General features: G+C 42.0%; 2 protein-coding genes across 3 annotated transcripts; one reads left to right on the top strand and one right to left on the bottom strand.

Moving 5' to 3' along the window:
- The first annotated feature begins 14,017 nt into the window (after positions 1–14,017).
- LOC104588184 (homeobox-leucine zipper protein ATHB-40-like) lies at positions 14,018–16,191 on the top strand. The gene is made up of 3 exons (XM_010246024.3): positions 14,018–14,247; positions 14,339–14,646; positions 15,819–16,191. The coding sequence occupies exons 1-3, from the start codon at positions 14,148–14,150 to the stop codon at positions 16,035–16,037; spliced, it is 627 nt and encodes a 208-aa protein (XP_010244326.1). The 5' UTR covers positions 14,018–14,147; the 3' UTR covers positions 16,038–16,191.
- An 888-nt stretch (positions 16,192–17,079) lies between these two features.
- On the bottom strand, positions 17,080–25,397 carry LOC104588183 (deSI-like protein At4g17486). 2 transcript variants are annotated; one of them, XR_733749.3, is made up of 5 exons: positions 24,906–25,397; positions 22,065–22,320; positions 21,576–21,863; positions 17,796–18,188; positions 17,080–17,626 (listed from the first exon to the last, which is right to left on the bottom strand). XR_733749.3 is itself a non-coding variant. In XM_010246023.3 (5 exons), the coding sequence occupies exons 2-5, from the start codon at positions 22,270–22,272 to the stop codon at positions 17,578–17,580; spliced, it is 786 nt and encodes a 261-aa protein (XP_010244325.1). In that variant the 5' UTR covers positions 22,273–22,320; positions 24,906–25,397; the 3' UTR covers positions 17,080–17,577. The 2 variants fall into 2 exon arrangements, 1 of the variants encoding a protein (XP_010244325.1); XM_010246023.3 differs by having other exon boundaries at positions 17,948–18,188.
- Between the last annotated feature and the right edge of the window lie 46,692 nt (positions 25,398–72,089).

Consider the following 72,089-nt stretch of genomic DNA (forward strand, 5'->3'; position numbering starts at 1 on the left):
GACGGGGGGCAAGAAGTACCTCGTCGTCGTTGTGGACTACTTCACGAAGTGGGTCAAAGTCGAGCCCTTAGCCACTATCACGGCTCGAGTAATCCAGAACTTCTTCTGGAAAAACATCATCTATCACTTTGACCTCCCCCACATTCTAGTTACCGACAACAGGAAGCAGTTCGATGACACCAAATTTCTGAGAATGGTGTGCCTCCCTCGGCATCAAGCAGCAGTACACCTCGGTGGACTACCCCCACACAAACAACCTAGCCGAAATCACCAACAAAACCATCCTACACTGACTAAAAACAAGGCTAGACAGAGCTAAAGGACTATGGGCCGATGAACTGAACATCGTACTCTAGGCATACCGAACCCCACTTTAGACGACCACGGGAGAAACAACCTTCGGCCTGACCTACGGTACCGAAGCGGTAATACCAACAGAGACCGGCCAACCGACGCTTCGAGTCGAGGCCTACAATGAAGCGGAAAACAACAAAGCCCTTAGAGCCAACCTGGATCTTCTGGAGGAAGCCCGTGGGCAGGCGAATATCAGGGTAATTGCCTACCTGCAATGCGTGGCCTATTACTACAACTCAAAAGGAAAGACGCTTCCGAGAGGGGGACCTCATCCTTAGAAAAGTCATGGTCCTCGAACCCGGAGTAGGAAAGTTGGGTCGCAACTAGGAAAGCCTCTACAGGATCAAGCGAGTCCTCGGCCCTGACACTTTCCACATGGAACATTTGGATGGAAGACACGTCCCCCGGACAGGAACTTGGAGAACCTCCGAGTGTATTTTCAATGAATGTAGTTGCCTATGGGTAAGTGATGAATGAATGAAGCAAACATTTCCTCTTGCCTCAAATGATTGAATGAATCTGTCCTAAGTCCCAAAAGACCCGTAGCCTTGGGACCTGACGACGGGCGAAGCCCTCTTCCAAGGGACGAGCCCTCAGCATGGGCCCACGCGGAAAACAATGACGACCCTAGGATGAGCCCCTTGGCACGCCAGGGCGAAAGATGCCTCTACACACCTTGTCACCTCGGAGTGTTGTGACCCCCTCGGCTACCCATACATAGCGCAACAGAAATAATGAGATTGAGCCCTCGACTTTGCCGGTGGGACGCCTCGGCCTCCCCTGAGGAAACACTTGGTAAGAAAATAGGCCAGGTGAATTGCACCTCAATGGTGCTGCTCCACCTCGGCTCTTAGATCCCCAAGTACCTCATCCAATGACCTCGGCCACGGTGCCAGGTCCCTTCAGCCTTGCCTAAGTTGACACTTAAGGAATTCGGGAGCCGGGTGAGCCCTACTTCAGACGTGTGGCCTCACCTCGGCTCCCAATACCCCAATTACTTGAAGCAAGCATGCAAATAAACATACACTATGAGCGAACCATGTGTGCTTTGTATGTTATGGTCCCGATTGTTCGGAGGGGCAAGGACCTCTCGAAGAAGAAGAAAAAGGAAAGAAGAATAAAGAATAAAGAAGAGAAAGAAGAAAGATAACATACACAAAGCACAATGAATACAAAAAATGGTTTCATTCATCATTTAATTTTTTGTATTGCCTTTACAAAAAGTTTGTTAAGGCCTCGTAGGCCAAGCATATATACATTTACAAAAAACAACTAAAAAAAACAAAACAAAAACAAAAACGCAACAATATAGTAACCAGAAAAAAAAGGGGAGGGGGAATCTATGCCTAAGCCTCGCCATTGGCAGGAGGAGGAATGGAGTCATCGGCAGGTTGGGCTTTGTTGGGAGCGTCGGGGATCACCTGTAGCCCCTCGACGTCAAAATCCGACATCACAACGGGAGAGCATTCTTCGTGTCTTCGATGCCGTCGAGGTAGGAGGACGAAGCGTACTCCGCCAACGCGTCCAGGTAATCGGAGGACTTCTTGTACACCTCCACTGCCTCGGTTGCTGCTTTCTTTGACTGCTCTGCCGACGTCATGGCCTCAGCAGCCTTCTTCTCTGCCTCGGCAGCCTTCTTCAGTTGAATCTCGAGACGCTCTTGAACTAATTGCTCACCTAGGAATGCCCTTCGGAACTTCTGGTACTTGTCCTCGGTGGTGGCAGCTACCTTCTAGAACTTCTCCCATTCCTTTTGGAGTTTCTCCTCGGTGGACTTCTTCTCCTTATCCGCCTTGTCAATGCGAGACATGGCCAGCCTTGTTCGGTCCCTCAAATCGAGAAAATGCAGACAGGTTTGCAACAAAACCAATTAGCAAATGAAAAGGTAGGGAGAGAAGGAAATACAAAACCAAAGAACATCTTACCTCGGCCAAGTGGTATAGGCCCTCGTTGTAGATGGCCTTGGGGTCACTCTACAATAAGCGGTAGCAATCCCTCGGCAGGATGGGCCCGCTCACCAGCTCCCGGCAGACCCCCTCATCCTGAATGGAGTCCCCTTCTCGGAGCTGCCATTGCGGGCGGAAGATCTTCCCATCCCCTTCGGCTCTCTCGGGGAGCCCCTGTAATGATGGAGGAGCTGATGAAAGCCCGGATGGGAGCTCCCCGGGCATGGACCTCCGCACCACCTTCTTGGTTTGTTGCTCTGTGTTGGCCACCTTCCGTGAGGGCTCCTCCCTTGGCGTATCTATGGCGGGCCTCTTCCGACCCACACGTGACCTCCTAGGGTGCCATCATCGGTTGTTCCCCTTAGCAGGGGCCTGTGGATTTCCTCCCTTTGCCGGGACAGGGGGCAACTTCATTGCCGAGCCGCTTCGGTGTCTGTCCTTCGGCTTTCTTCCTGGCTTGCTTCGCCCGGGCCTTCTCGAGCATACGTTGCTTGGCGTCCATGGGCGCTTCTGTGGAAAAGCAAAAGAAAACAATCAGTACACTAAAGCAAAAACGTGGAAGACGTGCTAAGTAACCACAAAACCTCTCCTACCGAGGGGGGTAGGGCTAATCCCAGCGAAGACTAGGGGAACCTCCTCCTCCACCAACGGCTTCACCTGGAATGTCCCCATCACTAGTAGATGAGCTACAGTTGCAGCCTCTTCGTCTCGGAGCAGTGGGGGACATCTCTCGACGATTACGCAGGCCTTCCCCTAGTCAGACCTAAACCGCCAGCCCTCGGAGTAGGAGACATAGAAGAATTTGTCCTTCCACCCATGGATGGACGAGGGGTTATGCACCGGCTTCCCCCTCTGAGGGTCGAAGTAATACATGTTGGCCTCAGAAGTGTGCTTCCTTGGTGCGAACATGGCACTGATAGTGATACCGTACCACTCCAACAACTCAGAGATTAAAGAAGGGTGGGGAAACCTAAGGCTAGACTTGAAAAAATGTTGGTAGACACAGATTTCCCCCTCCTCGGGGGTCCACGACCGATCGCCCACATTGGGAACCCTCAGGTCATAAGACCGAAGTATGTGGAACCTCCTTGTCAGGGATTTGACTGGCCCACATCCAAGGAGTTGCCAAACTCTGAATGCGGAACACCATCATCAGCCGCCCTTCGGGCAACACTCCCTCCCACTGATCCGGCAATGACTTGCACAACATCCTCCTTGGAGAGAGGAGACCCTTCGGGCTCCCTTGGTGACGCCGGCATGGCGCTTTCATGGGGAGAGTTATTACCCCGGTGGCAGCACTCAGCACCCCCTGAGGCAAACCTTTCCCTCAACGGGACACCTCCCGCCAAAGGGGGGCTGCAGCTAAGGAACCTAGGGAAGATAGAGGAGAAGGGGTTTCAGGGGAGCTCCCTCCCGAGGTGTTCAAGAGTTCATGGCATTCGTGGCCGGAGTCTGAGAATGACATAGTTGATTACTTAGGGAGGTGAAAACGAGATGTCCTGAATGATGGAGAAGCTAGGAAAGTCCTGAAGGATTGAGAGCTGGGGAGTTGAGTTCACTCGATAGCAAGGGTGTTTAAGTTCAAATGAAGGGGAAAGTCCCCACCAGGGCCCCTATTTAAAGGAGAATGGACGGCCTAGATCTCACTGCATATGACGGCTGTGGCACCTCTGCTTCCACCATCCAACTACAATGCGCCACCCAATGCCCGTCCTCAAAAGGTGAAACAACGCCCAAGCAACGGTTCAGATCACCACGGATCTAATGGTCACGGGAACCCTCCGCTTTTGCAAACCAGTTCTACCGCACCTTTTAGCGCATCCCCTCGGAAGATGAAACGATGACAGGTGGACCGCGAGGCTCGCCCGCCGTGGCCTGCTGGGCAAACTGCTGGCTTGCCCATCGCAAACCACCGAGTGGACCACTCAACCCAGCAAATGTGCGCATACCGGAGTGATCGTCTTCCACACAGTCCCTGACGCGACCTGACCATGCGTGATACGAGACATCTCCACTAAGCTGAGGCATCCGCACTACATGCGCCTCCAAACCGACGAGGGACAATGCACATAGTGAAAGCGACGCCACTACAGGACACCCCTCGGCTGACGAATCCGAAGGCATAGTGATTGCTACTCCCGACAACCGAAGCCGAGGCCTTACCTCAACTATTACCTTCATTACCAGTCGAAGCCAAGGCCTTGCCTCGGCCTCGGGAGTGGGGGGTAAATGATGTGGGCTAGCTAGGCCCAACCCACTAATGCCTCACAGCGCCAGCCACAACAGCGGGGAAGCCCTGCTACCTTCGTACGGATCCAACCGCAGGGCGGTTAGACATACCCGCCAGGGCCTACTGCCTGACCTCGTACGACCCTCATCTTGTGCGTTCATCTTCACCTACCTCTAGCCTACTCAAGTATAAATAAGAGTTAACTCTCCCTTAACGGGGGGGGGGGGGGGGGGGGTCCAAAACTTAGGATTCTGACATAGCTCTCTCATTTACTTTCTGCACCTACCTTGCTTTCTTAGCATTTATTCTTGGGGACCTGGTGCATCCGATGACTACCACTGAGACCTCATCTACACCTCCTCCTACCTTACACCTTGTACTAACTTGAGCGTCGGAGCCTCTTCCTCGGGTCTCCACCCTAGCCCTCTGACACTTCTTGTTTTGTAGTGCCTCGGATTTCTAGAAACCTCGCCACCGAGGCGACGACCTACAGTCCTTGGCTTCTACTGTACTCAGAAAGAACACCTCGCCTCAGCATACAGTCCTTGGTCTCGACTTACCACTTCTTCCAAGACCTCGAAGCCTTTGACCTACTTTCAGAACTTGGATAATAAATTTACCTAGTTGCCCCCAGCTAATTCGTGCGACAAGAAGATCCAACCCAAAACTGGTCTATAAATGCTAAATGAGGAACCATTCTCTTGAAATCACAAGTTAAGGACTAACAAAACATCTAAGAATGATTTAGAGTTGGCCTTATATCGATCAACAGATTTAAAAGCCAAAATGACGGCCAGTGCATTAGAAAATCTCCAGCCCTATTTTTGGGTAGTCCGCATTGCTTTTAAAAACATCATCATCATCATCATCATCCAATCCTTGTCCCAACTCCTAAATATATGAGCTTGAATCCAGTCGGTCAATTCACAAGGAGCGTGTATCCTCCAAAAGGAGGTGTGCACATCGCTCAAGAGTTTGTGCCTCCATATTATCCTCCCACCACCGGAAGGCGAGATATTGAAATTGCAATGGAATACTACTAGCCCAAACATGCTTCTAATAAAACTCATGGAGAATCAATTCAATATGAGAGGAGATGTGGGATATATATAGTGGAAATGAAATAATAGACATGAAAGGTTTTCATCTGGTAATTACTAATTACCCTGTGATTTTGTTAAGCGGTGGCTTTGTTTTGGATCTTGTTGAAGGTGTGGTTTATTCCCCAACACCAACACCCCTGTCAAAAGAAAGAGATCAATCTAAAGGGAACTCTTTGATTTGTTTTGTTTCTTTCCGACCGACTGGACCGGGTTCACCTGCTTAACATTAACGAGAGTGACTTCTTCAAAGAGGGCGACGCATACACATTCTATTGGAGGGTACATGCTCTCCATGAATCAACAAGTTCACTGCACTTGAGCTCCAAATATATGATGGGGTCAGTTACATCAATCCATGGTTCTAACTTCTAAGCATTAAGACTTTGTATACGTATATAAAAATAAATATTACTGTTTAAACCAAATAATCAGTCTAACTTTTAGCATTTAGCATTTTAACCACTCTAAAAACATATTGTATAATACATACTGACACATTACAACATTTTGAACCCTAAATAAAGAACCCAATATAAATCTCCAAGCCTCTAATCATGCTTTCTATTTTCTTTTTCTTTTAAGGCGATCTAAATCAGATTTAGTTCTTACACTATTTTCACAGTAAGGATAGATTTAAATTGGATCGAGAAATATAAATTCAATCCTCACAAAACTGTACTCACACGTGTTAACAGACTTTTGTAGCCATGCATCATGGGAATTGGGAAACATCTCTGTTTTTGTATGTTTTTATTTAGCGTTCTACTATGATATGAAAAAGTTATGATATCTAAAAAATAATTGATCAATAAACTGAAATCTTAAAAATAATAGCAAATACGGTGTTATTTATCAAAATTTATAGATAGATTTTGATTGATTAAAACTTTTTTCAATATCATATCTTTCCTGCATCATAGATTTTTCCTTTTATTTATTAGGAGATATTCACATGGGGTGTCTTGTTAGCACTTAGCAGAATCACAATTTATAAATGATTTAGGGGGATAAATGGTAATATGGTATGTTAGATTAATTATAATTTTACCGTACGCTCCAATTGTTAATAGCTTAAACGACTCACCTTCATTGTGGCGTAAATCATGCCGTAATTTAAGGGTTATTGAAATGCGGAATTAAAGTTAAAAAAATAGCGCATCCTGGCGCATATTAGGATTTTATCTTTAAAAAATAAACAGTTTCACAAAAGGAGAAAAGGTGAACAGGATGTCAAAGGGAGCCTAGATTTGCTCTTTAAAGCAAGTTACTCCCGGCTCACACAAATCTCACAGCCCATCGCAACTGTGCATTGGGAACATCCAAATAATAATATATAAAGTACAAGAGATAGGAGATGTTATCAATGCACGGCTGCAACATTAGTGTTAAAAGCACTCTCTAAGGCTGCGTTTGGAAATGATACAAATGGAGTGTAAATCTTGGTTCAGAGTAAATTTGCACTTTGGTTCATTTTTGCTTGTGTTTGGCAATATTACATTTATTTATTGACAAATGACAGATCAATGCATATTTACATTGATAATAAGATGTACAAGTATATCAATAAAAAATAAGTAAATTTGTATTAAAATGGGTTTTTTTATAAAAAAAAAAAACAGATTTTTATTGAAATTCATGTTTGCATCCATTACAGCTAAAAGTCTGTTTGGTAAGAAGGTAAATTTGTCAGTACAAAACTAACTCAACTTTACAATTTATATGAACCGTTTTACACTCTACATATTTGTATTCACACTTATTTGCATCATTTCCAAATGCAGCCTAAAGAGCAAATCTGGATTCATGGTAAGGGAGATGTTCCTCATGTGTGACTGTACTGTTGTAGTGTCTAGTGCTTCAGTGTGTTGTTGAGACCAAATCTCTTCCCAACAAAAACCCTCCAAACATATCAGACATGGTGGGTCCAGTCTTATGGTGAGATGTGTAGATACAGATCATAGGCCTGGCGTGACTCATGATCACCCCTTAATAAGGTAAATCATGAGCACCCTACTATGTTTGTAAAATTTCAGATAAACAAAAAAATCCAAAAAGTCTACACTATATATATTTAAAATGCAATTGTCCATATCAAACTCTTCATATTGCTTTCCAACCCTTTTAGAAATTTGTAGTTATTTTAAATTTTAAAAAATAAAAATAAATAAAAATAAAGAAGGCTATTTAAGCTCACCCACAAGTAATTAAGGGTGAGCATGGTTCGACTTTAAGGCAAAAGGTTTTTGGAATTGGAACCAACCTTATCAAGATCATTTCAAAGGTCTATCCATGGAACCTATTCTTTTTTTTACCCCCTGGAAAAAAAGTAGAAACTTGTTCTTTAAAAACTTGATTTTCAATAATAACAACAACAACAATATTACTAGTAATAGTAGTAATAGTAGTAATAGTATAGTTCAAAACTTATATTACTTTTATTGATTGAATTATATAGGTCAACCCATCCAATTCCACCAAGGCCAACTAAGGCTTGTTCTCTAGGTTGGTTCAGGTAGAATAAACCCTTAGACCTTGGAACTGGCTTGGGTGAGGATTGGTTCTAAAATTTAGAAGCAGACCCTATCGGATAATAGATTGGATGGGGTTGATTAAGACTGACTCAAGATTGGTTCTATTTACTCATCCCTATAAAAAACTGAACATAATATGAATATCTTTTTTAACACTAGCCCGTGCATGACATGTGTCTCTTTCTAGCTCTTCTGCTCACTCTAAGTCTAGGGTTGTTGGTTAGTAAGTTAGTAGGGAAACTGAAGGAGGTAAACACGGAAAGATACTGTTTATGTGGCATGTACAGCACAGACAAAATTAAGATCGGCTTCAAAACTCACAAGACTGTGTGAGCGAGTTTAGCTTCAGTCAGGGCAAAGCCAGTTCTAACACCCTTTACTGCCTTGCATTAAGAATATCTCTATGCTTGTATACTTTATTTTATGAGGAGAAATTCTCAATGCAAGGGTGAAAATGGCTATTAGAACGGTATGGGCACAGTTTTTCCCTGACAGAAGCCGATCTCTATGTGAGCACCGTTTGCATATCCTTTTATACCATGCATTGAAAATATTTTCGTGCTTATATGCTACTTTTTTTTCACTGGCAGATATTTCAAGGCTGCAAGGGACTGTACAAACTGTGTGAATACATTCTTATGAGCATTGAAACTAATTTAATCAGAAGAAGAGACCCATAGGGAATCTATTTTGATCGGTGATCGTTAATCCAGAGGAGCACTCATCCCCGGCAAGTCCATCTCTCCATGCATGCAGTTGTTTGATTTCTACGGTGTATGTTATGGATAATGGATCACTACTTATCAGTCCTGTGAAATTCCTTTTAACCCAAGACACTAGGACAACTCAGCTTTGTTCTCAGTCCCGAGCCTAGCCACAGCCACGAAACAGAGATGGTGGAAGCGAGAGCTCAGAGTCGTGGATTCAGGCTTAGTGAAGAATCATCAATCTATTTAGGCCTCACTTGCTTTTTGGGAAATTATTTATCTGGTGAAATATTTTGATCAATGAGGACCAAAATGCCCTGACCAACTTTCTCCTCAAAGTCAAAAATAAAGGCCCTTAACAATAAATTAAAAAGTATTTTATTTATTCAATACCATAAAGGCACCAACTACGTACTGCCTATACTTTACCGGATGGTAGCACAAAGGCACAGATAGAACCAAATTTAATTTGATTAATGATGAAAAATGGCATTTGATCAGAATAGTTTAGAGGGATAAAAAAATCTGGATACGTACTTTTGATCATGTGAAGAGAAAGATGGAAAATGGGAAACCGGGGTCGGGGTGTGTCGGTATAAACATGACACCCTTAATTTACAAATTAAATCCTAATTAGTCTTCCTGCTCAAGTAAAGCTGATAATTACTTTCTATAAACAACTCCTCGAGGCATGTGAGGGGGAACCCCAACCTAACCCTATCCCATGCGCATCTTTCTACCTCCCTTTTCTTATCATTTCTTCATTAAACTAAGTATCCAGTCTGACTTGTTAACCCACTGGAATCTCTCTCATTCATATTCATGTATTCTCTCTGATCCTTATCCTTGAGACATTACCACTCTTTACTTTAGTATTTTTTTTTTCTTACTCTAGAGGAAACTAGGAAGAAAGAAGATGATGTCAGTTAACACTCAAATAAATGCATGAAGTGTCATCCTGACATTCTGACACTCCCACAGCCCTGCTCTACGTGTTAAATTCAGTGAATCATCGTCATCATTCCCTGCTTAGAAATTTCACCTTTCAACTTCTTTACCAAGGGGTCCATGTAATGTTTGTGATCTGGGTTGCTTCCACGTGTTTCCTAACAATACTTCATTGCTGAGAAGAGGGCAAGCCATCAGATTAGCTTGAAGCCAATAGAGAAAAATTAATTGACCCCATTATCATATTTGCTCAAAACATGGTGGTGACAACTGCCAAATTTAGCAGAGATTGCTAAAAATAGGGTAAAGAGATAAGGCTTGGCCTTGGAGTGTCCAAATTGCAGGTCTCATGAGAGAAGATAAGAATATAAGAGAAGTTATCACTATGGTTTTTAAAATCGAACCGGTCATGGTCTGATTAACGGTTTAAATGGTCCAATCGTTCAACTCGAATGGTTGGTTCATTCTGACAAAAAAAATAAAAAAAATAAAAATTGAAAAATGGTCAAACCATTCGAACGGTTTAAATGATTAACCGGCCAATTCAGCGGTTTATTAACCATAATCAACAAGTTTTGGAGAAAAAAGTGGTTTTGAGGAAAAACGGAACCGATCAAATGACCGATTCTCGATTTTTCCGGTCCGGTCCGGTTTTGAAAATCATGGTTAGCATCATAGAGTGAAGAATGAAGAGAGAGCTAGGGTTCTCCAAACAGCATTACCCACAGATAGCACAATTTCACATTTCCTCTAAATTTAGAGAAGTTATGTGCATATCTTTAATTAAACTGTAAACTCAGCAACTATGACAAGAGTTCCCTCTTTCTCTGTGTTTCTATTAAGTTTATATATTATTGCTCTGGGCGACTTTTATCTGCTCGTCCTGTTCTGAGTCTTGCCATTACGGATGTCATTACAAAAGCTGGAGTCATCTAACGCTGCTGGACTCTTACAAATATAGAATAGTTAAGCCGAGTGACGGCCATAGTAAGTTTCACATGTTATAAGCGGGCACTCCATATTACTGGTTGACAGGTATGCAACGTCTAGAATCTAGACCTAATGGGCAAGCGACACGTGGAGGGTGAAGGACAATGGTCCCCTGCATCGCTTTTGAGGTGGTGCCGCGTGTAAAGTTTTAGTTTTGGACTGGCATGCGATGATATGAACGTGCTCTTTTGTCTTTCCCGTGGTGTCGAAGGCTCCTAACTGTCTTCAATTAATTAATGGAGCCACATCCGACTTGGCCGCTCATGAGTTTCTGCTTCGGCATCCAATTATGCTAAATTTGGCTCATGCCTTTGTCATTTTGTTATTGAATTGTTTCAGGTTGTTAGGTGAGTTATTTTAAAACGGTTTTTATGTCTAATATGACTTCGAAGCATAAGATACACCTCGTCATACTTGATGTTAAATTTTTTTAATTAATTATAGTACGGGATATAAGGAGTGAATAATAGATCACTTAGGGCCCGTTTGGTAAATATTTTTGAGAAAATCTTCTTGTAGCTCTGACGGTCAATAGATACATTGAGCTTTTGACATAAGATCTGGGCAATTCGAAGACCATTTGGTAGATGTGCGTCTTTTTGTGCATTGTTTTGGATCTTTTCGCACGAGATTAAAACGTGAAAGACGCGAGAAGCTTCATTTGAAGCTTCCCGAAATCAGCCCAAAATGGACTTCGCACGTCTTTTCGACGCCGCATCTTTTGGCAACTAGATCTTCCACGTGCTAAACGGGAATAGACCGATTTTCGATCTTCCCAACTTGTAAACAACTGAAAGACCGTGCAAAAAAGATGTGTCAAACAACACCTTAATCAAATAGGCTTTGAGAATCGTGCATTAGGCAGCATTTGGAAATGATGCAAATGGAGTGTAAATCTCGATTCATAGTAAATTTGCACTCTAGTTCACTTTTGCTTATGTTTGGCAACATTACATTTATGCATTGACAAATGACAGACCAATGCATATTTACATTGATGATAAGATGTAAAAGTATATCAATAAAAAAGAAGTAAATTTGCATTCAAGTGGGCTTTTGATAAAAAAAAAAATGCTTTATTGGGTTTCATGTTTGCATCCATTACAGCTAAAAGTCTGTTTGGTAAGAAGTTAAATTTTTCGGTGCAAAACTAATCCAATTTTGCAATTTATATGAACCGGTTTATACTCTACATATTTGCAGTTACACTTATTTACATCTTTTCACAGCCTTAGGCTCGATTCAGAAGGAGTACAAATACAAATATATAGAGTACAAAACCTTACATTTTATATTATTTTTTATGTATTTATACATTGCATGTTTGTATTTATACTCCTTCCAAACTTAACTTTAGGAACATCTCCCGTTAATGAAAATACACAAATATGAGAGATATTCTTGATGTATTGCTACAACGTATGTGAGGTAAATACGAGGACAAGATCGGAACTCATCTCAAGCAAGATTCTAAATATCAAAATGTATCAAGGATATCAGCCGATACATATCATATTGGTGACCCCCTAATGCACCCTTACAGTGGATGTCTTGCGGTTTGACATAGTTTAGGGGGTAGACGTTATATCGATCTCCTGAACCAATTTGAAAAAAAAAAAAAAAAAACAAGCACAGCTTGATACATGTCAATGTGCCCCAAATCAATGTATCAACGTATATCGATATTTAAAACCTTGTGTTCAACTTAAAAAACTTGAAATGTTACATAAGGTGCCAAAATAGTTTTTTAAGCTAAATTTGATAATATTTATTTGAAAATAAATACTTATTGAATAAGTGCTTATAAGCATTTTGACGAAAAAAAGGGTGGCACAAGTATTTTCGAAGTGATGTAATGGGCTAAGTATAAACGCTTGAATAATCTCACTTAAAAACAAGCCCAAAATTTGAGCTTCTCAATTTAATGCTTATTCTAAAAATAAGCATTTATTTTGAACTTATTTCTCAGTGTGGCCTCGGTCCAAAATAAGTACTTATTCAGAATAACTGATTATTTTAAACGGTCCGAAACTTAGCCTTATTGAGCATTACAATGTCATTTTACCACTTAAAATTAAAAAACTGTTGATGTATTGAACGTGCTTCCGCCATAAAAATGGAATAGGAATCATTATCCGCTTCGTTAATCGTCCCAATGAAGTGGGGTGTGTCGTAAGCCGTATGAACTGTGACGTCACCTGTCATCCTAATCATGATATTGATATCCATCCAATTTACAAATTACGAAGCCCACATCAACAGTTCCCATTGTACATTTGTACTTGAACCCAACCTATGGCCCACAAGAAAGGGCTCCACGCCTCCACCCAGGAACTAGGGTTTAATAGATAGACGCTAAGAAAGAGAAGAAATGCATGCATTTATAATCAAATAGAGTGGAAAGTGCAAACAGCGCAAAGAAAGACAAGAGAGAGAGTACCAACCACGCCATTGGTGATTGGACAACCAAACATATCCAATTCCACTTTAGACTTTAAAGTTTAAACCACTCCCGGAGGCCATCCGTACGACGTGATTTAGTACTTCAAGGTGGTAAACCTTGGGATCCCAACCTTTCCATCCCTTATTTAATTTTTTTTTTCTGCCGAATCTACCCACGCCGATCACCCCTTTCTTTTTGGCCCTTTTCCTTGAAAAGAAGCAAGAGTATGCTTTACACTTTACAGGCCACCCAAACCCTACTCGAGGACAAAGTAGGAAGAAAACAATATATATTCCAAATTTCCAATCGCTTATTATAACAAATATTGTATTTTATTGACATAATTGCCATTAGTAGTTGAAAGCTTGTGTGTCCATACTGCCTACCACCCCATCCTGGTTCCACAATTGCCCACAGTTAAGTTACTTGTAGCAATTCACTATGTTCACGCAAAGGGTTACAAAATGACCAGAATACCCCCTTGTGACCTTAGTTAAAGTACGTCAGCATTTCGAAAATGACCCAAATGTCCTCCAATCCCTTTGGGCCTGAGGTGAGTGTGGACCTCTTGGGCCGATCCGAAGATTTGGTCGGGCCAACGTGACCGCCCGGGAGCCCAGATCGATGGTAAGTCGTACAATAGCAGGGTCCCATGAACGTGCAATCCCGAGTAGGGCAGTACAGGTAGAAGGTTAATTACACGAAGACCAAGGGCAATTTCGTAACTATCGCCCTATAAATAATATCCTACGATATCTACTACTCCGTCACCACCCGCTGAGAAAGGGGAAGGAAGATTAGCCATTGAAGGACTTAATAGAGCTTGGCGGGTAAGCAAGAGAAGCGAAGATCAAACAACTTAACCAGACGAGAAGGGGAGAGAAGTGGGAAGAGGATGAGAACCAACTTGATGAATCATCAAGTAGAGGATCAAATGTTACTCATTTCTCAACTGTATCCTAGCTTATGCACTCCTCAGCTGGTTCCGGGAGAAGGTCTGTAACTAGTTGTTTGAACAATTCACGTTGATTTTCTTGATGTTGATCGTGTATTTGCATGATGATCCTCTGTTTGTTTTTTGTGTAGGAGAGACGAAACCTCGTCGAAGGCGAAAGAAGAACAAAGGAGAAATCACCGATGTTGGAACTAGGAAGAGGAAGCTGAGCGCCAAACAAGTCGACCTCCTGGAGCTGAATTTCGGTAGTGAACATAAGTTGGTGTCTGAGAGAAAAGATCGGCTTGCTTCGGAGCTTGGGTTAGATCCTAGGCAGGTCGCGGTGTGGTTTCAAAACAGGAGAGCCAGATGGAAGAACAAGAAGCTAGAGGAAGAGTACTCCAAGTTGAAGACAGCACACGAAAGCGTAGTCGTAGAGAAATGCCGACTGGAAACCGAGGTCCATCTCCTTCTCTACCTACTCCTCCTCCTTACTTTCCTCAATATCTGTGGTAAAATATGCAGTTTACGTGTCTGTGTTTCTCTGATCTTAAGCTTTGTGCTCAAAACATCTTTATCACTTAACTAGCTGTTCCATTTTTGTGGGTTGGAGCCTAGCTTGGAGATGTGTTCTGTCTCTTTGTGCTTGCAGCTAGCTAGCTTGTAAACTACTGATATTTTCAGCTTACTTATTGCATTGTTTCTTATGTGTTCCTTTCTTTTCGTTTACCCATTTGTGTGGCTTCACATAATTAACATAATTCTATTGTTTTCCCATTTTCTCAACTCTGGAAGCACTCTTAAGTAATGCTAGTCGATTGCCAATTTGTTTCTATCCAAAGATTAATTGAGGCTACCCATCATCAGCCATTGATGAATCCGAGCTTCAATTATTGTTTTGGTTGGAGGGTGGTGAAGACTGAAGAGCATATATGTTGATCATCCTCTTGACTGATATCCCACCTGGAGTATTGGGTGTTTGACTGTTTGGGTCCTTGGCTCCATCCAGTTTAAGTGGAGTGGCTTTGCACGGAGGAACGACAAATACTAATTGGCCAACAAAAGTGACATGTCCTAGAGACATCAAATCCATATGAGACCTCATAAAGTTGCTCAAGGTGGTAGGGTTTGAAATCATATATATGATCAGGAGTTACATTCTCTAGCTAGTCTGTGTAGGGGACAGCATGCATTGCAACTCATGCTTATCTAAAACTCTGAAGAAAAGTTTACCTGTTAAAAACTTAAAAAGAGATGTTGATGTATAAAATTGATATTTTAGCACTCTGGAGAACACATGCATGTGGACGGCTACAACTGGTGGCCCCACCCCCACCTTGAAGATTCTCAGTTTTCATGATTGATCCTGAAGTTTAAATCTAGATGGGATTAATTAACAGTTAAAACCAAGCATTAATACTGTAAGTTAGTGCAATGGTTCTGGTTCATATGGTAACAATCTAGCAGCAGCTAGATTTACTTTAGGATGATGGGATGCATTAACTCAGTAGAAGTTTTGGATTCTTGGAATTAAAAATGGGGTCAGACTTTCAAGAGACGACACCCCCCCCCCTTCCTTTTTTTTTATTACTTGCAATGTGTAGTTCTCTAAGCAGTATATATTGTTTACAGGTGCTAAAGCTCAAAGATCAGCTCTCCGAGGCAGAGAAGGGGATAAAAAGGCTCTTAGAGCGCTCTGATGGAGTGTCAAGCGGTAGCCCGAGTTCCTCTTTTTCTATAGACACTGACCAACCATTTTTAGGAGAATTCGGAGACCAAGGATTTGAAAATCTCTTCTATATGCCAGAAAATTATGTCCAAGGCATGGAGTGGGTTAACCTGTATTTGTAGTTATATGATTTATTTGTGTAAATATGTGTAATAACCCTCCATCTCCAATGTAAATTATCTGGGTAGGTCTTATCTAATTATCTCTTCTGTATTGGTGGTTGTACTGGACCAGATGAAATTCTTGACAAAGATAGATATTTTGTCTTTTTCTCTAGTCATGGTTTGACTAGAAAGGCGCTCGCGTTGCTTGTGGCTATATCTTCCTTTCTTACCACGCAAGAGTAAGAAAGCCCATTTCTTGATTTCAAAGGTTAGAAAATGACTTTTCTGACGATGTTGGTTAATGGGTTTATAGTAGATCTGTCTTACTTTCTTGTCCATTGCGTCCATGTATTCTTTTTGGTTATGTGGTCCTATACCAAGAATAAACCATCACCCTATACGCACTTTTGCAGCCAGAACTCGCACCTGACTTTTCTATTTAGTTCTACTTTCCTTACAGTTGTATGAAAATCCCCCACCCCGTTTGGCCGAGTTTACATCTGCGCCCCACAATGTCCCACAGCGCATCCCCGCCCTGTATTAGGAACAGGATTTTCAATTGAGTTGTAGAACAGAATTACTCAATGTAATGTCCTTATGTCCACATGACTTGTCTTCATTCAATAACCTGCCTACCCATCCAAAAGTAGAAGGAAAAAGCTGGAAGTGTGAATTATGAATCACTCTTCACGTTTGAGAAACATGTCTATTAATTTGCCCGGATCTGATAGAATTTAGAAATGTCTAGCATGGTACAGGTTGCCTACTTAATTGATTAGAGACTTAGAGTGAGATCTATCGTTTTAGTCCTTGTTTATTTTTCAGGAAGTGGGGGCAGATATGTTGGTAGATCCTATGGAAAAAAAACAAACTCGTATCGCTAATATGTAATGCTTAAATAATGTCCCTTTTTTATGGATAAAACAGTGATTGCACAAATTTACATCGATAAGTGCACTTGCCTGAATAAGTGCAATTACTCAGGTAAATGACTTACCAAGAAACAAACGAGGCTTTAATTGAAAGTTGAAACCAGAACCTGAGGGGAATTGTCCGACACTTAAAGCCAACCATGAAGTTCCACTGTTCTAGTGCAGCGTAATGTTAACACTAATCCTGAAATCAATCCAAGAATGCAACTACTAGTCCTGCATTCAGCGTAACTACAACGTTTCATTACATGGTAACAAAGGTTGAAAGGAAATCCAGTTAGAAGATTGCTATCGCCTCTTGTATCCAGTATAGACTAGCTATCATACACTTCCTAGAAAGAGCTTCAACCCAAAATGTGGTTATCATCCGGAGATTTCCATAAGCTAAACTGTAAGTTTTAACCTTTGGCTTGATTTTAGATTGGACTCGGAAAGAAACTGCCCACTGGATGAACAGATTGCTGGTCCATGAATAAGCCACATATCATACTGGATTAATAATAGAGAAGCTGAGAAGGTTCCCCCAATACAACACATTGAAAGATCAATTTTCCACAAGAACAAACATGCTGGCAATTGGGTAGGGACTCGGCAAAAAGAGCTGCCATCCATCTCGGAACTTAATGCTAAGAAAATGGCTTCAGAGCAAAGCTGTGATCCATCTGGTTTCTTCTCCTGTTAAGAAAATGATTGGCACCTTAGGAATTTAACAGAAAAAAAAATGCTGCAAAGATGACAAAAATGGCCCCCAAAACATTGGAAAGTAATGAAAAACAAAAAAAAAAAAAAAAATAGAGGACCATCAGCCTTCTAGTATTGGCTTACAAAACAAGAATATCCTTACAGTATGTTTTCCCATCCTAGAGTTTGTGGAGCTGGGACACCAAACTAACAACCAGAAGCCATGGTAAACCTTCGACAGCTGTCGGCTTATAGAAAGATTGACGAAACCACTCTGTTGTTCCAAATGAGGAATCAAAAAAGCCACCTTATTACCTTTCCTTCAAAGAACCATCATTGGATCTTTTCAATTCTAATGGTGGTAGAAACATTGACGAAGATGACAACTGCTTCTGCCGCATTGAAAATGAGGACTGCCGCATTGAAATTGAAGACCAGCAATTGAAGGCACTTCTCAGCTGCCTCTTTTCATTGTCATCATATTCATCGTAATTGGGGTCAGGTCGCACGGCAGATACCTTAAGGGCCTCGGGGAGTATGCAGTTGCAAAGAGAACCTACATATGAAAGAGTTTAAATATTTAAAGAAAAAAAGAATACAACATACTGATACATGCATCTTATCCAAACATGATAGCAAACAAGGTGGTATATATCATGAACCACCATAAAAACAATCTAGCAACAGCATACAAGGAAACGTGGAAGCATACAGGCAATGGGGGACAACTATTTGGGCTCCATTACTGATGAAGACAACAAATCATCCAACGCATTAACATTTTCTTTTTTTCCTTCGAGGGTTTTACCATGCGTTTGGAGGATTTTGATATATAAATTGGCAAAAAACTAGTCAGCATATTTACTTAAATCTCCTAGGTTCCGCATTTTAATTTACCAACAAACTACTTTCACAATCCTCTTGGCATACCAGATTTATTTTACTCAAATTGTCCATAAACTCTCATTTTGGCTAATATTATTATATTTACATAATTCAAGATTTACTTATGCCCATGTTCATGTGCTATGATTTCTGTAAATTGATGTAAGGAACACCCTTGGAACTGAGAACACCATATTCAGATACAGACAATGATGCAGCAAACCCAACTATGATTCCCTTATCAAGATCCAAGAAATAAATAAACATAGCAGTATCCTATCTAATAAGCTAGTAATATGCTTTTACTTTTAGCCTTTTAACTTACATTTTTCAATACATATATCTTGTCACACCCAATGAAATTTCTAAAATTTATAAAATTCCTCACATAAATTTTGTTGAATATCTAACCATTTATTTACTGAACAAATATTAGGTTGCTCCTCAGTGGTTAAGAGAATACAGTATGAAAATATGTGAAAATATTCAAACTAATACTGTAAGGTATGCAGTATCTAGTGCTGATGTTGGTGTATTGTTGTGTTGACATGGGTTCAACCTGGGTACCATAGGTTTGGACAAACCTGAATACATGGAATTCACACCATAAACCATCACATTAGTAATGAACAGATAAAATTCTTATCACCAATTGCATTTCAAGACAACAGGAATGAAAAAATTTTCAATTACATCTAGAATAAATTTGCCAAATAAAATGTATTCATTATATGGGTGTTGACAAATGTATAAATAAAGTTGACTTAGGATATCACGAATGAACTGATTTCTATTTGTATTAGTTCATTAGCAATTCCATATTGGCTGATAAAACTTACCAACTCAAATGCTCAGGGGTTATAGTAAATTATATTGTTAGAGGTTACTTGAAATCCAGAGTGATATCTTGTAGAGATTGACTAAAGGTCTGCCAATTCCTAAGCAGATAGTCTATCTAATTTTCCTTTTACTTATTGTAATTTTTCTTTTTTTAATTAGATGCAGGAGCTGTTGCATGTGAAGTCTGTTTCCTCCCTTCTCATCATTAATGAAGTTTGATTTATTGATTAAAAAGCCATTCAATGGCACTGAAACATCCACTTTCTTCCTGTTATAAGCCCTGTTTTTGACATGAGGTTCAAAAATCTTAGAACCAACCAATTCCCCTTCCAGATCAAACATTGTAAACCATATAGCCATACATCTGATTAGGCAAATGTCAAATTGTCAGCCTTTGACAGTTGACTACCACCAAGTTATTGCATTCCTCAACATCCAGGCCTAAAGTTCAACTCAAATTTTGGACAAATCCAATCTTGAACACATAAATCACCCTTAGACCTTAATAGGTGCCTGTTAGGGAGGGCTTTTTGTAGAATGGCTTTTGTCTTTGCAAATTGCAAGGCAGGCCTCACAAGGAGGAGGTGGTGTGGTGTCCCATTTTTAGAAGACCTTTACTAGATTGGAAAGTTGAAGAATGTATGAGTCTGCTGGCCAGGTTGCAAGAGGTGGAGATTAATCTTGGCAGTCCAGATTTGAGGTGGTGGAAGGAGTGTAGAAATGGGAAGTTTATGGTGAAATCTATTGTAGAGCTCTGGAAAGAAATCAGGTTGAAAGAGCATCTTTTGGAGGTTTTGGGACAACCCAATTCCTCCAACAGTGGAAACTTTTGGATGGTTGGTGGCATTGGACAGCATTCTTACTCAGGACCAGTTAAAGAGAAGAGGGTATTGTTTGATGAGAAAATGTGTTCTTTGTGAAGCAGTCTGAAAATATTGTGCATTTTTGTTGGTTGATTGCGGCTTCACAAGTTTTGTTTGGGGCTTCTTTTTTTAGCTGTTTAAAATGGAGACCTAGTCACCTCAGGTTCCTAAAGACATCTTTGATCAACTGTCTATCAGGGGAAGTAGGAAAACAAGTATTATCTGGAGTTCTGTAACTTCTGCATTGTGCTGGGAAGCATGTAAAAAGGAACAAATGACTTTTTGATGGGAAATAGAAGTCCAAGGAGAAAATGTGCACGATTATTGGTTCAAAGTTGCTAGATGTGAAAGAACTAGTGCCACCTAAGGCTAGAGCTTTCAGTTGCGAGGTCTTTATTAATAAACATACTTGTAAGAACCTTCAATGGAGAATACCCTTCGAGTATACTTCACCCCTATGTTTGCATCTTTTGTAAAATACTTTCCACTTGCTAATCTCTTGTAATTTTGTGCATGCTATTTGGAAGTTTTTTTATGTGGAGAACTGGAGATGCAGAAAAGCTCCATTGTTGTGGTGTCTATGGAAGAAAGAAATGCAAGAGATGACATTGAAAATATATTTATTTAAGGTTGCACATTGGACCAAATCTATGGAAGTGTTTAAGCTATTTATGACTGATGACATTATTAAAAACTGGAACCAGGTCGCTGATTCATCATCAGTTAGAGTGTCTCCAACAATAACTTGGAGCTGACTACCTCTAGGACTTACAAAGATGAATTTTGATGGCTGCAGCATAGGAAATCCAATTCTTTCTGGTGTTGGGGGAGTCCTTCAAAACTTGGAAGGAGATATAGTAACTTTATACTCCAGTCCTAATGGGATTGCTCACTCAACCAGGGCTGAGTGATGGTTGTGTTACAGGGATTAAGAGGTGCGGAACCCTTGCACAGTTACACTATAAGGACCTTTCAGGAGAGTTTTTGGGAGCATACACATGGAATCAAGGAGATAAAAGAGCTAATGAAGGAGAAAAAAATTGAGAACAAGGGTTAAATGGGTACATCAATCTGCTAACAGACCAACAGATGGCTTGGCGAAAAAGGGGCATTGAGAAATCACATGTACTGGGGTCAAGTACCCCATGGAGGGGGATGTAATTGAATATTCTAGAGATGGTTAAACAAGGCTAGCTATCCCTTTGGATTCTGATACTGTATTGATGCACATTATATACTCTTATTTCTATTCATATTAATAAAACTCAGAACAGTTATTGATAAAAAAAACGCTATGCAGAATATTTGAGATTTTCTTGCAAGTGGTGCAGGGAAGAAATATTTATATCAGGTACCTATTCTTGCAAGTCGATTCACCCATTTGGGGATTGGGTTCCCAGTCAGCTTGTAACAGATATCCTTGCAGAAATGGTTGCAATTTTTAACAATCAAATGATATGTATCACCATTGTAGTTTGTAGAGTGGTGCTCCATGAACTCCCTGACCTGAGTTGGGTCCAAACACGTTGTTCCCATGAATATTGACTTCCTAAATTTGAATCCCGGGCATTGTCGTGGCTCAACTTCAAAGACACCACTACTTGGGTAGTCGTGGGCTCCAAAGGCATATTCTACACCATGAACTGAAATACAAGTTTAAGTCATTAAAAAATCTACTTTTTCTAATGGATAGATATTGAATTTTAAAGCCAGAAAATAGAGAAATTGCAAGCTACTGGAATCCTTCAAGAGGGTCTCCTGCATTCCAAGAACTGTAAGTATACATTTAGGTCACTGGTCACATGATTAAGGAAAAAAAAACTAATAAACAAGATCAGTATTACCTTCCACACCAGAATGAAAGACACCAAGGCCTGCCCAGTAGACATAGCCATTCATGGGTGTCAAGTCATAAACATTAAGATAGACAGGGGTGCCGCCTGTATTATAGCTTGCTGACTTCACTTTTGGGAACAAGCTGAAACAGGCTGATTTGCCTCGTTTGTGACAAGGCATGTTGGAGTTACAGCCCTTCTTTGATCCCAATTTCATGTTTCTTTAAAAGGTGAAACCAGGAATTGGTAAATCCCTAGTTACAATCTGCATGTATTTAAGGGAAAAAATTTAGAAACATTAGTCATATTACATCAAGACCACAACAAGAAAAACCATACAGCATAATGGAGGCAAAAATATAAAGGGGTCCAATATCAACTGAACTACATATTCATCTTATTTTTTTTTTTAAATGAACTGAAGCACAAAATGAAATTTCACAAATGCCAAGAATCCATGCAAGTCACAAAGTAAAGGAAACTTCTGCATTCCCCACCTGTTGTTATGTAATAATTTAACCTTAATATGAAAGGTCACAGTCAGCAAGCCTCAAAAGTAGGATTCGTGGAGTAGACAGTATAATTGTTTGCTTCAGAAAAGCAATAAATTGTGATGCTGTAATTTCATGCATATCAATTATACAATACATCTACTCACAAGAAAACAAATAAATACAGATTGAATATAGAAATATAATTGATTACTTGGAAAATATCTCCAACCTTAGGTCAAGTTTCACTTTTTCCATTTTGTAAATATAGCATTGTTTAGATGGTTAGTTTTTCTTTCTGACATCTCAAACAATCTTGCTTCCATTCCATTGCAAAGACATCTGAAAGGTGTCTTTCTGAGTTCAGTGTCTTAAAAGCACAAGGGCTTTTTTGCACTTTAGGCACAAGGCAAGGCCTTATTGAAACGAGGTGCAAATTAAAAAAAAAAAAAAACTGCATGAAAAATGCAAAAAATAAAAAAAATAAAAAACGGCCCTATACTTATCAAACACTACTGGATGAGAGCCCCCTACACTTCATTCTCCCTTATATGCTTAATTTTCAGACAAACATAGATTATCCTTCAACATCATCAAGCATCATTTTCTTCTTGACAAATTCCTATTGATTACTTTTTAAACTCAGATCTGGAGTTTATTTTTATGTAAGCATCATTAACAAAATCACCTATTCCCATATTATGTAGCAAGAGGGAAGAACACCTAGAGCCAACAGCTCTCAAATATACTATGTGAAAAAAGCACCCAATTGTCTATCTTGAAACTGTAGTTCCCCATTAAATGGAATTTCTCCCCACCTCATCGAAAAAGGTTGTCCATAAGGGAATTAGTTGATTATGGAACCAAATTGAGCAAGCTGTTGACCCATGCAGTCAAAAATCTATTATACCCTACAACTTACAAAGTTCCAAAAGGATACCTGGGCCATCAGAAGACATACACATAAGTACATAACCACCCACCCCATGATTCAGCAATCTCCTTCAACCATATTTTCCTTTTGCTAGGCGGCAATGGTTCAGTGGTTAGAATGATGAAGGTGAGATTCAATTCCAATCTAGGATTAAACTCCCCCAAGACTCCAACCATATTCCAAAATTAACTCCCTCTTATGAATATAATACAGTGAAAAGTATTGTCCTTATTCATCAAGCAATGAAATTTTCAGAACCCTTCTCCATCTTTTAAACCTTGAAGCTTTAACTTCAACCACTTGAAGCTTCCAGGGCGGGGGCGGGGGGGGCTAGGATGTCAGTAAACAAAATCCTGGTTAAAAGAAACTTTGGGTCTAAAGAAGCAGCAGGAAACATAAGGTGCACAAACCACTAGAAGTAACCAGAAGTAACCAGAAATAATCAAATAGTATCACGACAAGAAAAAGAAACTAGAAGTCAACCGAATCAAAGTGAAAACCGCAAAGCCCGCCCATGAGAATTATGTTGAAGTCTTGAACTGCTTCATAACCCAGGCTACCTTTGTTCTTTTCTGTTTTTTTTCGAGCATAATATTAGTAGAAGTTTCCCGTTTTTATCTGCTTGGAAAGATGAACATTTAATTAAAAATTCACCCAGTCTAAATTGTTCCTGATCGCTATTACATGAATGAAAAGATTACTTCAAAACAATGAATTTTCTTATAATAGGATCCGATTGCCCATGGCTGAATTTAAGAAATTTCTAGATCTATCAAGAACTAAACGTCAATTCACACCGAGTCAAAAAAAATTCTCTAGTTCGAGAGGAGGTGAAAAGAAAGAAGGCCTTCCCAAACGACAATTTCGAATGTTGCATTTTGCGAGGAAGTTATAGACCTTGGGAAACATAGAATATCCTGCATCCTAGCAACACCGGAAGCATGAACAAAACAAATGCAATAAATCCAGTAAACTGGGTTTTCCAGCATTTCATAGAGAACATGAAAGAAAAGGCAAGAACAAACCAACATTGGTTAACAATAGAAACCAAAAGAACAGAAAGAATGAAATGGGCAAACAAGAAATATATTTGAGAACAAATTGTACCGAATAGGAGCAAAACTGAAAAATTTACTTAGTTCTCCGTGGAATTCTATACAGGAGATATTAGGAAAAGAAATAAAGGAATCATGCTTCAAGACAACAGATCGAACAGAACAGAGACACAAAGAGAAATTAATAAGCAAAAAACCACTAATCCTACGCAAACGCAAGGACATAAAAAAGTAAAATTAATAACAAAAAAAAATCAGAAAGGAAACAAGAATAAAAAGTAGAATTGGAGCAATGCCACAACACCCAAGAAGAAAAATTAAGAAAACCAACGAGAACCCATTAAAGCAAATAAAAGCAAGAGAAGCCCACCTTCCCATCTGGAGAACGTTCCCATCAGAACGGCAGACAGCAAGAAAACCACCTTCAACAAGCATGCTAACCATCTTTCACGGCCGAGAACCCACCTGAAAGTGGTGTAGCTATGCTTGAAACCCACACATTTCTGACAATAACCGGAAACCAAAATCCAGAAACCAACAACGCCTTGCAGCCCAAAAAAGAGGAAAACAAAAAACCTCCGAGAAATTTGAAGTAAAGCTCGAGAAGCTCGCTCGCGCTCTCTCTCCCTCTGGCTATTATTATCCAAAAAAACTTTTTTTTATTTTGATTTTTATTTTTTTAAAAAATCACGAACGTTGAAGTATTTCAAAATTCACAGAGCTATCTTTTTTAAACATAAAATAGTTTAAATTTACGTATTGTTATTAATATTTTTTTATTTCGAAAATCTCACCATAAATATTTTAAGTTTTTAACGATGCACGTATCCTTCCCTGTTCCCTCTCCCTCTCCCGTAGATCTGATTTTACTCATTCTCTCTTTCTCTCTCATTTGTTTCTTGATCGGTCCGAGATCGGGGAAGAAGTGAGGAATACCCCCATTGACTTCCCTCAATGACATGCAAACCCCTGTTTGGGCATTTAATTAACCAAAATACCCCCATCCAATTAAAAAACAATACATGGTTGATGATATAGCAACATTCAAATAGCAGACTGGTGAATTCGGATTAGGTCCCAACAGCCTTGACAGCCGTGGATGGGGAACATCTTTTTTTTTCTTCCAAGGCCCTTGAGATGTTACTAATGCATAGTTGTGATGGCTGTTCAAAGTTCGGATATGCTTCTCAGATAGTGCGCCTCACAATATATCCTACTCGCACATGTAGAATATCTCCTGTATTTGTATTTATTATTTATGAAAGATGTTTTCTGTATAAGATTAGATGTAACTTTGAGGGACGCTCCAGGACACCTCTTTGTGTGCACATTTGGGTAAACACCAAGTTTTAATGTCTTAATAAATTTTCTATAATTATATATCATATATAGAAAGCAAGGAACAAGTAAATTTCCGAGAATGTCAGGCAGCATCCCATACAAATGATAAATTCAGTGACAAGTTATCACATGAAGATGCATCACCACCAAAGTCAGTCACCACAAAATAAACTTCCCACTTTGTACATTGATAACTCTTTTGATTCAATTAAAGATAATGCAGGACGAGGGTTAGTCCTCCAACATCTCCGCAAAGTAGACCTTCTTGGGCTCTTATTTCAAGCCCTATTAGGCGGAGTAAGCATGGCACTTTCTAATGGCATCTCTCATCTTTTGGAGTTAACACCCGTCGCTTGTCCTCCCACACGCGGATTAGAGGGATCCGTGCGTATCCTCCTACACGTCCCACGGGACGGCCGTTAGCTCCCTCTCGCCCAAAAGATCTTCTTCCTTCTCCTTTCTCTCAAATTTCAGCTTAGTTCAACCCTCGACCTTCTGCTCTTAGAACTGAAATCCGCCGAAGATTGCCCCCCTTTGAGTTCTGTCGGTCGACGCCGACGACCGTTCTGATAGATTTATTTATCGGAGATAAATATCCCTCAGTTTTCAAATAAGTTTTTTTCATTTTCTACCTTTTTTGTTTTTTTTCTTATTTTCGCCGAAGCATTTTTAACAGTGAGAAACGATGAAAAAGATGTCCTCTCTAATGCCTCCTCCCGAAGGCAACACTGACGCGTCAGTAACACGAACCGAGTGGTTTGTGAGCGAGCCTACACAGATTTTCTTTTCTTCTCTTTTTTATATATTTTTTCATTTCAATCATGGCTATTTATAGGGTTGGTGCTTTGTATCTTATCCTCGACAGTTGATTATGGTTCAGTCCTTGGTTTCGCACTTTAGCTCTGATATCTGGAGGTGTCTTTCTTCAAGAGTAGAAAGAACGAGGCATAACCCAGATCAGATAAGTGAGAGACAGAGGGTTACTGTTGTTCAGTTCCCAATGGCAAGCTCTCTTCATTTTTTTCATTTTTTGAGGTTTGAAACAGAAAGGGATTGAGTTGAGATTGTCCTTCAAGTCTCCCAGTAGAGACGAGGAGGAAAGAGAAAGCTTTTATTCTTTCTCGAGAATAAAAAATGGCTGTTGTAAACGTTTTATTTTCTCATACCGGAAGAGAATCGCAGCATTATATGCAGCAAGGGACGAATCTTATACTCCAGCAGAATTCAAAAGGGGGCAATCTCCGGCGGATTTCAGTTCTGAGTAGACCTGTTCATGGGCCGAGCCGGGTCGGGCTATTTTGACAAAACCTGAGCCCGACTCGAATTTATTGCGGGCCGGGTTTTTTGGCCCGAATTTAAGCCCGCGGGCCTATAAGCATGTTCAAGCCCGTCCAAGGGTCGGGCTGGGCCGGGCCGGGCCGGCCCGTCGGGGCACTCGGCCCATGAACAGGTCTAGTTCTGAGAGCAGAGTTGTGGGGGGACAGGGTGGAGTAGAGTTCTAAGTACGGCTGTTCATAAGAAGACCCAACCCGAGTCGGTTGGGTTTTCATCAATACCGGTCGGTTTCGGATTGTAAAAAATTATAAACCTATGGTTCGGGTCAATTTTGGTTTTCATGTGTGAAAACCGAAACCGAACCGACTTAGTAGTTAGTAGTTACAACCTACTTAGTTCCTACTTAACTAAGTTGTCTCTATTCTAGTTACAACCTAACTTAATTTCTAGTCTTCTAGTTATGAATGACATTAATGGCAAGTATTGTAAGACAATTAAACAAGGAATTTTTTTGGAAAAGTTTAAAGAAAATAATCAAACGATCCTAGTTTCTATGGTCTTTTACACCAAATAGGCAACCAATTGCAATTATAATTAAGTGTCTTTTTTTACTTAGATTATAAGGTTTCTTGAAATATACAAATTTCAGTCTTCTTTCTCTAATATAGTTTGACTTTCCATTTTCTTGATAACTTTTATTTTAACTTGGTCCGCCCCCCTTAGCCCCTCAATTCAAGCACAATCTCTAATACAATTTGACTCTCAAGCATGATTGAACTTAGAGCCGAAACCAACCCAAACCGACCCAACCCGACTCAAACCGATCAGGTCGGTTTTGCTTAACAAAAAATCGGTTTCGATTTCAATTTTAGGTAACCCGATCAGATCACGGTTGAAAAAATCTCAATAAACCGATTCAACCCAACCCATGAACAGCACTAGTTCTAAGAACAAAGTTGGGCAAGAGGGAGCTAACGCACGAATCCCTTTAATCCACGTGTGGGTGGACATGCGGCGCGCTCACAGCGCTGTAGGACGTTTTGGGGGGGGGCAAAGTTGTGGGGGGCGGATGCGAACCCCAGAGAAGTCATCTATAACAGGTTCCAATTTGACTGTTTCACCCTTGGTTTTTTTTTTTATATCTTTTAAAGGGTACATTAGCGAGTAGTTCATCCCCCAACGTAGCTACGACCAGTACCTTACCAACCAAGCAACTGGTTTGGCACTTTGGTGGGACTAGATCATCTTTTCATTCGCCTAAAGAAGCGGGCGAGATGAGAGAGAGAGAGAAAGGAAGACTGGAGAGATTCTCTTCAACGAGGGGAGTGGGTCCCAAATATAATTTGATGTCAATGTTTTCTCTTTCTTTCAAAATATCATTTTGAATTAACAGTGGGTTCAATAAATAATAGTTCGAGAACGACCACCTCAAGAATTTTTTTTGCAATTTTTTGCATTTTCTACAATTTTTCTGTTATTGTTTGCATTTATCTACAATTTTTTGTATTTTCAGGTATATGAATTGACCTGATCATTTTTGTCTTGAGAGAGATGATTCTCTCAAAAATGTTTTTTTTTTGGATATACAAGTTAATCCAACCCTTTTTATCACGTGGTAGTCTTATGAGAGATGATTTTCTCAAAAATATTTTTTTGGAAATACGGGTCGATTCGACCCAGTTCTTTCATGTGGCATCTTTGAGAGATTATTCTCTCAAAAAATGTTATTTTTTGGTATATGGGTTGCCCTGGCCCATTTCTACCATGTGACAGTCTTGAGAGATGTTCCTCTAAAAAAATTGTTATTTTGAGTATGTGGGTTGACTCGACCCGTTTTTGAGACATGACAACCTTGAGAGAGAGAAAGAGATGTTCCTCTTAAAAATTATTATTTTGGATAAATGGGCCATTCCAACCCATTTTTGTATTTATAGGTGAGAATAGGTGGATTAGTATGGGTGAGGGTGGTTAAGGGTCAAAATGGATGGATCAAGTGGGTCAATATGGGTGGATCAGGGTGGGTTAATGACCCTTTAACAAGAATTGACGATGGGTCATAGTGGGTTGGTGGATCAATATAGGTGAATTGGTATTCAACCATTACCCAACCCAAACCACTTATTTGCCACTCCTATACAAGAGTGCTTTAATTGATCAAAACTCTTATGGTACCATGTCTTTCCGGTATCATAGATTTTTTCCAAAAAAAAAAATACCAACTTAATTATAATATGGCCTTATGAGAAATGCAAGTATGGATAACAAATGGAATTGAAAACCATGGACCTGTTACCCCTAAACCTTGTAAGGCTTGGGTTGGTGTCTTGTGTATTTAATTTTCTATAAGCTCAGTACCAGATCTCCAGTCTAAACCTAATCAATTAACAAATCCTAAATGAGCTGTACCTTTGAGCTAGTCTCCACCTTTGAAGGACCACCATTATGCTGCAAAATGCAATGACTCAATGACAAATGCATTGCAACAAAATCATCGAAGGATGATTAACAACGGGTGCATCCTATGCAGCAACAGACATGGACCAATGATATCTTTTGTTCCCATCTTGTTAAACGTCAAAATAAATCTTACTAACACATGAAAGTATATCCGGCTAAGATACCCGAAAGGTATGATATCTAAAATAATTTTGTCATCAATCAACCAATATCATAAATGTGTTAACCAATCAGAGAGATTCAAAATTCATGGGTGAGTTTTGATTGATTAAAATTTTTCTAATACATCTTTCCAAACCGTAGATTTTCCCTATTTTATGAAATACGAATTAATAAAAAATAAGATGTCTTTAATGTGATTTTGTGATTGGTCGAGATGTGAATCCATCATACAACCAATATAAGTGAATGCACACTGTAGTAAAAGGCTAAATTCAAATAAACGAGGATTCACAACGTTTCATTGTGCAGTGCAGACAGTTAGGGAAAACGGATAGATTTACTTCCTTTGCTTCTTCTATAAAGCTTTATATTCACACTATATTTGTTAATACCTACCCAACGGGTCCAGAGTTGGTCTAAATTCTTGACAGATCCTAAATCTATGGACCTGATTATAAAGTTTAATATTTGTGAACTAGATCCTACTAATTAAGCAAAGAGGGAATTCAGATTCTTATAGTTTGAATCTTCCCTCCAACAGCACATATTGGCATCTTGATATTATAGATATGCAGTACTAAAGTCAAGATCCTGGGAAAAAGTGGTCAACAAAGGTTGCTTAACAAATGGGTAAATGGTGCTTTTGTAATTTAACTTAATTCGAAGACCTAAGAAGTAAGATGCATCTAACTCCATGGTTAGAATCGAATCGGGATTTATTCTTCACATAATGTGTTTCGAGTTGACATCAGCGCCCCACGATGCCGCACAGCACATCTCGACTTTGTATTAGCAACTTCTCCAAATGATAGTACCGGAGATTATGAAACATCGGGGATGTTCGCAATACAAGGTCGTGACTGTGGGGCATTGTGGGGCGCCTCTATGTGGGGTGCTGATGTAAATTCATGTGTTTCACACCAATTTATTTTAATCATGCATTGAAAACATCTTGTATGAAATGAATATAGATTTACTACTCTCACAGCAAATTCACAGAATATTGCTAGTTGTGTGTTGTGAATATATTTCTATATATCACCATATACAAATATAAGAGATATTCCGAATGTACAGCTATAAAAATTATGAAATTGGTGTGAGACATGGTCACTGAGGACTTGAGGAGAAAATTCTGATTCCTCCCTCTACTTGATTTTATCATTTATTGATAAATGTTTTAGGTGCAAGGCTGCAAATTTGATTTCAGAAGAGGGGAGGTTGATGTGAGTCGCACTATGTGTGGAGCAAACTCGATTTCAGAAGAGGAGAGGTGAATTTCATACCAAACTTGATCTTACACTGCACGTACTGAGAGATTATATTGATAGAGGATTGGAACGTGTTTTTGGCAGGTGATCCGGACTCACGCCACCCATGTAATTGATCCAGATTCTCAATCTATTGACCGAAATGTCCTCAGTCCTTACGTAACAACGTGGATGTGTTCTCGATAGGATAAAAAAAAAAAAAAAAAGACAAAAAGGCGATGGTGCTTTGTGGTAAGATTGTTCCTTGTCGTCTAATGTGATGTGGTCATTCATCATATGAAGAAATATAATATATATTTTTACAAATTTGCCCTGACAAGTTTTTAGGATTAACAAAAATATCACTGCGAATGCGAAGTGCCAAATGAAGAAACGTGACAGGCCCAGCAGGGTTTCATTTCATAAGATAAGTTATTGTCTTTTTGTTAGGTAGGGAGCATAACATTTGGTCAATGTCTGTTTGATCAAGTAAGCATCTGCCATTGATCTCATCCCACTACAATCCAAATCCAATTGTTGATACTTGAGACTTGAGAGGCCCCGCCCTTCTCTTGTTTGTATGCCCATGCCCAACCAATAACTAAACACCATGCAGCCTGGAATTCTCCTGGAGAGAGAGAATATAAATAGCTGGCGTCTTTAGGTTGCCCCACGTGGCATGTTTCAAACATGAGGGGCCCACAAGTTCAAGGTATATAGATTTGAAAAAGCTAGACCCTGATATTACTGAAAAGTGAAAACAGATGGATGGAAGACAAAATGAGAAGTAAAGTAGTTCCTACTTTTTTTACGAATGAAAGATGCCCAAATCAGATGGTTAGAACTTAAAGTCGTCTGACTAAACTCATTTCCAAAATAATAGCTTTTTTTCGTTTAGTTGGGATCATTTCAATGGCCGTTCCCCATATTCCGTTTCCGTATGGAGAGACTCGGAGACCTGCTATTCAGCGCCTGTTATTCTGGTTCTGGCTATCAGAGTGGGCCAAGGTTGACCATTTGTTTGATTCTTCATCAGTGTCCGCATTCACTAGTTGACGTTGTGCCATTGTGCTATTCAACATTCTCCAACTCTCAACTCTCGATTGGATGCCGGAGATGTTTTTGTCGAGTGCTGATTGCTGAAAGCTCAAATCTTGAAATTATTTCATACTTCGAAGAGTGTAGAGTCTCAGTAGTGTTACCCCCAACAAAGGTGAGCAACAAAAATCGATGCGGTTGGTTCAGATTTGGTGTTTTTAAGAAACCGAATCTACTGATTCGATTTTGGTTAATCAAAATAAAAAACTGGTGGTTAATCGAATCAATCGGTATATATATTTTATATTTTTTATATATTATAAATTAATAAATATGTATTGTATATATAAATATAAATATATATATATATATATTTCTAATATATAATATATTATTTATTATTTAAAATATAATATTTTATATATTTTTTATTTTTTATAATATATTATAAATATAAAAAACTGAAAAACTGACAAATCGAACCAATGGTTAAACAAATCGGTCAACTGGTTATCCAATCAGCTTAGGTTACCAGTTTTTTAAAAACCAGTAACCCTGGTTAGATTTCAAAAATAGGCCCAAAACCTACCAAACCGTGAGCACCCCTAACCCCCACCCAGTTATTATGGAAAATCATCAACCTAGGAATTGTTGGTGTCAACTAGACTTGTTCATGGGCCGGGCTCGAGCTTGGCTTTTGTCAAAATTCTAATGGGCTTGGCCTGAAGCTCAAGCCCGAGGTAGTGTAAAATTGGGCCTGAAGCCCGGCCTACAAATAGGTCTAGCGTCAACCTCCAGACAATTATTATAAGCTAAGGGCCTGTTTGGAAAATCTTTTTGGAAGATCTTTTAAGCTTTTTAAAGATTGTTAAACCAAAAAAACGTTTTTTTTTTTTAATATTTAACAACAAAAGATGAGAAGCCAAAAAGACTTGCATCTCAGAAATCTCATGGAAGCCCGAAATAACAAAAAATAGCTTGTCTTTCAGCATTTAAAACCTTTCATTTAACAACTTGATAGACCAGGAACAAATGGTCTTGATCTTTAAAGACAAGACCACAAAAGCTCAGTGTATTTTTTGACCACCTAAACTTTTGAAAGATATTCCTAAAAAGACTTACCAAATAATACCTAAATTTAGATGGAGCTATAGTAAGGATGCAAACGGATTGGATTGGATTCAAATCAGTATATATCTGAATTCGATTCGACACTGTTCACGACAAATCCGATCGGATCTGAATTCAAATCCAATTGGAAAGTTGGATCTTTGGATCTGATATGATTTGATTTGTTTTCTTTAAAAATTAATAAATTATTAAAATAAAATATACCAATTTAAATAAAAAAATAAAAAATACAAGTATTTTTTAATTATTTTCATCAAATATATACATGTTTTTTGTAAAAAAAATAAATAATATAATAAATTACAAAAATACAATATAAATAATATATTCATAAATAAATAAATAACATATATATGTATTATATATATTTATATAAATAAATATATAACATATATCGGATCGGATCTTCTCGAATCAGATAAGGACTGATCTAATTCAGATCCGAATAGGGGTAATCCAAATTCGATCAAATAAGATCGAATCTGGGATCGTGATCCATTTGCATCCTTAAAATCAGAATTCACATCAGAATTCTCATCAGAATTCATTTATTAGGCCTTTTTTCCGAGTTTAATCCACATCAGAATTCATTTATTAATTCACCAAATGTATTTATCCCTATCTCCTATAAACAGCATTCCCCCATTAATCGGGAATCTTTTGCTCTTGAAATTAACCTAAACTGTACGATTGCATTATAAATTCTGAGGTGGACTGAACTTAAATTACCCGTTTCTTTTATATGGTTGGTCTTTGAAGATTCTACCAGTTCTTGAAGCCGAAGCTCGTGCTTTGCCGGAGGTGGAGGGCCTTAAATTTACCCTTGAGTTAGGTATTTAGTCGCTTATTGTTAGAGGGAGAGATGCTAATTAAGAACGACCGCATTATAAATTCAGAGTTACTATGACCATGACTTTTGAACCGCAGTTGATTTAGATGGTTGGACCGTTTGGCCTAGGAACTGTTTAGGTAATCGGTTTCATTTTATCCTAAATTTGATTTTTGATCAAAAACCATTAAACTAATTAATGATCTATTGATTTAGAGGGTCAAACCATTAAATCATTTAATCCGTGTAATAATTTTTGACTGTTTTTAAATTTTAATTATTTTTTATTTTTAAATTTATTTTATCAGAATAAATCATCCATTCAAACCAGACAATCAAACCATCGACCTAAAAATCGATGACAAGAACGGTTTCAATTCCGAATCGTTTTTCAAAATATTGACCAGGACCAATAATATCTATTCCTCGGTGCTCAGTGGATTTTGTTCGCAAGTGAGCACATTTGTTAGGATACAAACTTGATCAGTTTGTCCTGCACTTTCAGATGATTGTATCCAAAGAGACAGTTCACTGAGTATTAATCAATGAATATGCCTTATCAGGCTTCGGGAATAAAACAAAAGATTGTACAAAAAACGTTCAACTCGAAATTAGCCACGTGTTCATTTCACTCCTGCATCAAACCCTATAATTCACCTTGTATTGGCGTTTCTCCTAAGTTATATGAACCATGCATCCAAAGTCTCAATAATTTAAAGTAAAAATGTTGATCGAATTTGCCCCGTGACTGAAGGGCAGCGGTTGGGGGAACATGTGAGGCCCCTTTTGTACCCTTAAAACTATACTAGCATACGACACGCAATGCATGGGATTCAATTGAAAATTTATAATACACTATTATAAATAAAAAAAAAGCATAGGGAGGTATTTTAGGATGTATTTTATTAAATATGGGGTTATAGAGATGAGAGATTCTATTTTAGCTTTTTTTTCTACATTTTATTACATTTCATTAAAATGGAAATCAAGAGAGATTTTGGGAGAGTCTACAGGATTTTTATTGTGGTCTTGCATATTTTATTCCGTTGTGACTATTAGGGGTGTCCATGGACCGGTTTTGAGTTGTATTCTGTTCAAATCAAAATTAATTTAGATGGATTGGATTGAACAATAAGACATTGAATTAGAGCAGTTCAAATTTAATGGTCCAAAATATTTATTGGATTGAATTGGACCTTGTCCATCTGTAATGGATTTACATTGGATTGGGTCAGATTGAACCAAGATAAGGATACAAGTGTCAATGGACTAGGTTCGAGTTGGAATTTATCTAAATTAAAACTAATTCGAACAGATTAGATGGTCCAAACATTGAATTTGACTAGTCCAAAACGGTCCAGAATATTCGTTGGATTGGACTGGACCTAATACATCTATAATGGACTCATATTGGACCGGGTTAGGTTGGGACCGGATCAGATTCGACCAAATCCAGTCCAATTGAGACCCTTAATTGTGACTAATGACAATGAACATAATAGGGCTCACATAATTTAATTTTTTTAGCAGTGCTTTTGCAATTTGCATGTTACTTACTTGCTTTTGTTTGTTTCATCTTTTTATTTGGCTTTGTTGTAGTGTTCAGCCACTCTCCCTTATTTTAAGGATTTACTTCTTTTTTGCAGTTAAAATGCCCTTATAAAATATGGAACACTAAGTTTTTAATTGCAAAAAGGAGATAAGTTCTTAAATAAGGAATGCCAAATGCAGCCTGACTTTGGCCTTATAACCTACTCGTATTGAAGATTAAAGGGTTCAACCGGACGATTTGCCCAGTAAAACAATCAAAAAAGGAACCGTTCGCTACTTGGGTCACCAGGTTCGACCACCTGTTCAAAATATTGCTTTGTAGGAAAATTCCATGCCCTCACCTATGTCTCAATTTGAAATGGATCCTCTGAGCCATGGATGCAGAGGATAATGTGTCTCTTACTAAGTTAATAATTTTTTAAAGGTATCACAAATAGACCTGTTCATGGAATCATGGCCCAGGTTTATAAATGTTGATGGGCCAAGCCCAAAACCCAGCCTATAAACAGATCTAATCATGAGTAAGAAACCCAATTTGAGGAATTTATACTGCATTACTATTTACTACCTTAAGCTTGGGCCTTGAACCAGCCCATTCAATTTTTAATAAATTCTCAACCCGACCCCACCCAAGTTGCATACCCATGTCAACATGTTGAATGGATTATTGGATTACTGATTATCGGTTTTATGCATAAAGGCTAAGTTTGGAAGGAATACAAATACGTAAAGTGCAAAACCTTGCATTTTGTATTATTCTGTATGCATTACTGTATATATTTGTATTTGTATTCTCTTTCCAAATTGAGTCAAAGGAACAAGAAAGGTGAAAATTTGGATTTTAAGTCAAATATAGAGGCCTTGTTAACACATATGGGTCACTACTGTATTTCCAAATACCAATCTTGTAATCCCGTTCTATTCCAACACCGATCCTGGGATAAAACCGCTAATTTGGTTAGTGACCCACTGATCCAAGTGGTTAAATCATCAATCTGTCAATTCGGACAACGATTTTTAGTCTTTTATTTTATTTTTTCTTTAAATCAGAACAGGCCATCCATTCAATCAGACGGTCGGACTATTCAACCCAGGAACCGGTCCTCAAAATGGTTTTATGTCCAGTCCAGTTTTTAAAACCTTTTCAAGAAGTATCTGTTTAGATGAGGCTCTTCTTGCCGGAGAATAGGGGTGCAAGTCAAATACTCAATTTGAAATTTTACACTGCACCATATCTGGGGTTTTGGGCTGGGCCTATTGAAATTTTAATAAAATCCTAACCCAAACCCGCCCAAAGTTGCACCCCTAAACACTTAACCAGGGGGCCATTATAATCATACAGCAGTACAGCACCCCTTTGGGAGGGCTTTCTTGCGGATGCCAATTGGACTGAATTTGGTCTAATTCGATTCGGTCCAATATGAATCCATTACAAGTGGATGAGGTCCAATTCAATCTAATGAATATTCTGGACTATTTTAGATCGATCCAATTCAATGTTTGAAATGCCCAATTTGTTCAAATTAATTTTAATTTAGATTGATTCCCACCCAAACCTGATATATTGACACGTGTATTGTATTTGGGTTACATGAGCTCAGAAACGTAGAACGCTATGAAGCCATATTTGGTAAAAGTCTGAAAAAACTCAAAATATACATGAACCGAAAAATCATTTTCCAAAGAAACTATGTTAGATAGCTTCTCCCAGAGTCCCAGGTGGTTCAGGCAACATAGCTCAACTGCTCAACGTAGAAGCCCATCATCTAAACGGGGCCAAAATGACGGGTAGGGATGCTTAATTGGTTTCAGAAACGTTGGATGTCACATCGCCATGCCTCAAGCAATGTCATTGTTGCATGTAAGACTGAAAATTGCGCTGCCTCATTTGAAGAATCTTTTATTACATCAAACTTGGGGTTTGGCTCAAGATTTAAAAAGAAATCTCAAACAAGATTTAAAACTGCAATTGATGATTGTAGTATATTACATTTTCTTTTCTGTCTTTTTAGTTATTATAATCATAGTTTTCAAAATGGATTGGACCGGAAAACTAGTCAGGTGATTGGTTCTGTTTTACTCCAAAATTGTTATTTTATCAAAAATCGCTGATTTAATAAAAAAATTATTGACCCAGGCAGTTGAAACGTTCGAACTGTTCAATGATTTTAGCCGTTTTTACTTTTTAATTTTTTTGTTAGAACAAATCATCCGTTCAGTTCAAACGGTCAGACCGTTCGACCCAGAAACCAGACTCCTAACCGATTCTTTGTCCAATTCGATTTTATAAACCTTGATTATAATTCATAAGAGAGTAATCGCCCTAATTTCAGTGTCAATTAAGCAATTACCTCTCATAAGCATTGGTTATAGGATACAAAATTAAATGATTTTGTTAACTGTTATGATACGAAAATAAGGTTGTAAACAGGCCGAGTCTGCCCAATGGACTTTAGGGCCCACACCAAAGGGCCTATTTTTCAGGTCCACTTATTAAATGAATTAGGCTTGGCTAAGGACTTGTAGGAGTATCTGTTAGATACTCTCCTATGTACAACTCTAGATGGAGTCATGGAGCTGGCCCTTAAATCAAAAGTTGCAGTTTGTACTCCTATGCATTAAAATTAGGGCTAAGTTTGGAAGGAGTATGCACTGTGCAAATACATATAAAACAATATAAAATACAAGGTTTTGCACTCTATAAATTTATGTTTGTCCTTCTTCCAAACTGAGCCTAACTACAAATAATAGAGCCAAAAGAACAAAGCAAAACAGTTCATAACCCACTGTATTAAGGACTCTGAGCAATTTATGGTTTATAAATGAAAATACTAAGGCTGCATTTGGTTGCGATGCAAATAAATTTGCACTGATGCAAAACTGTGACAGTGCAAATTATTTGAGTATAAATTCTGACCTATTTTTGTTTTAAATTTTAGCTTATTTTGTTTGATTGTATTACAAATGAAGTAAATTAAGACATAAAGCAGAATAAAGTAAAACCCAAAACAAAATTAAATGATAATTTCCTTTTTTTCACTTGCACTCTCATGCATTTGTATTAGTGCAAATAAAATTGCACTACAACCAAACACAGCCTAAGGAAACTCGAGTAGCTGCCTATTCGATGACATTTTAGACAAATAAAAATGCCTGTAATTTTGTCTATTTTGTTTCAGGTGTCACCGTATTCGCACCAAACCTCGTGGTACACTCCAGATCTCCAACCCACAAATTCTTTCTATTCCCTACCTGATGAAGGGAAATTTGGCCCGACCTCGCAATCACCCGACACGTGGCAAAAGCAAGCAACTCGGGGCAGCAGAGCGCCCAAAACGAGCACCGAAAGTCCAAGCTCGCTACTGAGCCCGAACTCCACCAGACCGGATTCCCTACTAGGAGCCCGAGCTCCCTACCGAGAACCCGAGCTCCCTATTAAGAACCCAAGCTCCCTATTAAGAACCCGAGCTCCCTACTAAGAACCCGAGCTCCCTGCGAGGAGCCCGAACTATCGCGGGTCCTAAGCCTCACGAAGCCGTGACCCGAGCTGGCCCATGGCAGCTCGGAGCACTCCCCAAACTGAACTCAAGACATCTCGCTCGCCACTCCAGCACTTCGCTTCCGAAACACCAGACTGACCGAACGTACCTGACACCGAGGACGTCCGTATCCAAGGGCGGCGCACCTGACTGATTTGGGATCTGACGCCTGACAGCCACACTTCAAACGGCCTCCTGCCACCTCCACCTGCCACCGTCGTTACCAGCTGCAGAGACAGCTCTGACAAAAGGAGCAGTGGCGGTTCTGTCCGGCCAGAGGGGATGACATCCGAACTGGCAGGAGCTCAGAGATAATCATGCCCGATCTGACAGAAGCCTGGAAGTGAGTGCGCGAGGTGGTTATAAAAGGCTCCCTACCCCCCAAGAACGAGGTATGCTAACTTTGCGCTATCTGGCTTATCTTGCCTTTGAAAGATTCTAACTTGAGCTTCGGAGCCCTTACGCCGGGTTCTCCCCCGAGCTTCTTCACCCCCTCCGTTTCAGGTCCCCTGCCACTCAGTTCAGAGGCAAGATCGTGGACAGCTAAGACCGGCCGAATTGTGCATCATCAATTGGCGCCGTCTGTGGGAACGCTTCAAAAGGCCTCCCTCCAAACTCTCATACCCCTTTCTTCTTCTTTGAAAAACTCAACACTCATGGCCTCTTCCAGCAACGCCGGACGCGGCACAGAGACAAACACCACCGGGGAACAGCCTCAAGTTCCCGTGGTGTGCGTTGGGCAGTTCACCATCCCCCTCTCGGTGGACGAAATTCCCAATCTGAATACGCCACAAGCAGTGGCGTCTGTAAACCTTCATGCCACAAACATCCCCTTTCCTCCCCCCATCGAGACTACCTTCGCTGAACCAACCGCCGTCCCCCTGCCAGCTAGCCAAAACCGGTTGGACGACGTGATGCAGTGCATGTGGGCAATGCAAGCCCAGATGCAACAGTTCCAGCAACACCAGCTTCACCAGCACCAAGTGTTGCGCAACCTCTCCCAGTATCACTATCAATAGCAGTTCCCTCAACTGCCACCAAACCAACCACTACTTCCACCTCGCCACCCTGCTCCGAAGCCGGTCAAGGCCTCTCCGCAGGATGGGCGCCCCCACCAAGGAAAGGCCTCCAGGCCCCAGAACCCCCCAAACAGCCAGGCCTCGTCCCTAGGCCAAAGAGAGAGAAAAGTCATCCCCGCCTCGCAGCTTGCAGGCGGGTCGGGAACCTCGCCCGCGAGATTGGAACCTCGGGGCTCCAAACCAGAGTTCCCACTCACGGAAAACCGATTCGGCGCACTGGCAGCAGCGGACTACCAGCATTCCGGGCCCATCGAGCTCGGCAACACGGAGGCCAGCAGCGCCAGTACAAGGCCCACTCAACAGCGAAGGCGCCGGCGAAGTCGACGAACCGCCACCCGCGTCCTGTCAGAGCTCAGAGGCAAAGGCGAGACGAGCTCGGACGAGGTAGGAGTTGCCCCAATTCTCTCAGTTCCTTCCCCCCTCACGTCAGAACTCCTGGCAGTCCCCTTGCCCAGAAATTTCAAGCTCCCACCTCTAGACAAGTATGATGGGTCCTTCGACCCCAATGACCACGTTGACGCTTTCCAGTCCCAAATGCACCTCGCCAGAGCCAGCGAATCATGCATGTGCGTGGCTTTCACCACCACCCTCAGGGGGGTAGCCCGCACTTGGTACAGGAACCTGGCCCCTGGGTCGATAAAGTGCTGGGCTCAGTTCGTGCAGGTCTTCACTACACACTTTGTCACCAGCAAACAGTGCCCTAGAGCAGAGGAAAGCATCTTCGGGGTAGTCCAAAGGGAAGGAGAACCCATACGGAGCTACATCAAACGATTCAATGAAGCATGCTTACAGATACCGCGGTTAGACCCCGCGATGCAGCTCGCGGCAGCAAAAAGAGGGGTGACGCACAAAGAGTTCAAATGGCACATGGTAGCTAACCAGCCCGCGACCGTGGCTGAATTTCTCAAGCTCACGGACAAGTTCATGAGGACGGAGGAAGAAATCAACCAACGAACCGAGGGCGGAAACGAGAAAAGAAAGAGGAATGGCGAGCCCTCTAACTCAGTCGACCGGAAAAACCTGGCCCAGGACCCAAAACCGAACCAGTCGTTCTGAGCTCCCCTACCAGTTCGGACGGATTACACGCCACTGAACACAAGGCGGACCGAGATCTTAATGACGATCAAGGACGCCCCGTACGTGAAATGGCCACCTCGCCTAAAGGGAAATCCGAACGAAAGAAACAAGAATTTGTATTGTAGTTTCCATAGGGACCATGGTCACAGTACCGAGTAGTGCAATAATCTCCGAGACGAAATAGAGGGGCTCATCCGTCGCGGATACTTGAGAAACTTTGTACAACACAACAATAATAACAATAAAGCAGATCGACCGAGTGAGCACGAAAAGGACGCCCCCGAATCTAGCAGCAGGCTTGCCGAACCGTTGCAGCGACAGCCTCCGGTAGAGAGGCCAATTCGGGGAACCATCCATGTGATTGTGGGAGGTTCGGTGGTAGCAGGGTGTACCTCGGCAACAGCCCGAACTTCAGTTCGTGAAGCGGTCCTCGAGGAGCAGAACCCTCCAAAAAGGCCAAAGACCGAAGAACCAATCCTCTTCACGGAAGACGACGCGCAAGGAGTTCGCTACCCCCACGATGACGCGCTTGTCATTAAACTAAGGATCAGCGACTTCGAGGTCAGATGCATACTCGTAGATTCGGGCAGCTCGGCGGACATCCTCTTCAAATCAGCGTTTGATCAGCTATAGCTGCCGAGGAGCGAACTGAAGCCCGCAAACACTCCCTGGTGGGCTTCAGCGGAGAGGAAGTCAGGCCCCTCGGAAAAATAATGGTACCTGTGGAAGTCAGCACGTGGCCTTGTGCGGTCAGACTCAACCACGACTTCCTGGTGGTCGCAACCCCCTCCCCATACAATGCCATAATAGGGCGGCCAATCACGCATATCCTACGAGCGGTGGTCTCCACCTACTATTTGGCCATGAAGTTCCCTACGGACTTCGGTGTGGGGGTAGCGCGGGGCGACCAGCTCGAGTCCCGCAAGTGCTACGTTGCCGCCCTAAAGGGAAAGACCAAGGCAGCCGGCGACCTCGATCTGGAGCGGCCCGTGGAACAAGGCGAGGAACGAGCCTCATCCACAGAGGAAACAATCGCGATTCCAACCTCGCCTACAGACCCAGCTTGCACACTCCAGATCGGTGCTTCCGTCAAAGAACCCCTACGGACCGAACTGGTAAGTTTTTTACTTCGAAATTTAGATATTTTTGCATGGTCCACGGCCGATATGCCCGGTATTGACCCTGGCCTTATAACTCACAAACTTAACACTGACCCTTTAGTCAGATCCGTTAGAAGAAACGGAACTTAGCCCCAGAACGCTGGAAGGCGGTCGACGAGGAAGTCGAGAAGCTCCTCGCGGCAGACTTCATAAGGGAAGTCCATTACCCGAGCTGGGTGGCCAACCCTGTGCTGGTGAAAAAGGCGAACGGCAAGTGGCGCATGTGCGTCGACTACACCGACCTGAACCGAGCTTGCCCGAAAGACTGCTTCCCCCACCCTAGGATCGACAGCCTAGTGGATGCGACCTCGGGACATGAATTGCTAAGCTTCCTGGATGCCTACTCAGGCTACAACCAAATCCGGATGGACCAGTCCGACGAGGAAGAAACCAGCTTCATAACCGAGTTCGGTCTGTACTGTTACAAGGTCATGCCCTTCGGATTAAAAAATGCTAGGGCGACCTTCCAAAGCACGAAGATAGAGTGTTATGTAGACGACATGGTCGTCAAGACACGGTTTTCACAAGAACTAATAAAAGACTTGGATTCTGTCTTCCAAATCCTGCGTCAGTTTAGCATGAAATTGAACCCCAACAAATGTGTCTTTGGCGTCACCTCGGGCAAATTCCTAGGCTACGTTGTCAATCGGCGCGGTATTGAGGCTAACTCAGACAAGATAAAAGCCATCCTAGATATGAGACCGCCTCGGAAAGTAAAAGAAGTTCAGAGGCTAAACGGCCGCATAGCCGCTCTAAACCGCTTCATGTCCAAGTCAGCAGATCGCTGCCTACCCTTCTTCAAAGCAATCAAAGGCAAAGGGTTCGAGTGGACCCAAGACTGCCAGCTCGCGTTTGACGAGCTAAAAGGTTACCTCGCCAGTGTACCAACCTTAGCTCGGCCCGAGGAAGACAAAGTCTTAGAACTGTACCTCTCGGCTAGCGACGAGGTAGTCAGTTCGGTACTAGTAAAGGAAGCAGACCAGGTCCAACGACCCATATATTATGTTAGTAAAATCTTGTAGGGAGCCGAAACAAGGTACCCGTAGATAGAAAAGCTAGCGTATGCACTGGTGATAGTAGCACGGAAACTCCGCCCGTACTTCCAGGCTCACACCATCATCGTCCTGACCGACAAACCTCTGAGACAAGTTTTACTCAAACCCGAGGTTTCCGGTCGACTGACAAAGTGGGCCATCGAACTCAGCGAGTACGATCTCCAGTACAAGCCAAGAACTACCATTAAGGCCCAAGCCTTAGTAGATTTTATCGCAGAATGCACGTTTAGCCTCGAAGCCCCTGAGCCAGTCGAGCCCGAGATCCCCAGTTCGGGCGAGCTCAGAGCTCCCAAGCCAAACGAGTCCGAACCCCGTGAAGTAGCAGCTAGTGTAGCATCCCTCCTGGTTAGACCAAGCGCGAACGGGGTTCGGACTTGGCTTGAAACCCCTCCTGTAGGAGTCCACCATCAGATCATCGAAATCCGGCAAAGATACTCGACCTGATGCTGCAAGTCCAGCTTCAATTCCGCCATATGCTTCACCACCACTCCCATGGCCTCAGCATCTCTCTGAGACCTCGCCTGCCTAGACCGCTCAAGGCGAGCAGCCTCCTCGGCAGCACGAGCAGCCTCCTCGACAGCTCGCGCCTGCCTCGAGCACCTCTCCACCTGGTTCGCCAAGGCATGAATAGAAGAGTTCACCTACCAAAGGGAAACAAGCGATCAAAGGAACGAATAGAAGAATAAAGGCCGAAGAACTCTAAAGAAGGGAGCACTTACCACCATGCCATGGGTAACGGCACGGCAGGCCACTTGGTGCAGAGGGAGCTCGGTCCACGCCGCGACTTCCTCGGGAAACATGGCCTCCTTACTCCGTTGAAGAGCGTGAATAGGCGACAGCACACTCCTGAAGTCCCCCGGGGCCTCCGAACCCGACGGCCCAGCTTGCGTATGGGTAGACTCGGAGTAAGCGGGAGCCCCTGTGTGAGTAGTTTCGGCATAAGGAGCCCCCGCCGGTTCCTGCATAGGAGGAACCATCTCGGGCTTCATAGGCTGATCCTCCGTCGGGTAGTCCGGTACCTCGGGCTCCACACCCTGGGGTGGCTCGCCGCGAGCTCGCTTAGCCACCCGTTTTCTCCTCTTCATGCCCTGGAACAAGTGCCCACCTCGGGTCCCTCGAGAGCAAGACAAGATTGCTAGGGGAAGAACCTACCCGAACTCAGGTCAGCAGCAATAAGCTTGGCCTCCGTCAGATACCGTTGACACTCCAGCCCAAGCCGCGCCCATTGCCGGAGGCCCTTCGCCGTCTCTTTATCGAGTGTGACGCCGGAGTCGGGAGCGGCCATCCCCCAGCCGGTCTGAAACGGCCACCCCAGCGCACTTCGCACCCCGAAATAGTCTCGCTTCCACGCCGGGACCTTATTAGGGAGTCCGTGTAAGAGCTTGATGCCTGGGCGAGGAGATAGGTAGTATGCCCGCCTACGCCCAGGAAGGGGACCCACTTGCTTTTTCAGCATTAAAATAGAGGAAAAAATCTCCAAGTCCAAAGGAAAGTTTTCGTCACAGAATAAGGAGATCGTCCCCACTAAATTCCTAATGAAGTTCGGGTGAAGCTGGCCGACCGTCACACCGAAGTGGTTTAGAACCTCGACGAGAAGAGGATGAAAAGGCATTCGCAGCCCCGCAGCGAGCTGCTCCCGGAAAATCACGATCTCATCAGGACCGTGTTCCCAAGGGAAGCTACCCGTAGGGACGAAGTAGGCGTGCTCCCTGGGCAAGTTGTAGTAGTCTATAAGGGATTGAAGTCCCTCAGGCGTCATAGTCAAAGGGCCGAACTGATCTAAAGCCCAGCCATGACGGGAGGTGGACGCCGACCTACCCGAGGCACCTCGGCCTGTAGGTTCAACCTCTTCCTCAGGACCTACATTGGGCTCACTTGAACTACCGGGGGACGCAAATTGGTTCGTAGAACCTGCATCAGACCCGCTTGAACTGTCTGAACCCTCCGAACTAGACATCAGGGAATGAAACGGGATTCCAAGAGCACTCACCCGGGAAGAAGACTGAAGTAGACCACGAAAGCTCGAACAAGCAAGGAACCTGGGACGCGAGCTGAAGAGCCTGGACGCAAACTGAAACTTGGGCGCGAGCTCAAGAGGTACAGTAGCAAGGACTGGGCCCCCCCACTATTTATATCCACAGCGGCCGGAAAGCGACGGCCCAGATCGAAGCCAATCCAACGGCCCACAGCCGCGCTAACCACACATTTTCCGAAGCCGACCAGCGCATGTCTTTCCAAAACTGACGAGGCGTCGCGCACGTCCTGTCAGAGATGACGGGGCGTCAGCACGCATCTTCTCGAAACTGACAGGGTGTCAGCGCACGTCTCCTCGCAATAAAAGCATCTGCAGCACGACTCCCGAACGGCTACCATCACGTCTCCCAAACGCGCGCCTTTTTTGAAAATCAAATTAAAGCGAGCACCCTCAGTACGGACCAAAATCCTCCTGCTACCTTACGAACTCCCCGCGCCAAGAACAAGACCCTTGTCGCAGGGAGTGGGGGGCAATTGATGAAGGGAAATTTGGCCCGACCTCGCAATCACCCGACACGTGGCAAAAGCAAGCAACTCGGGGCAGTAGAGCACCCAAAACGAGCACCGAAAGTCCAAGCTCGCTACTGAGCCCGAACTCCACCAGACCGGGTTCCCTACTAGGAGCCCGAGCTCCCTACCGAGAACCCGAGCTCCCTATTAAGAACCCGAGCTCCCTATTAAGAACCCGAGCTCCCTACTAAGAACCCGAGCTCCCTGCGAGGAGCCCGAACTCAAGACATCTCACTTGCCACTCCAGCACTTCGCTTCCGAAACACCAGACTGACCGAACGTACCTGACACCGAGGACGTCCGTATCCAAGGGCGGCGCACCTGACTGATTTGGGATCTGACGCCTGACAGCCGCACTTCAAACGGCCTCCTGCCACCTCCACCTGCCACCGTCGTTACCAGCCGTAGAGACGGCTCCGACAAAAGGAGTAGTGGCGGTTCTGTCCGGCCAGAGGGGATGACATCCGAACTGGCAGGAGCTCAGAGATAATCATGCCCGATCTGACAAAAGCCTGGAAGTGAGTGCGCGAGGTGGTTATAAAAGGCTCCCTACCCCCCAAGAACGAGGTATGCTAACTTTGCGCTATCTGGCTTATCTTGCCTTTGAAAGATTCTAACTTGAGCTTCGGAGCTCTTACGCCGGGTTCTCCCCGGAGCTTCTTCACCCCCTCCGTTTCAGCTCCCCTGCCACTCAGTTCAGAGGCAAGATCGTGGACAGCTAAGACCGGCCGGATTGTACATCATCACTACCCATAAAACACTGCCCTCGTGTATTACAAACATCTTCCATGAATAACAAAAGAACACTACTTAGAGGGTGCAAGTTGAGTGTGCTGGGCCAGATTTAAGCTCAATCTCGACTCAATCCTAAGAATTTGGCTTAAAACACAAGAGGTCAAACTCAAACTGTCAAATTCAGGCCCGACCAAATAAACAAAAAAGCCAAACTTTTAGGCCCAAGCCCAACCTGAGACTCAAAAATCCAAGCCCAGCCTAATTTAAATAGTAGGCTGGTTGATCCGGGCTCGGGTTAGGCCCGCCCAAGTTGCAACACTAACACTATCGCGCTGGTTTACGGTGCTGTCGTGAATTTTATATTTTTCAGAAAATCCGTGCTCTCGTGAAATATGATCTGCCGATTTGCCATATTTTGAAAAGCATTGCAGAGTCATACTTTTGATTTTTGAAAACCCAAAGAATAATTTAGGGCAAGGCTTAAACCAGAAGAAAAGTGTTCCATCTTTATGACTGATCTAGGATTCCAATTGAAGGCACAACAAACATTGTTTTGATTTTCATCTTTCGGTCCCCCTTAAATTACGCGACGTTTAATAAAGTGAATTCGCTTCCTCCATCTCACCGATCAAGTGGAGCCCCTGTCTTTGAAATTGGCATATTTCACTAAACTTTCCCTCCATTTCCGTTGTTTGGTTTAAAGGAAAAATAAGGAAAGAAAGGGAAAGATGAGGAAAATCTTTATAATTTCCTTTTTCTATCTTTTCCTTTAAACCAAACATAACCTTAACGTCCTCCTTCATGTTGACAAAACATGGGGGGAATAGCAGCAATTGGCATTTGACATATTCAGGGTACATCTGCTAAGTATATCCCACCAATATTGATGAGTTGGGTTTGTGACATTACCTCCCAACAGCTCTTGCTAGGAAAGATATGTGGCACCTACTCATCAATCTAAGTGCAGATGCAAGTCACATGAGTTGCTTTTGATCCTAATTTAGATTAACAAAACAAACAGCCTAAAAGGTGCAACCCCTCTTTTTTACCCGCTACAAACAATAAATATATGGTGATATCAAGGTTTTTAAAACCGGAGTGGATAGAAAATCATTCTATGACCAGTTTTTGGGTTGAATGGTCTGATCATTCAGTTTGAAAGGACAGTTTTTTCTAATAAAAAAATAAAAAATACAAAAAGGTCAAAATCATTGTCTGAATCAACAATTTGATGATTCAACCAATCAAGTTAACGATTCATTGACTAAATCAACGATTTTTGACCAAAAACAATTCTAAGATGAAATGAAATTGATCAAATGACTAGTTCTTGATTTTTCCAGTCTGACCGTCCAATCCGTCCGGACCTAGCAAAAGTGTAACTGTGATAGATATTCTCTCTCTGGCTTCACAATACAAGCAAACATGCATCATCCATTTGGAAGCTGAAATGATGGCTAAAAAGCAAATCACATTAGTCTTTTGTCCACATCATCCTACTCTCCTCTCACATGGTGGGTTCCAGCTCAAACGGCATGTATTCTCCCCTCCATTTGTTCAGAGGGATGAATGTGTGCAAAACCACTTGCCGCCCCATGTAAATGTAATGGCAATGGTCTTTGTTGTCGGCAGCTCTATCCCTTTAATTTCAATGAACTACCAAAGCCGAGGGGTTTGATCAGGACTCATGACAGAGGTGATATGGTCAACCGACAAAGAATTTAGAATTCTTTTCCATCTTAATTGAATCTTGTAATTTATGGGAACCAAAAACCAAAACAATTTCTTAGGGTTGTGGAAAAGTTTTATTCAATGCATTCATATTAAATTTAGGGGGTGGCAATTTGTGTTCGAGGTAAGAATAATTTGAATACATGGTTTGACATGAACATGATACTATTAATTAATTAATTGTGTCAAATTCTTAAATATAAACATAACCTATTTAGTGCATCGTGACCTCTGCAATATGGATTAATATGATTGATCTATTAAATTATTTACTAAATGACACGTATAATCCGAATTAATATGAAATCAATGCGTTTAATCTGTTTAAATTGAATAATAAATAGATTTAAATATTTAATAATTCATTATTTAAATAAATTCATAAAAACCATTCAATGTCATACTTACCTGCCATAATAGTATTTCATCCAAATATACATACATATAATCTAATATTTGAATCTTTGGGTCATTAATAAGTCACTTACAAATTAAGTGGGTCAATATGAAATTAACACATTTATTAATCGTGTTAAATAGATTGACACAATTTTAACATGAATGCAATTAAGATAAACCCAAACTTACTAACTTTGTAACGTATACACATATCGTATCAAATAATACTAGACCTAATTGAACCACCATGGCAAATTCAAATAATTGTTGATGATTACAAGAATTTAATTAGAAACCTCATCTCTATTTAGGTTGATCTTTTTTCCATGTAATTGTAATAATGATGATCATATAGAAGACTAGAGCTGTGAATGGATCAGGTTTGGTTCAAGACAGGTATCAGTCCCAATTAATAATTCTATATGATAGACTCTGATTATATTATTCCCAATTTGAAACTTCATTTTACTATAATACAACCTTAATAGAAGCGACAGTTTATATGTTCATAAAACAAATGTTTTTAACCAAAATTATCTGTGCTGGGATCTGCTCACAACAGATCCATCCCAACACGCTTCCAACCTTAATAGAAGTGAACCTGTACCTTGATCCCAACAGAGATGGATACCCTGTTAGGACCTGAATCCCCAAAAAAATGGGTTCCTTTTTGGGGATCCGAATCTCCGAAATATTTAAAGTAAAAGTTTTTTTGGAAAATATATTTAAAATAAAAGGATTCTTTTAAATATAAATAATATTTTAAATGTATTTTGCTATATAGTATATGACTATATGTATATATATTTAATATATAATCTGGCTGAAATATAAATAATATTTTAGTATATGTATATGTGTATCTTATATATATCTATGGGTGCTCTCTACATCCAGAAAATGGAATCTACTCATGCGAGTAGATCCCACGTGAGAGTAATTATTACAGTATTTAATAATTTAATTATTGTAATTTAATAATTACTGATTATTACAGTAATTTAATAAATATATAATTAGTGATTATAATTAATAATTATTGTTATTATAAATATTGTTAATAACTAGATATTTACTTTAGTTTTACTTTAAATTAAAATTATAAATATTGTTATTAAAAAATACTGTTAATAAATTTAGTAACCCGGTTTTAATAATTACTGATTATTACAGTAATTTAATAAATATATAATTAGTGATTATAATTAATAATTATAATTACTGTTATTATAAATATTGTTAATAAATAGATATTTAATTTAATTTTACTTTAAATTAAAATTATAAATACTGTTATTAATAAATACTATTAATAAATTTAGTAATTATTGTTGTATTAAAAATGTTATTAAAAGTATTGTTATTGATTATTTAATAAAATACTATAATTACTGACTATTACTGATAAATATTGTTAATTTAATTTAATTATGGTAATTATTAATTTAATGAATATTGTTAATAAATCCTATTCATAAATTTACTAATTACTGTTATATTAAATATAACTAAGTAATATTATTAAAACTATCATTAATGGTTATTTAATTAAATAGTATAATTACTTACTATTATTGATAAATGTTGTTAATAACATTTTGACAACTGATGGTTCGACCATCTAGTTTGAATGGATGGTCCGTTCTAACAACAAAATTACAAGCAAAAAATTACAGAATCGTTCTGGCCACTGGTTTTTGGGTCGACGGTTCAATCATCCGGTTCGAACGAACAACCCATTCTGACAACAAAAATTAAAAATTGAGTGTGTGAGGTCCATTGAGTAGTATCATACATGTTATGTCATTCGAGCGTGTAACTCATACGACCCGAAAATGGAACCGTTCTAGCCACTGGTTTTTGGGTCGATGGTTCGACCATCCGGTTCAAACGGACAACCCGTTCTGACAACAAAAATTAAAAAAGTAAAAAAAAAGCCAAAAACCTTTGAATGAGTCGACTAGTTGACAGTTTTACCACTCGGGTCAATAGGTCGTTGACCAATTCAACGTTTTTGGCCAGGGACCGGGACTGGGGTAAAATGAAAACCCTTTGAATGAGTCAACGGGTTGACGGTTTTACCACTCGGGTCAATGGGTCGTTGACCAATTCAACATTTTTGGCCAGGGACTGGGACTGGGGTAAAATGGAACTGGTTGCCTAGACGGGTCCCAATTAAAAAAATAAAAAACAGATGACCCATTCAGACAATAAAAATTATAGGCAAAAAATTGAGTGTGTGAGGTCCATTAAGCAGTACCATACGTGTTATGTCATTCGAGCATGTGACCCATACGACCTGAAAATGGAACCGTTTAGACCACTGGTTTTTGGGTCGATAGTTTGAGTATTCGGTTCAAATGGATGGCCCATTCTGATAACAAAAATTAAAAATAAAATAAAAAATGACCAAAAACCATTAAATGGGTCAACAGTTCGACCGCCTAGGTCAATGGGTCGTTGACCGATTCAACGATTTCTAGCCAGGGACCAAGATTAGGATAAAGCAAAACCAGTTGCCTAGACGGTTTCCAATTAAAAAAATAAAAAACGGCCAAAACCTTTGAACAGGTCAACGGGTCGATGATTTAATTGCTCGGGTCAATGGGTCGTTAACCGATTCAACGATTTTTGGCCAAGGACTGGATCAACAAATCGATAATTCGATCGCTCGGATCAATGGATCGTTAACCAATTCAACAATTTTTGACCAAGAACCGAATCAAAAGGTCAACGATTCCATTCCAGCCCCGACATTAAACGTCTGGCTGAAAAACTTACTATTACAGTATTACTTTTGGTTTTTGTTAATAGTCTTAAGAGGGTGGTGCGCACACGGACTCATCAATGTCTCAAGGATTAGGGTCTCTTTAAATTTCCCTTTCCAAGTTGGATTTAGGATATATTATTAACTTTGATGTCATATGTAATGTTTTTAATGTGATTAATTAATTTAAATTAGAAGAAGGTACCCTCTAATTTAGGGATAATGACATTTAAAGGCCTCAACTTTTACATGCAACAATAAGGTATCTTAATACTTTTTAGAGATCAGTATTGAAGCCCAAGCCCGTTAACCGTTAACCGATGTTACAGCGACCATTAAATTTACAATTTAAGTAGTTGAGGGAAAAAATTGCAAAATGACAAAAAATGGACATGGTTAATGTGTAAATTGATTTATTGCTTCAACATCTTATTCATTCAATTCTTAAAAAGAAAATGACAACGAAAGGGTAAAGAATTAAGGCTTCAGAGACTTGATAAAAAAAAAAGAAGACAAAATAGCATGCAAATCACAGTTTTTGGATTTTTAAATCTTTCAAAGTCGCACATGATATATAGAATGTCAATGGCTGAACTTAATATTGATTTAAAAGTATGGGATACCTCTTTGTGCCAAGTGAAAGTTGAAGCACTTAAATGTTACTATGCATGTGACATTAAAAAATGGTTTTCATATATACAATACAAGTATATAAGAAATAATATAAAATACAGGGCTTTACACTCTGCATATTTGTATTTATACTCCTTAAGTTATATTTGGTTGTGCAATTTTATTCGCACTAGTACAAATGCATGGGAGTGCAAATGAAGAAAATGCAAATTCTAGTTTAATTTTGTTTTGTGTTTTATTTTATCCTGCTTCATGTATTAGATTACTCTATTTGTACTGCAATCAATTAAAATAAGCTAAAATTTAAAACGAAGGTCATAATTTACATTCATAGCATTTGCACTGCCATATTTTCGCACCATTGCAAATTTATTTGTATTGCAACCAAAAACAGCCTTAGGCTTAATTTGGAAGGAGTACAACTACAAATATATTTGTAGTATAAATCTTATATATTGTATATATTTTTACCGTACATATTTGTAATTATACTCTTTCCAAAATGAGCCTTAAATTATCGTTGTATCCTTTTAACATACATTCTTCAAAGCTTGTTGATGCAAATGGAGAGGAAAACAATATTTTCATCATAAAATGGGAGTAGTATAATCGAAATATTTTGTAGGTGTTTGGCATTGGTGTTAGGAACATCGCACCATTTTCTAAAAGCGGTGCTGGGCATGTGGAGTTGTAAGAACTTAGTGAGGTTGCTCGATCCGAGGTAATTCTTGAACCGAGGTTGCAGTTAGATCATCCTGCCAAATAGGGGGAGCCAAGGTGGAAGGACAATGCTGCTCTCCAAGATCTGAAACCAAGAAGATAGTTAGAGGCCTGAGGAGTTATCCCCGAGTAGATAGCCCGACACTCAAGTTAGTCGAGGAAAGGTGGTCGGTCGGGCCAAGTAGTTAGAGAACGATGCTGGTCCAAGCAGAGTAACGGTATGGAAGTCAAAAGTCAGATCCCTTACCTTGAGCTGGAGGTAACTATTTATAGCCAAAGATCCGTGTCCTGGTTAGATGAGGCTTCTGGGGTTGTTGGGATGAGGCTAACCGCTGAGGTCTTCAGGATAAGACCTAATCCCTAGCGGAGTCCTCATCCATACGACGTTCCCCCTGTCTGGGTCACTCTTATCCACACGATGTGGTACTGACGTGGCTGAAGAGATAAGGTAGGCCACGGAGGTGACGCGACACTGACGTGGCCGGGGAGATAAGGTGGGCCGTGGAGGTGACGCGGTGCTGACGTGGCCAAGGAGGTAAGGTGGCCATGTAGGCGGCATGTGGTATTCGGGGCCAACTCAACTATAACCCGAACACCACTCCCCCAGTTCCGAAGTTGAGGAGTGTAATACTCAGCCGCGGTGTGGCGTGGAAGAGTTCTTCAACTTTCGGCATAGGAACAAGAAGTTGAAGTTTGGTCAAGAATGCTTCCTGGACCGAGTGACTCGAGGTTGGACTGGTTTTCAGGGTAAACCGATCGGTTCAACACAGATCCTGTCATCGGAATGGGTTGTTAGAAGCGTCGTTTCATTCCCCGAGGCTTCAAGCGTGCGAAGGACGGTGATGTCGATTAGCCCTACCGAGCTGTCAGGGCGGCGTTTGATCATCGTTGTTGATCTCGCCTTGATCTAGATCGTTGGGGGTCCTATAAATAGGGGGAGAAGAGCATTTCCCCTTTAAATTTCCCTTGGTTGTTAAACAAACATGTAATGTTTTTAATGTGATTAATTAATTTAGAATAGAAGAAGGTACCCTCAAATTTAGGGATAATGACATTTAAAGGCCTCAACTTTTACATGCAACAATAAGGTATCTTATACTTTTTAGAGATCAGTATTGAAGCTCAAGCCCGTTAACCGTTAACCGATGTTACAACGACCATTAAATTTACAATTTAAGTAGTTGAGGGAAAAAATTGCAAAATGACAAAAAATGGACATGGTTAATGTGTAAATTGCTTTATTGCTTCAACATCTTATTCATTCAATTCTTAAAAAGAAAATGACAAAGAAAGGGTAAAGAATTAAGGCTTCAGAGACTTGATAAAAAAAGAAGACAAAATAGCATGCAAATCACAGTTTTTGGATTTTTAAATCTTTCAAAGTCGCACATGATATACAGAATTGAAGGGATGAGAGATCCATCCCATGGACGTCCAAAAATTGTGAAATAAGGGGCGAATTTCAAAAATTTTTCTCTCCCTTCAACTGGGAATCACATTCCCTATTTAGAAAATCATATTTTCAAAGATCATTCTTGAACCTTAAACTGAATCAGATCTGAACCAAAAGGAGTAGGAGAGAATTATACCTGATACGGAGAAGTAGTATCTCCCAACGAAGGTGTTCACGCCCAAGGAAGGATCCAAAAACTGCTCCCACTGAAAATGGCGCAGTGCAGGATGGAGCAGAATCAGCAGTGTTCTTCTCCAAAAACTCTGTCATTCGCAAGAATCAGCAGGATGGTACGTGAGCACAACTTCCTTTCAATCCTTTCTTAAAGAACTGATGTCAAGATCCAATCTTGATTTCTCCCACAACTGGAGATCGAACTGGCAAATAGGGCGGCAATAACAGGGAGGCAGCAAGAGAGTATTCGCAGGGTGCAGAATTCTCTCTTCTTGATTTCAGCACTAAAGAAAATCTGATGATCTGTCTCTTAGGCTGCCGCCCCCTTCTTTTGTTAACCTAAAAGATCAGCTCCTAATCCAATTAGGAGCAGCTTATCCAAATCATATTTGGATAAGACTTCTCTTTAGGTGATAGGGATAAACCATTATCTTATCAGCAGATTAGATTAATTTTCTCCTAATCTCATTAGAAGGTTTCTAAATCTGAATCACATTCAGATCTGGACTCTCTTAGTGGATAGGGTCAAGACCCCATCCTATCTACTAATCCATCTCAGAATTCGCCCCTTTAATTAACTAAATGAATAGCCCAGTTCGAAATGGGCTTTAGGACCATTAAGCTTATGTGCTCACTTAACCTTCCTAACTGTTGCCCAATTGGGCTTCCTTGTATGGCGTGGGATCCAAGCATTGATCTACACATTAGCCACATGGGTTCAGCCCAGCCTTTGTTACAAGGCCTGGCCGAATACACTGTTAAAGACAGTGCACCCCCTGAAACCCATCGAATGGGCTCTATGGGCCCAACACTTACCCTAAGTGGTCCCTAGGCCAAGCAACCTTGTAACACCGAGGGAGATACTCGCCACCTCGATCTAATCGAAGGGCTTTAATTTCTCTCCCTAACTGTTTCTCGACCTCTTGTCTATACTCTTTGAACTTTTCAAGGGATTCAGACTTGTGTCTCATTAGGCACACGAAACCATATCGTGAAAAATCATCTGTGAAGGTGATGAAATATACGTGTTGATTTCGTGTCCTAACACTCAGGGGACCACATACATCAGAATTCACCCCTTTAAGGTAGGCCGCGGAGGTGACGCGACACTGATGTGGCCGGGGAGATAAGGTGGGCCATGGAGGTGATGCGGTGCTGACGTGGCCAAGGAGGTAAGGTGGCCACGTAGGCGGCTTGTGGTATTTGGGGGCAACTCAACTATAACCCAAAACCACTCCCCCAGTTCCGAAGTCGAGGAGTGTAATACTCAGCCGCGGTGTGGCATGGAAGAGTTCTTCAACTTTCGGCTAAGGAACTTGAAGTTGAAGTTTGGTCAAGAATGCTTCCTGGACCGAGTGACTCGAGGTTGGACTAGTTTTCAGGGTAAACCGATTGGTTCAACACAGATCCTGTCACCGGAATGGGTTGTCAGAAGCGTCGTTTCATTCCCCGAGGCTTCAAGCGTACGAAGGACGGTAACGTCGATTAGCTCTCCCGAGCTGTCAGGGCGGCGTTTGATCATCGTTGTTGATCTCGCCTTGATCTAGATCGTTGGGGGTCCTATAAATAGGGGGACAAGAGCATTTCCCCTTTGTCATTTGTGAAGGAAGGCACTTGTAGAGCTTGGTGAGAAGTAGTCTTCAGTGCTCGGTGTTTGCTTCAGTTCCATTGCCTTTACCTTCGAAATTAAGTAAGATGTCTTCCTCGTCTTCCCGTTCTTCCTTTTCTTCTTCTTCCTCTTCCTCCGCTTCCACTACTTCTTCCTATTCTAAGTCTGAGTCGAGGTCTCTCATCGAGGCTACCACGCTCGATGTTCGTGAGGCTGAGGGCTAGGGGTCTGAGGCCGAGGACTTCGATGGATTGGAGTCTGAGAGGGTTGCCGAGGTTGACGAGGCTGAGTTGGGGGCCACCGACCGTGGAGGTTGAGCTTCTTGCGTGGGCTGATCTCCAATTTGAGACCATGCTGTGTTGTTTGACTCCCGGGGATATGGCTCGGATCCAGGTTTTGTATTGCATCCCTACGGAATACGAGCTTATGTGTCCAAGGACTGGTGAGAGGCCCACAGATGCTCGGCCGAGCGAGCTCTGTGTGTATGAGAAGAGCCTGAAATCTGGGCTGAGGTTCCTGTTGTATGAGGGGTTGGTCGAGGTGTTCATGTGGTACCGGGTACTACCAGTGCAGCTGATGTTGAACTCCTTTATATTCTTGATTGGTCTCTTGTCCTACTGCTTTATCCATGACATAGAGATTACCCTAAGGATGGTCTCTTATTTCCTCTAACTGAAGCACTACCTGTAGGGATATTACTACTTCTCGGCCCTACAACATATCAAGGTGCTGGTTGGGACCTCGTCATTGGTGACGCACTGGAAGGAGAAGTTCTTCTTTGTGCACTGCCCTAGAGGCTTGCCTCTACCGGCCAAGCTCCAGAAGCTGAGGACAAAGGTAAAGCAGCCTGAGCTGGACTGCCTCACCGAGGGAGAGAGGGCGGCAATAGGAATGATCAAGGACGTCGATGATATGATGCCTTACACGTCTTTCTTGATGTTGATCTGCGTCGGGCTGATGAGCGAGGAGGCCAATCTATTTGTTGTTCTCGATTTGCTGATCTCTTCTTTTCTGAGCTTTTGACTATTGATTAGATGTTTGTTTTGGTGCAGGTGGTGAGATGGCGAGTTATGAGGATATCCTCCGCCGCATGAGGGCTGGGCAAGAAAGGCATAGCCGAGGTGCTCAAGGGGTCCAACCTCGATCTGAGACGGTGCAAGTAAGGTCTATTAGATGGACTCCTCCACAGCAAAAGAGGGCTAGGAAAGTCGAGGAAGAGGTCGTAATGGTCAACCCAGAGGAGGGCACTCAAGCTGTCCACCCCCTTCCTGTGAGAGAACATGCCGGAGGGCAACAGTTTGCCCATCTGTGTGCTACAGTGGAACGTCTGAACTAGGACAGATTGGAGACAAAGGACGTTGTCGAGCAGATTCTCCGTGGCCTTCTGATGCCAACCATGAGGCAAGAGGTGGTGGAGTCCACAAGCGGCATCTTGGAGAGCGCACTCGTACTTCAAAACGCGTCAATAAGTCCTTGCTCATGTTGGTTTTTCTTTGCTTTGACCAATTAATGTGGTTGTACTGACACTTTGTTCCTTCTTGCAAAATGCTTGCTCTGCGATCACGGTGGTCAATCGTCTTCATTCAGTGTGGCGTCTCTACGAGTCTAGTCACACCGAGCTCGAACACATGAGAGCTTAAGTGGTCGAGCTCGAGGCTATGGGTGTGCGGACAGTCATGCTAGAAGTTGAGGTTGCCAAGCTGAAGCGCAACATCGAGGAGTGGTCTGATACTGTCCATAGGTTGAAGGGCCACGTCTCTGAGTTGAAGGAAGCATGGGAGAAGCAAAGGAAGAAGGCAAACGAGAGGGCAGCCCAAGTAAGGGAGGAGGCGGTTGCTCAGTTTAGGGACTCCAACGAGTATCGACATGAGATGAATGACTTTGTTGCACGCTCCTTTGAGACAGGGTTCAATCTCTTCCAAGACAGGATTCTGCGCCGGTTCCCCAACATTGATGAGGCCGCATAGGGCTTGGGTCCTTACGATCCCGAAAACCCTCTTGCCGAGGACAACACGACCGCCGTCAACGTGCCCGAGGAGACTGAGGAGGTTGAGGACAGAGGTGCTTGTCTGCTGCTGCTGTTGCTACTCTAATGCTACTTCTGTCTTGTTTTGTTCCTGTTGTTGTTATTCCATTCTCTCTCTTTTTGATGATGTAAGTGGCTCGGTATGCTGAGCCTTTATCTATGTATAAATTGACTATTAATGGAAAAAACACATTTTGGTTCCGATATTGTCATGTCTTTTGCCTATTTCTTTTGCCTTGCTGAACTAAGTTGTAGGCCTCGGTCTTGTCTTGGCCAAGATCTAGTGTAGCCGAGATGTTCGGTCTTCGGATTTCTTGCCCAAAATGCTTTCCGAGCTCTCTTCTCTTTGGGGTATGCTCAGTTGCACTTGGTCTTGGGGAGCTTTCTACTCTTCATGGACTAGTCGTTCCTCAGCTAGCTCTGGTCTAATGATTCGTCAACTGGCTGTGCGGAGTTCGTTGACCACTATCTAGCCTTTAGAGGCGGGAGCGCTCTTCCCCGCTTTGGGTTCTAACCATCAACAGTCGAGTCAACTCAATTGGTTGGCTATGCATTTTAGGCATTGGTTGCTCAAGGGTCAGCCGAGTCAGTGCGTGGGCGTTCCAACCGTTGAGAGTTTGATTGGGTGACGTGCGATGCATGGCGTGTGTTGTGCGGCATGTGTCATGCTGTTTGGGGCCGTGCAATGCATGTGTGCAGTGTGTGCCATGCAAGGGGTGTGTGTGTGTGTGTGGTGTGTGCCATGCAAGATGTCTATGCTGGACAACAAAGTGCAAAAACTCTATCTTTATTGATGTTGAACTATTGATAGTACATTCTTAGTTTCCCGGTATTCCAACTCCTCGGTACAGGCTTCCCATTGAGGTCTTCTAGTTTGTAGGTACTAGGTCTGAGGACTCTAGTGACTCTATATGGTCCTTCCCAGTTTGGTCTGAGCTTTCCTTCTCTTAGCGCAGGCACTATGACTTTGCAAAAAACAAGGTCGTCGGTCTTGAACTCCCTTCTTCGGACTTTGGAGTCATCGTACTTAGCCATTCTTTGTTGTTGTGTTGCCATCTTGAGGTATGCTCGGTCACGTGGTTCTTCTACCAAGTCGATCTCTGCGCGGAGATCCTCGTTGTTCTACTCCTCGTCATAGAACTCGGTCCAGAGAGTTGGCGAGCCTATTTCCACGGGGATCATGGCTTCAACCCTATAGGCTAGGCTAAAGGGCATCTCTCCGATTGCTGTCCGCGGTGTAGTCCTGTACGCCTCGAGGATGCTGGGCAATTCCTCAGCCCATCTTCCCTTGGCCTAGTCAAGTCTAGTTTTCAGGCCGTACAATAGGGTTCAGTTGGTCACTTCAGTCTGTCCATTGATCTGAGGTCGGTGTACAACCATCGTCCAGTGGTCGATCTTCAAGTCGGCGTAGAAGGCTTTGAACTTTCGGTTAGTGAACTATGCGCTATTGATGGTGATGAGAACCCAAGGTATGCCGAATCGGCAGACAATACCTTGCCCGAAGAAATTCCCAGCATTCTATGTGGTAATGTGTGCCAAGGCCTCAGCTTCCACCCACTTGGTGAAGTAGTCCACTGCAAGGGGACTGCTAGTGGGTGATGGATATTGGAATGCCTCTAACAGTGGTCACACTTTCTGATGAGCTAGGCGAGATCCTGCTTCATGGTTGGCTAGAAGTAACCTTGTCGGAGTGCCTTTTGAGACAGAGTTCAGGCACTGCGTGGTCTCCACAGACACATTCGTGTATCTCCTTGAGGACATAGTCAACCTCAGAAGGGGGGAGACACTTCAGGTAGGGGAGAGTATGTGACTGGCGGTAGAGTTGTCCTTGGATAAGGCAATATCTGGCTGACTCGTGCACAAGCCTCTTGGCTTCTGCTCTATCTTCTGGTAGTGTTCCGTCTTGTAAGTACAAAGTACTACACTATTGGGTCCATCCAGGATGGACCTTGCTGACCTAGGAGGATGAGGAGTGCCATAGGTGTAATGCTAGGCTGGGCCAGAGTGTTGATCTGGACTGTTACGTTGAGGTCAGTTCACGACGAGCTAGCTAGCTTTGAGAGTGTGTTGGCTCGTATATTCTTGTCTCGGGGGATCTGCTGGATAACAAAGTGCTCGAACTCTTGGGTGAAATCTTGCACCTTCTGCAGGTAGCTCGCCATGGTCGAGGTCCGTGTCTCGAACTGGTCGTGGATTTGGTTGACCACCAGTTGAGAGTCACTAAAGGCTTTAATTCGTTGGGCACTGAGGTATACGGAAAGCCGGAGTTCAGCGATTAGGGCCTCGTACTCAGCTTTGTTGTTGGAGGCCTTGAACTCAAACCTAAGGGCATGCTCTAAAACCGTGTTGTCTGGGCCGAAGAGGATGAGGTTGGCCCCGTTGCCCTGTTTGTTGGATGAACTATCCATGTGGAGAATCCATATTTGGGGTACCGGGGCCGGATCTAGTGCTGTGAAGGTGCATTCCACGAGGAAGTCGGCCAAGGCTTGGGCCTTGATGGAAAGCTAAGGTGCGTAGTCGATGTCGAACTCGCTTTGCTCCACACTCCACTTGACTAGGCGGCCAGATGCTTCCGGTCTCTATAGGATTTGCTTGACTAGGGCCAGGGCTACCTTCTCTAAGTTTGTGTACCGAGTCTCTACGCCATTGAGAACCTTGGTGGTGTAGTAGATCGGCCTTTGTACCCGGTCTTCCTCCTTGACCAATACCAAGATAACCACCTCGTCTCCGGCTGAGAGGTAGAGCAACAACTCGTCCCTAGGGCTCGTCTTTGTGAGGAGAGGTGGCAAGCTTAGATACCTCTTTAGCTCCTAAAAAGACCGTTCACAATCCTCGGTCCACTGGAAGTCGTTCACCTTTTTTAGGGCCTTGAAGAAAGTCAGGCATTGATTCGCGGACTTTGACATGAACCTTCTAAGGGTGGCCACTTGTCTTGTGAGGAACTGCACTTCTTTATAGGTCTGGGGCAACTGCATGTCGAGGAGGGCTTGGATCTTCTCCGGATTAGCTTCAATTCCTCGCTACATGACCATGAACCCCAGGAATTTGTCGGAACTGACCTCGAAGACACATTTAGTCGGGTTCAGGTTCATTCTATACTTCTTGAGGGTGCCAAAGACTTCTTTTAGATCGGCAAGGTGGTGCTCGGCCTTCTTGCTCTTCACCAGCATGTTGTCGATGTACACTTCAATGTTGTAGCTGGGCTGATCCTAGAACACCTTGTTTGCCAGCCGCTGATAGGTAGCGTCAGCGTTCTTGAGGCTGAACGACATTACTGTATATCAATATAGTCCGCAGTCAATGATGAAGGCAATTTTCTCCTGATTGTCAGGATGCATCTGGATCTAATTGAAGCTTGAGAATGCACATGAAACTCAGGAGTTCATGCCTCGCCGTTGCATCAATGAGCTAGTCAATCCTCGACGGGGGGAAGCTGTCCTTGGGACAGGCCTTCTTCAGGTCAGTGAAGTCAATATAGATTCTCCACTTCCCATTGGCCTTCTTCACCATCATCATGTTGGTAAATCAGTCCGGGTACTTTACTTCTCTGATAAAGCCGACGTTAAGTAGCTTTTGGACCTCCTCGTTGATTATCTGCCACCGTTCTGCAACAAAGATCCTATTCTTTTGCTTGATAGGTCGGTAGCGTGGGTTGGCGTTCAAGTGGTGGGTGATGACCTTGGGGTCGATCCCCAGCATGTCCGCCGCCGACCAAGGAAAGACGTTGGCTTGGTCCCTTAGCAGTTGTATGAGGTATTCTCGAAGATGATCATCCAGGAGAGATCTGACCTGGACAGTTTTCTCGGGGTCTTCTTTAGAGAGAGGCACCTGGATGAAGTCTTTGACAGGCTAGCAGCACTGCATCTTTAGTTCATCCCGTAGATCTATGCTTTCCGTTGTTAGGGTTTTTGCGGCTTGGCGCTTTCCTCGCGCCGCCCTCCGGTCCCCACATGCCACTCCCACTCCGTATGGGGTTGGGAATTTCATGGCAGGTGGAAGGTGGAGACAAAGACCCGCAAAGCATTCAAGGTCGGCATCCAAGGATGGCATTGTAGGACGAGAGACAACGGACAACAATGAAGTCCATCATTGCCATGTAGGTTATCTCACCATCTTCGATCAACAAGGGCAAGGTGATCTTCCCCTTAGGCATGAGTAACTTCCTGGAGAAACCCGTCAAGGGAGTGTTGATTCGTGTGAGGCGATCCTTATCGATGTCGAGCTGTTCAAAGGTGAAGGGATGAGAGATCCATCCCATGGACGCCCAAAGATTGCGGAATGAGGGGCGAATTTCAAAAATTTTTCTCTCCCTTCAACGGGGAATCACATTCCCTATTTAGAAAATCATATTTTCAAGGATCATTCTTGAACCTTAAACTGAACCAAATCTGAACCAAAAGGAGTAGGAGAGAATTATACCTGATACGGAGAAGTAATATCTCCCAACAAAGGTGTTCACGCCCAAGGAAGGATCCAAAAACTACTCCCACTGAAGATGGCGCAGTGCAGGATGGAGCAGAATCAGCAGTGTTCTTCTCCAAGAACTCTGTCCTTCGCAAGAATCAGCAGGATGGCACGTGAGAACAGCTTCCTATCAATTCTTTCTCAAAGAACTGATGTCAAGATCGAATCTTGACTTCTCCCACAACTGGAGATCGAACTAGCAAACAGGGCGGCAAGAACAGGGAGGCGGCAAGAGAGTATTCGCAGGGTGCATAATTCTCTCTTCTTGTTTTCAACACTGAAGAAAATCTGATGATGTGTCTTTTAGGCTGCCGCCCCCTCCTTCTTTTGTTAACCTAAAAAGATTAGCTCCTAATCCAATTAGGAGCAGCTTATCCAAATATGATTTGGATAAGACTTCTCTTTAGGTGATAGGGATACACCCTTATCTTATCTGCAGATTAGATTAGCTTTCTCCTAATATCATTAGGAGGTTTCTAGATCTGAATCATATTCAGATCTGAACTCTCTGATCGGATAAGATTAAGACCCTATCCTATCTACTAATCCATCTCAGAATTTGCCCCTTTAATTAACTAAATGAATAGCCCAGTTCGAAATGGGCTTTATGCCCATTAAGCTTATGTGCTCACTTAACCTTCCTAACTGCTGCCCAGTTGGGCTTCCTTGTATGGCGTGGGACCCAAGCATTGATCTACACATCAGCCACATGGATTCGGCCAAGCCTTTGTTACAAGGCCTGGCCGAATACACTATTAAAGACAATGCACCCCCTGAAACCCATCGAATGGGCTCTATGGGCCCAACACTTACCCTAAGTGGTACCTGGGCCAAGCCACCTTGTAACACCCAGGGACTGTGGGCAGATGCAAGGTTAGCCCATCAGGTATTATCCTCAATGGTCTTACACTCAACCTCTCATCCCATAATGATCATACACTGCCCGACAAGAGAGGACCTCTCCCTCGGCTGCAAGGAACAATGTTGCACTCTCCACTTATATGGATCTCGGGAATTAAAACCTTTTTGCAAACATTTGACAAAAACCATAATATATATATACTTTTATATCTCATATAAAATATACTTTGCAAAACAAATCTCAACGGTTGAAATCAGTTGCCGACAGTCTTGGTTTCCATCAGTGAGAGTGCATCCCCGATCATTACCTTTGTCCGACAAAGGGGCTGATCCTGTCACTATGATCACCCACTCAGATGAATTCTCGGACTGTCCCAACATACCCAGGTTTTGACCCCCGCTAAGGATCTCACTGATTGGTACATCAAAGACAGCCCAATCCGACACCTAGTGCAGTATTATAATCGAGTCTAGGGGTCGGGTGTAACTTTCTAGTTTTGCCCATCAATCTCCAAGGTCCAGGGCAATATTGAAAATCTGGTCCAATTCATAGATTCAATTAATCCTACATTGTGTGTGCTTAGGGTCTCACCCTGGTAGCTGAGACAGGCCACCCCAACCGACTTGGTGGCACCACTGTGTCAGTCTTGTCAGGATAGATCTCCCCGGACCGACCCACTGGCTGTGAACATTCTAAACTAACACGAGTCTCATTAAGTATCTAGTTTAAGGGTATTACACAGAAACATACCAAGGGAACATGAATCAAATATGCACTTTTATTCATTTACAATAAACTCATAAAGTACATCATTCTGATTGAAGCTAAGGGCATACAAAACTATCTAACAACTCCCACTTGCACTTTGGTCCAATCAGGTACTCGCCGGAGTCCCATGCTTTCCACGTGTTTCTCAAACACTTTCTGTGTCAATGGCTTAGTCAATGGGTCTGCCACATTCTCCGCTGATGCTACCTCTTAACATCAACTTCCGTAGGCCCAGTGTTGTCACACAACAGTGGAATGGGTGATGTGCTGAATTCAAAATTCAGGAATGAACACCTTCATTCATAAGGCAGCCTCACTTACGACAATGTGTTCGGCTTGGGTTGTGGACTATTAATTTGCTACTTAGGACCCCTGTTTGCTGACATTCAGGAAACAACTCACGATCCTATCGTGAAAACATATCTAGATGTAGACTCTCTATCATCTGGATCCGACTAGAAATCAGCATCTGTATACCCCTAGATTTGTAGTGAGCTACCGTCGAATACTAGACAAAACTCTTTTGTCCTTCGAAGGTACTTAAGTATGTTTTTCACAGCAGTCCAATGCTCCTGCCCTGGATTGGCCTAAAATCTGCTTAGTACACTCACTGCCTGAGCTATGTCAGGACGAGTGCACAACATGGCATACATGATGCTCCCTACAGCTGAGGCATAAGGAACGTCTTTCATGCCATCAATCTCCTCAGAAGTCTTGGGAGACATCTTCTTGGAGAGAGTGACCCCATGCCTGAAAGGAACATTTCCTTTCTTGGAGTTTTCCATGCTATATCTCTTGACTATTTTGTCAATGTAAGCAGATTGGGATAATCCTATTATCCGCTTCGATCTATCTCTATAGAGTCGAAGACCCAGTATATAGGAGGCTTCTCTAAGATCTTTAATGGAGAATTGCTGTGATAGCCATACTTTCACCGTAGTTAACATTCCTACATCATTCCCAATGAGTAGAATGTCATTTACATAAAGAACCAAGAAGGTAACCTTATCTCCACTGTACTTCCTGTAGACACAGGGTTCATCTGGATTCTGCTTGAAGTCAAACGATTTGACAACAGAGTTAAAACGGATGTTCCAACTTCTAGAAGCTTGCTTAAGTCCATAAATGGATCTGTTAAGTTTACATACCATGTTTTCCTGTCCTGTAGCAATGAAGCCTTGCGGCTGCTGCATATAGATATCTTTAGTAAAATCTCCATTCAGGATTGCAGTTTTGACATCCATTTGCCAAATCTCATAATCTTGGTATGTTGCTACAGCTAGCAGGATCCTAATGGAATTAAGCATGGCCACAGGCGAAAAGGTTTCCTCATAATCGATGCCCTCTTTCTGAGTGTACCCTTTCGCCACCAGACGAGCCTTGAAGGTCTCAACCTTACCATCAGGGCCCTTCTTCCTCTTGTAAATCCATTTGCAACCGATTGCCTTTACCCCGGAGGGCGGATCTACTAGAGTCCAGACTCCATTGGTCTCCATTGAATCCATCTCTTTTCTCATGGCCTCCACCCAGTTCTGGGAATCTATGTCCAACATATCTTCCGCGTAAGTCACGGAATCCTCCTCACTAGTCAAGGTTTCCACCAGGTAACTATCCTGGTCATAACCATAACGGACTGGTGGCCTACATACCCGAGTGGATCTTCTAGGTTGGTCACTACCTGGAACTTGTGGGACATCTCCCACTGCTCCTGAGCTCTCCTCATCAAGAACAATTTCCTGATGATGGGTGTTCAGGATATAATCGGTTCCCAAGAATTGCGCATTTCGACTGCAGAACACTTTCTGCTCACCTGGGTCATAGAATAGATAACCTACAGAGCCTTTTGGGTAGCCTACAAATAGGCAAAGGCTGGTCTTGGATTCCAACTTGTCTGCACTCGTTCTTTTAACGTGTGCTGACCCCAAATCTTCAAGTGTCTAACACTTGGTTTCTTTCCGGTCCAAAGTTCATATGGAGTATTCGAAACCGATTTGGTTGGAACCCGATTCCGCACATAAATCGCAATCTCTAATGCGTAACCCCAAAAGGATGTGGGTAACTCTGAGTGTATGAGAAGCGACCGGACCATATCCAATTAGGTCCTATTCCTCCTCTCTGAAACACCGTTAAGTTGTGGTGTAGCAGGAGGAGCGAATTGTGATACTATCCCATTGTCCTTTAAGTAGTCCCTGAATTTGTCAGAGAGATACTCGTCACCTCGATCTGATCGAAGGGCTTTAATTTCTCTCCCTAACTGTTTCTCGACCTCTTGTCTAAACTCTTTGAACTTTTCAAAGGATTCAAACTTGTGTCTCATTAGGTACAGGTAACCATATTGTGAAAAATCATCTGTGAAGGTGATGAAATACACGTGTTGATTTCGTGTCCTAACACTTAGGGGACCACATACATCAGTATGTATTAGGTCAAGTGTGTCTGTACATCTTTCAGGCTCACCATTAAATGGCCGTTTCGTCATCTTGCCTTGTAGGCAAGGCTCACAAGTGGGAAGATCTTCTATAGTTAGAAAATCCAAAGGACCATTCTTTACCAATCTTGTGATTCGGTCAACACCGATGTGGCCAAGTCGGTAATGCCACAGACACGTGGGATTAACTGTATCACGGGCTCTCTTCTTGGGTATTTCAGCCGACGTAGTTTCGGTTATGTTAGTTTCTAGAGAAGGATGTAGAACATAGAGACCGTTCTCCAGTTCCCCATATGCGATGAATCTGTTGTTTCTTTTAATAGTAATCGTATTACTAAAGAAGATAGAATAACCATCTGCATATAGTTTTGAGAAAGAAATCAAATTTCTCCTTAAATTTTGTACATAAAGACAATCTTTCAGTATAATTATTCCTTCTCTAAAAAATAACTCCACGGTTCCTATGGCCACGGCTGCAATAGTTGTAGTAGTCCCCAAGTAGAGTGTGACTTCTCCTTCACTCAGCCTTCTGCTTACCTTGAACCCCTGCAGTGAGTTACACGCATGAGTTGAAGCCCCAGAGTCAATACACCAGGACGCAGAAGCTACCAACAAATTGGTTTCTATAACACAAGTTTCGAAGTTACCTTTCTTGGATTCTAGGTAGGCAGGACAATTCCTTTTCCAGTGGCCGGTCTTCTTGCAGAAGTGACAGGCATCCGATGCTTTGTCTTTCTTCTGCTTCTTGCTCTTAGTGGCTTTCTTCTGAGGCTTCTTTGCCTTCCTCTTTCTCTTGCCTGTCTTGCCAACTTCAACAAGCATGACTACAGGCTCATCCTTTCTAATCAGTTCTTCAGCTCTTTGCAACATATTGCTGAGCTCTTGCAAACTGACATTCAGCTTGTTCATGGTATAGTTCATGATGAACGGATTAAAGGAAGGAGGCAAAGAGTTAAGGATAGCATCTATCTGGGTTGCAAGGTCCAGCCCGGATCCAAGAGCCTCCAGTTCGTTGATGTATCCCATCATCCGAAGACAATGGTCGTGAACTTGTTGACCCTTGGACATTTGTGCGGTCATGAACTATTTCAAAACCTTTTGTCGAATAGAGCGATTCTGCTCTTCATACATCGTCCTGAGACTGTCCAATATGTCCTTGGCAAGTTCAATCTGATCAAATTGCCTCTGTATCGGGTTGTCCAAGGAGGCAATGATGAAACACCGGGCAAGGGAGTTTTTCTCTTCCCATTCTTGATAGTCTCTCCTTCGGGCCTCAGAAGCCCTATCACCCGGACGCTCCGGGGCAGGATTCTTTGCCACTTTGTCCAGCTTTTCAGAAGCTAGGACCAGCATAAGGTTCCTGTACCAGTCAGCATAGTTTGATTCCTTCAACTTGTTGTCATCAAGCAGTTTTGCAAAAGATCCGTTTGCCATTTTCTGATAAAAGAGCAAACATCAGTCCACAACCTAATTTGATTCATGTTCATTTCATAGATATGGATTTTAATCTACGATCCATTTCCATTTATTCGTCTATGATATTTCCCTCCTTTCTCAGTGACGGAGACTACGGGTTGTCTCTGGAAATGTGGGAAATCACATAGGGTGCATGGAGCGAACTGTTTCAGCTGCATAACCCCACCACCTTTTTGTGAATGATCATATCCATTCATCATATGAGTTTTCCCTTTGGCCCCTGTCAGACAATGTTCAGAGCCATTTTCAGGTAAACCTTTCTGTCCAGTGAGTGCTTACCCATCATATTCGTGAACGCCAAGGTACCGTGAGAGAGTTCCCATTTTCTGGTGAAGCCCCTCCCACATCGGTCTATGATGCCCCTATCATCTTATGAAACACTCAGACAAGCCCAACAACAAATGAATAACCCATTTTCTGGTGCGTTTCCTCATTACTGAAGGACCCAACCTCATGCTAATGATGGAAGGCCTTTAGAGAGTTCATCATATGAATCTCCCTATCACATGCACTCATATTAGCCGGAGGGAATAGTTAATTACGCCCTAATTCTTATTTTAGGTCAAACCAAAGTGGCTCCCACTGATTTTCATAAAGCCAGATTTCGGTGGGCCTAAATCGGCTAGGGTTCCGCACGTAACCTCTTGATGAGGTGTGGGGCCCACCACTGAGGCAGGTCATCCAATGACCAAAAGGGACACCATGGCAATGATGTGCATTCAGCCATGGTGTGCGCAAGAGCCACTGTCGATTGAACATGGGCCAAGTACTTATGGCCCATGTACGTAGCACATCACACATCCATACATAACATGCAGGGATAAATTGATCCAATCAATTAACCATCTGTAAGGCCCATTTGAAGCTCATTTTAAATTCATAATATTAACCATTAATATTATCTAGGTATATGGGCCGAATGGATCAGCCCATATAGCTTTAAATGTTAAGTGGGCTTTTAGCAGTTTTAACCTTTTAAAACTAGGCCTTTACAGGTTGGGCCGAATTAACCATTTAATTAAACACCAATCCTTAGGCCCATTAGTGGGAAAATTAGGGCTGACTTTCAACCTTGATTAAACCCTAGATTCGGCTCAAACTATTTGAACCAATCTTGGTTCGAATGGGTCTAGGGTTTGATCTTTAATCAAATCTTTAATTCAATAAAATAATCTAAAATTAAATACTGATAAAAGAAAAACGAGAATCAGTCAATCAGGGCTGTTCACATAATCCATCCTGCAAAACAGAGGGTAGATCACAGAATGCAGTTTCACAAACTGCAAATCGCAGATAGCGATTCTCCCATCTGCGAAATCTCCTTCTCTACGAAATCTCCTTTTCTGCGCCGCCATCTTCGATCCAAAATAAAATAAATAGAAATCCTATTTCTATTAATAATTACATCAGATCGAATACCTATACATTGAGTCTAGAAAATAAAAAAAAAAAATTATTTATAGACCAAAAAAAATTCAAGAACTGCAAAATCGCAGGTTCCCTGCGCAAACCAAGAATTTGATCTCCTCTTGTACGAACAACCCATCAATCTAGAAAATCATAAAGAACAATTCTAAATAATAATCAGATTTATGTAAAATTAATTTCAGATTATTCGCCCATTAATTTTGGGAATAGAATTTCCCAAAAACCCATATCTGCGCAAATCGGGTAGAACACCTTCTGCCCATTTGCACAGATTCAGATCTGAAACAAGATGGTTCAAGATTTGAACCTGGCTCTGATACCATTGAAGGGATGAGAGATCCATCCCATGGACGCCCAAAGATTGTGGAATGAGGGGCGAATTTCAAAAATTTTTATCTCCCTTCAACTGGGAATCACATTCCCTATTTAGAAAATCATATTTTCAATGATCATTCCTGAACCTTAAACTGAACCAGATCTGAACCAAAAGGAGTAGGAGAGAATTATACCTGATACAGAGAAGTAATATCTCCCAACGAAGGTGTTCACGCCCAAGGAAGGATCCAAAGACTGCTCCCATTGAAGATGGCGTAGTGCAGGATGGAGCAGAATCAGCAGTGTTCTTCTCCAAGAACTCTGTCCTTCGCAAGAATCAGCAGAATGGCACGTGAGCACAGCTTCCTATCAATTCTTTCTCAAAGAACTGATGTCAAGATCGAATCTTGACTTCTCCCACAACTGGAGATCGAACTGGCAAACAGGGCGGCAAGAACAAGGAGGCAGCAAGAGAGTATTCGCAGGGTGCATAATTCTCTCTTCTTGTTTTCAGCACTGAAGAAAATCTGATGATGTGTCTTTTAGGCTGCCGCCCCCTCCTTCTTTTGTTAATCTAAAAAGATTAGCTCCTAATCCAATTAGGAGCAGCTTATCCAAATCATATTTGGATAAGACTTCTCTTTAGGTGATAGGGATACACCCTTATCTTATTTGCTGATTAGATTAGCTTTCTCCTAATCTCATTAGGAGGTTTCTAGATCTGAATCATATTCAGATCTGAACTCTTTGAGTTGATAGGATTAAGACCCTATCCTATCTGCTAATCCATCTCAGAATTCGCCCCTTTAATTAACTAAATGAATAGCCCAGTTCGAAATGGGCTTTATGCCCATTAAGCTTATGTGCTCACTTAACCTTCCTAACTGCTACCCAGTTGGGCTTCCTTGTATGGCGTGGGACCCAAGCATTGATCTACACATCAGCCACATGGATCCGGCCCAGCCTTTGTTACAAGGCCTGGCCGAATATACTATTAAAGACAGTGCACCCCCTGAAACCCATCGAATGGGCTCTATGGGCCCAGCACTTACCCTAAGTGGTCCCTGGGCCAAGCCACCTTGTAACACGCAGGGACTGTGGGCAGATGCAAGATTAGCCCATTAGGTATTATCCTCAATGGTCTTACACTCAACCTCTCAGCCCATAATGATCATACACTGCCCGACAAGAGAGGACCTCTCCCTCGGCTGCAAGGAACAGTGTTGCACTCTCCACTTATATGGATCTCGGGAATTAAAACCATTTTGCAAACATTTGAGAAACCATATATATATATATATATATATATATATATATATATATATACTTTTATATCTCATATAAAATATACTTTGCAAAACAAATCTCAACGGTTGAAATCGGTTGCCGGCAGTCTTGGTTTCCATCAGTGAGAGTGCATCCCCGACCATTACCTTTGTCCGACAAAGGGGCTGATCCTGTCCCTATGATCACCCACTCAGATGAATTCTCAGGCTGTCCCAACATACCCAAGTTTTGATCCCCGCTAAGGATCTCACTGATTGGTACATCAAAGACAGCCCAATCCGACACCTAGTGCAGTATCATAATCGAGTCTAGGGGTCGGGTGTAACTTTCCAGTTTTGCCCATCAATCTCCAAGGTCCAGGGCAATACTGGAAATCTGGTCCAGTTCATAGATTCAATTAATCCTACACTGTGTGTGCTTAGGGTCTCACCCTAGCAGCTGAGACAGGCCACCCCAACCGACTTGGTGGCACCACAGTGTTAGCTTTGTCAGGATAGGTCTCCCCAGACCGACCCACTGGCTGTGAACATTCTAAACTAACACGAGTCTCATTAAGTATCCAGTTTAAGGGTATTACACAGAAACATACCAAGGGAACATGAATCAAATATGCACTTTTATTCATTTACATTAAACTCATAAAGTACATCATTCTGATTGAAGCTAAGGCCTCTTCAAAACTGTCTAACAAAAGGCCTCTTCAAATAAGATATCGAGTGAGCTCCCTGTGTCTACTAGAATGTGCCAAACTTCGTAGTTGGCTATCTCAGTCGTGATCACCATGGTGTCAT

The sequence above is a fragment of the Nelumbo nucifera genome, chromosome 1 (assembly GCF_055504915.1).
Source record: "Nelumbo nucifera cultivar China Antique chromosome 1, China Antique-T2T, whole genome shotgun sequence".
In the NCBI taxonomy this organism is placed as follows: domain Eukaryota; kingdom Viridiplantae; phylum Streptophyta; class Magnoliopsida; order Proteales; family Nelumbonaceae; genus Nelumbo; species Nelumbo nucifera.

What these genes read in the sequence shown, in the direction of transcription:
- LOC104588184 (XM_010246024.3), top strand. Translation starts at nt 14,148, where the DNA reads ATGAGAACCAACTTGATGAATCATCAAGTAGAGGATCAAATGTTACTC. An exon ending in TCAGCTGGTTCCGGGAGAAG is followed by an intron (nt 14,248 to 14,338) that starts GTCTGTAACTAG and finishes TTTTTTGTGTAG; the next exon opens with GAGAGACGAAACCTCGTCGA. An exon ending in AATGCCGACTGGAAACCGAG is followed by an intron (nt 14,647 to 15,818) that starts GTCCATCTCCTT and finishes TATTGTTTACAG; the next exon opens with GTGCTAAAGCTCAAAGATCA.
- LOC104588183 (XM_010246023.3), bottom strand. Translation starts at nt 22,272, where the DNA reads ATGAAATTGGGATCAAAGAAGGGCTGTAACTCCAACATGCCTTGTCAC. An exon ending in GAATCGACTTGCAAGAATAG is followed by an intron (nt 18,189 to 21,575) that starts GTACCTGATATA and finishes TTTCATATGTAG; the next exon opens with GTTCTCTTTGCAACTGCATA. An exon ending in GATGGTTCTTTGAAGGAAAG is followed by an intron (nt 17,627 to 17,947) that starts GTAATAAGGTGG and finishes TTTTCTTAACAG; the next exon opens with GAGAAGAAACCAGATGGATC.